This window comes from Aulonocara sp. 'chitande type north' Nkhata Bay, linkage group LG22 (assembly GCF_057382095.1).
Source record: "Aulonocara sp. 'chitande type north' Nkhata Bay isolate Kocher_YH1m ecotype deep benthic linkage group LG22, A_spYH_male_GT1.1, whole genome shotgun sequence".
Lineage (NCBI taxonomy): Eukaryota > Metazoa > Chordata > Actinopteri > Cichliformes > Cichlidae > Aulonocara > Aulonocara sp. 'chitande type north' Nkhata Bay.
In genome coordinates this window covers 28,796,243-28,868,331 of record NC_141364.1, presented here as the reverse complement: position 1 = coordinate 28,868,331, position 72,089 = coordinate 28,796,243, and the positions used below count along the sequence as shown (strand labels likewise).

General features: G+C 40.6%; 1 protein-coding gene across 1 annotated transcript; it reads left to right on the top strand.

Annotated features, from left to right (window-relative positions):
- Window positions 1-41,844: 41,844 nt before the first annotated feature.
- oprd1a (opioid receptor, delta 1a) lies at window positions 41,845-71,157 on the top strand. The gene is made up of 3 exons (XM_086280442.1): window positions 41,845-42,298; window positions 60,444-60,799; window positions 65,049-71,157. Exons 1-3 carry the CDS (start codon window positions 42,048-42,050, stop codon window positions 65,576-65,578), a joined length of 1,137 nt encoding a protein of 378 aa, XP_086136568.1. The 5' UTR covers window positions 41,845-42,047; the 3' UTR covers window positions 65,579-71,157.
- The last annotated feature ends 932 nt before the right edge of the window (window positions 71,158-72,089 follow it).

Genomic DNA, 72,089 nt, shown 5'->3' with positions numbered 1-72,089 from the left:
AATTTCAATGCCTGCTGTGTACTGCACAATTTTTTGGAGACTCACAATGTTTACTGAACGGTATAGTGAAGAAGCTAATGAATCTAATGAACTGGACAATGAAAATTTTGAGCAGGCTGGGGAAAAGAGAGCTTATGAGATCTGAAAACTCCTGTGTGCATATTTTTCAAAACCATAGCTTGGTGCTGTAACCACTGAAAAAGAAAAGCAGACATGCTTTTTATGAGTTGCTGAGATATGTTATGTGGTCTACAAGCATCAGTCTTTGGGCCACAGGTGACATAGGCTGCCACCATACAGGTGACTGGTGGATACGCCAGGCACTAGGTGTGTGTGTGTGTGTCCCACAGGGATGTCACACAAACGACAACAATAACATTATTCCTTTTTGTACTCTGGGCTGTGACCCAGAGTACTACTAAATAAATACTAAATAATAAATAATTACTATTTATTCTAGCACTGAAATATAGTGTATATACTCAGTAAATACTGGCAAAAAATTTATGTCACATTGAATATCCATTCGCCATCAAGTTCAGCATCTCCTGAAATGGAAACCTTAGCAGTGGTAAACAAATTAATTAACAATGATTCCTAGGGAATTATTTAACAATGAGAGCTGGCTGGTTATTGTACCACATAGTCTCATTCAATTATTCAATTTAATTCAATTCAGTTTTATTTATATAGCGCCAAATCACAACAAAAGTCGCCTCAAGGTGCTTCATAGATACAGAGAAAAATCCAACAATCATATGACCCCCTATGAGCAACCACTTTGGCGACAGTGGGAAGGAAAAACTCCCTTTTAACAGGAAGAAACCTCTGGCAGAACCAGGCTCAGGGAGGGGCGGGGTCATTTACTGTGACTGGTTGGGGTGAGAGAAGGAAGACATGCTGTGGAAGAGAGAGGGAGGTTAATAACAGATATGATCATAGCTGGACTGGCCATCGGCAGTGGGCCACTGGCGATTTTTTTTTTTTATGGGCCGATCGATTTTTTTTTTTTTTTTTTTTTTTTTTTTTTGTGGAAGGGTATAAATAATGAAAGGTGATGCATTGGCCAATTGGTCATGATCGACTCTGGGCTGGACCAACTACAGTCGAGGAGGTCGGATGCACCCTCCCCCTTGTTTAGCAATCTTATAAACGAACTAAAGAAAATGGAGAACAAAAAAAGGAAAGGAGGTGCAGAAAAAATTAGGGCCAAAAAGAAACAAGCCCTTCAGGCAGACGCTGCCAAATGTGTAAAAATAACTGAATGGCATAGCTTCCACAGATTTAGCAACATCAGCAAGTGGTGGAGGCCAGCAGGTGGATAAGGGAAAGGGGAGGCAAGAGGAGGAGAGACCCGAGGCAGCCGCCGGTCATAGTGGCAGAGGAACTGAACTTCAGGTAAGAAGTTATGACCTGCTGTCTGTCTGTGTCAGATATAAACCAAGTTCAGTTGTAGTTTGTTTTCGTTGTGTTGACTTTTTACAGTCGCTTAGAATAACTGGTACTGCGTACTAGCTAGCATGACGGAGTTTATATACTGCTGGGCGGGTGCTATGAAGTTACTGATAGTAAATTTTATTTTATGCTTAAGGTTAGTTTCTCAAACTCCTCAAAATCTTAACAAATTGTGCCAATCCTTACATGTTGCACCAGGCTGATTTATCATCAAAAGTGGAGAAGTCTGTGACAGAGGAGACAGAAGAGCAGCAGAGAGAGATGGAGCAAGAGAGAGAAATAAAAGAGCAGGAGAGAGAGATGGAGATGGAGAGATGACTTTATGTCATCCATGAGGGATGCATTTGACATATGTTTCACATATTATAGCCCAACAAGTTACTTATAGCAATTTAAAAATGAGCAATCAGTTTTTGGCAGACAATCACTTTTTGGCACAACACCGGCTATTGCAATTAATAATACAACAGCTTCTTGCCATTTTTTGTGTTTCTTTTTATCGCTGTGTAACTGAGTTCAATTGAAAGCCTGCATGCGCTAGTACCTCTTGCCACAAGTTCCCAGAATCCTTTGCGGTTTTACCCCTGAATGACGTCACATTTTTGGTGGGCCGGTCTCTAGTCAAAATGCCCGGGCCGATCTTTTTGTCCCAGTCCAGCCCTGGATATGATTCAATGCAGAGAGGTCTATTAACACATACTGAGTGAGAAAGGTGACTGGAAAGGAAAAACTCAATGCATCATGGGAATCCCCCGGCAGCCTACGTCTATTGCAGCATAACTAAGGGAGGATTCAGGGTCATCTGGTCCAGCCCTAACTATATGCTTTAGCAAAAAGGAAAGTTTTAAGCCTAATCTTAAAAGTAGAGATAGTGTCTGTCTCCCGAATCCAAACTGGAAGCTGGTTCCACAGAAGAGGGGCCTGAAAACTGAAGGCTCTCCCTCCCATTCTACTTTTAAATACTCTAGGAACAACAAGTAAGCCTGCAGAGCGAGAGCGAAGTGCTCTAATAGGGTGATATGGTACTACAAGGTCATTAAGATAAGATGGGGCCTGATTATTTAAGACCTTGTATGTGAGGAGCAGGATTTTGAATTCAATTCTGGATTTAACAGGAAGCCAATGAAGGGAAGCCAAAACAGGAGAAATATGCTCTCTCTTTCTAGTCCCTGTCAGGACTCTTACTGCAGCATTTTGGATTAGCTGAAGGCTTTTCAGTGAGTTTTTAGGACATCCTGATAATAATGAATTACAGCAGTCCAGCCTGGAAGTAATAAATGCATGAACTAGTTTTTCAGCGTCACTCTGAGACAGGATATTTCTAATTTTAGAGATGTTGCGCAAATGGAAGAACACAGTCTTACATATTCGTTAAATATGTGCGTTGAAGGACATATCCTGGTCAAGAATGACTCCAAGGTTCCTCACAGCGTTACTGGAGGCCAAGGTAATGCCATCCAGGGTAAGAGCCTGGTTAGATACCATATTTCTAAGATTTTCAGGGCTGAGTACAATAACCTCAGTTTTATCTGAATTAAGAAGCAGAAAGTTAACGGCCATCCAGGTCTTTATGTCTTTAAGACATTCCTGCAGTAAAATTATCACATGTCATATCTAGTTCTTTAGAAAATGAACAGAGAAATTCTGCACTCAAATTTCCTTTTTACATGCAAAACAGAGATCTCACGTTTAAGGTTGAAGTCTGGCATTGAAAGGAAATCTTAGGAAAGCAAATTAATGTCCAATTGGTGGAGCAGTTTCTGTACTTAAAACACATATTTTTTTCACATTTTGGCATTTTCATAAAAAGAAGATATAACAGGTAAACAGCGATGTCTCATTAGCAGAATATGTGTGAGATACCATTATTAGAAATCTGGTATCTGTGCAAGCCCACAGGGCTGTTCTCTGGCTGCAGCACCACGCCCTCCTGTGTTTTAAATGCACTTTAGAACAACACGCAGCAACACTACACATGAGCAGGAGGAGGGAGGTATGGGGTCTTCACACACCCCCATTCTCTGCTGGCCATTGGGGCGGGGGGGCTGGGAGGAGGTGTTGGCCATCCGATTGGGATCTGGGATGCGGGGCCTCCCTGCTGCTGCGGAGCCAGGGCGGTCTGCTTGCCTCCACCCCGGGGGAAAGGGTGACATCTCCTGGGTCTAGTTGCCGTTTCCCCCTCTGGGGGCAAGGGTACCTGGACCCAGGGTATAGAGTTTGTTTGGGGAGTGTGATTGTGTGTACAATGTCCATTTGTGTCTATCTTTACGTTGGGTGACTGCTGAGTATTTGTATATGTGTGCATGAGGGTGGGAATGCATGTTTGTGTCTGTGTGTGCCTGTTTGTCTGTGTCTGTATGTCAGGTCGGGTCTTAGACTCCACCTCTCTGGGAACGCCCAGGCCCTCCAAAGTATGGAGGCCTATCTCCCCTCACCACACTCCCTGCTGGTGGCTGATGCCCTCAGGGGTCGGTGCGTCTAGGGTTCTTGGTGTCCGGGGCTGGGTGCTCAGGTATGTACCAGCTCACTCCTGGTGGCTACTTGGCAGGGCCTGGCGCCTGTTGCTCGGTCAGGCCTCTTCCGGGGCGTACGGTGTTCACTGTCCATAGACATAAACTACACCTTTCTTGGCTGCTACCTCAAAGCACATTGTGCGCTGTCGGTCCTGCGTGCTGCACCACAACATTCAATATTTAGTATTTACTGCTGTTTACACTTAGCAAGATTAATGGGATGGTGTTGTGTTTATTATGTTGCTCTCTTTTTTGTTGCTATGTTGCTAGTTTTTTCCAGTCTCTCTTTCTCTTTTTAAGTGCCCTTTCCCACTGTCCCTCTTCCCCTCTGTTTTTCTTTTCCTTCATCTTTCTTTCTCCCTTTCCTATCCCCAGCCATGCCTGTCCTGTAACAACTGAAAATAAAAAATAAAATAAATAATAACAACAAAGGCAGATCAAATGGACCAATACGGCAAGGCCGTGACGATCCACTTGGTAAAGTAAATCAATCGGGTATCCTTGTTTGCCTTCAGACAACAATTCTGACGGCTAAAGAACCAAATGGGACAGGCAAAAAAAGGCTGCAGTATCAAAGACAGAGGTATGATCCAATTGCAGGGAGAGTTCCATGCACATATGTGATGCTATAAAACATCCGTCCATTCAATTTTTGCTGCTATCTAACTAGATCCAACTAAGCACCAACTAGGTCCAAACCTCCCTCTCTCCAGTCACCTCTGTCTCTCCAGGGTGACCTGGGACTACCCTAACAATGGGAAATGCCCACTACACCGAACAGATATCATAGTCAGATGTCAGAACCAACTCAGGTGACTCATTTCAATGTGGTGGAGTAGCAGCTCTAGTCTGAGAACCTCTCAAATGACTGAACTCTTCACCCTACAGCATCTCTAAGGGAGAGGCCAGCCACTCTGTAGAGCCACTTGTATCCACACCCTCATTCTTTTGTTCATTACCAAGAGCTTGAGTATTGATAAGGTAAGGACATAGATTGACCAGTAAATTGATTAGTCAGCTTTTTCTTTACCAGAACAGTAAACAACAGTACAGTGTATTGATCTCCAGCCCCCTCACTCATGAACCATACCCCAACAAAACTGAACCCTTCCACTCGGTACAACTGCTTGTTCCTGACCTGAAGTGGACACAACACTCCTTTCCTTCTGATAATCATGGCTTCAGAATTGGAGATGCTAATTTTCATTCCCAGCACTTCACACTCAGGTGTGAGGCGCTTCAGTGCAAGCTGTAGTGCAACCTGATGACGCCAACAGAACCACATCATTCGTAAAAAACAGAGAGGGGATTCTGAGGAAGCCTCCTGTCACTTGGCTCAGCCTAAAAATTCTGTCCATAAAAAATATGAAAAGAATCAGTGACGCAAGGCAGCCCTGTCAGAAACCAACATCCACTGGGAACGAGTCCAACTTAACCATATTCTTGTATAGGGACTAAATGCTTTATAACAACAAGCCACATACCCCATACTCCTAAAGCACAGTCTGCAGGATGCTCCAAAGCATGTGGTTGAATGCCTTTTCTAAGTCTACGAAAACATGTATAGACTGATTGGGCAAACTGGCACACACATTCAAATATCGTCAAGAAGATAAAGAGATTCCAGGATTTCACAACCAGGAAAACTGTTTTTTTCCTCTGACTCGACTCTCCTCACCAGTACCTTGGCATAGATCTTCTTAGGGAGACTGAGTTGGTATGGCGAGTAGCCTTCAGTAATAGTAATAAATCACACAGCAATAGTGCATTCATGTTGTTGTAAAAAGCCTGATAACATATTAAGTAATCCAAAGTATTCAGAATACGTTACTCTCATTGAGTAACGTAACGGAATACGTTACAAAATACATTTTAGGGCATGTAATCTGTAATCTGTAGTGGAATACATTTTAAAAGTAACCTTCCCAACACTGATCAAGGGCAAGTCCATAGTGAAACAGTGTCCAGCTCCTCTCATGGAAACTGGTTCCAGGCACCAAACTATAAACAATATCTAATAGATATCCCTCAACCTCATGCACTATTCAGGCTCCTTCTCCACCAGAGAATTGACATTCCATGTCCTCGTCCTTGCCACCCAAAACACATTGCACCCTAAGGTGGGCTGATTGGCCACTGGGATGACAGCCTATATGCTCATGCATTCAATATTTAACAACAATCTGATTTTTAGCGTAAATGCAAAGATTAATGAAAAAAAGACTACTGCAGGGTACACATTTTTATTGGAACATATTACAAAGTGAATTGCTGACAGTATGATTCATCTGCATGGAATGATTTGAAATTCAAATGCAAAGAGGAGACATCTAAAAAATACCACTTCACTCTTTAATTGATCTGGTTTTTGCCTTCATGTAAATAACTCAGATGTTTGGGGGGTTTTTTGAGGGGGGATACAGCCACATTCCTTCAGCTGAATTCACCTTATTAATATTTTTATAGCCTCAGATGGCAGACTTGTCTCTATGCTTGTTCTGCTAGATCTTACTGCAGCATTCAATACAGTTGATAACAATATTTAACCTGAGCCTAGAATACACCTTAGGTATTTAATAAAATACCTAGCACTGCTTTGAATCGTATCTATCTCATAAATTCCAGTTTGTAGATTAGGAGTCTTAAAGTCAGGCAGTTCCACAGGAACTATAAAATGCTCATGCCCTTCTGTTGCCATGCAGATGATATCCACATACATTTGTTTATCTAGCCAGACAGTGTGATTTATGACCCACTGAAAATAATTCATGAACCAAAGGGGTCCTATATACTCTGAAACCTTTTTAAGTATTTGTTACTGTACTGCTTTCTTTTCTTTTCTTTTTTCTTTTTTTTTTTTTAAATGACATCAGAAACAGCAGTATGCGACATTACGTGATGGCAGAGCTTCAGTTCATCCTTTGTCTTTTTTTTTTTTTTTTTTTTTTTTTTTTTTTTAATAAATAGGACAGGGGGAATGAATGAGAGAAAGAGGGGGAGAGAAAGAAAGAAAACCAAAGGGGAGAAGAGACGGTGAGAAGGGGGGGGGAAGAGAGAGAAAAAAAAAAAAGAACTCCTGGGTCACCTGTATGGAGAAAAAAAACAAAAAACAAAAAAAACAAACAGAGGAGACAGCAAACAACAAAGAGTAACATAATAATAGAGAAAACAAAGCACCATCACAATAAACTAGCTAGTCATAGATATCAATATTTACTAAATAATAAACGATATTGTGCAGCACGCAAGATAGACAGCGCACAGTGTGCTTTGAGGCAGCAGCCAAGAAAGCTTTAGTCCGCGTCTGTGAATACCCATGTGTGTACACCTGTGTGGATCAGCATGCTTGCATTCCAAAGGTTTCTCCATGTAATGATCTGCTAGGGAGTGTGGGGGGGCCACAGCCCCGTCCTCCAGGGTGTGAAGCGGGTATGGAGGAGATCAAAACTCCAGACATCCAGAGGCCCCCAGAACACAAGAGACCATGGAAGACCAACAGAGGGGCAGCCGTGCCACTGTTCCAGTAAGAGCTGAGGAGAGTCCCAGATGAGGGCTCGCCCAGCAGCCGTGGAGCAGAAGTCAGGGGGAGTTGCAGTGACGCGCCCGTGAGCTCCGCCGGCCCCCAGCTGTGCCTGAGTGACCGAGCCCCAGGCCGAGAGGCCGGGGGCACCCCACCTCCAAAGGGGCCCGAGCGAGCCCCAGGCCCCAGGCCCCGACAAGCGGCCGCCAAGGAGTGAGCCGGTGTGTACCCGGACGCCCACCCCCAGACACAAAGAACCACCAACACACCGACACCTGAGGGAGTCCGCCACCGGCAGGGGAAGTGGTGGTGGGTGGAGATAGGCCTCCAAACCTTGGAGGGCCTGAGGTAAAAACTAAACACATTTTTGCTATAAATTCAGTTAATTTTAGTTCGTTTTGTGAACACTGATTACAGTTTTAGTTAGTTTTCCTTTTTTGTTTTTATTTTATTTCCGTTAACGAAAATGTTTTTTCACTTCTAGTTTTCGTTATTTCGTTAGTTTTCGTTAACGATAATAACCTTGACTAGGAGCAACACAGCTAATAAAAATTTCAGATATCCACATGTATGGGAAATTCAGTGACTAATATGATCAACCTCAAAATGTAATGAATGTTTTCACTTTCCAGATTCTCAGGTAATTAAATCTACATTCAGCACATAGGAGCCAGGTGAGTAGAGCAAAGAAAATATGCCTTTAACAACAAGGTAGATCAAAACACACTGAAAATACTCAAAGAGTAGAAGACCTAAGAAGTGACCAATTACAAACTTAGAGTCCACAAAAAATGCAAGCAAAAGGCACAGGGGGTGAACAAAGAAACTATATGAAAGGTTGACTAAGAGAGTTCAGACTGTGTTAAAGAATAAATGTGACTATACAATCTTTGTTTATGCCTTATAAACTATATTTCCATTTATGTTTGTACATGTTTCACTAACTGTTTTTTATTTTCCTGGAAAATTTTCCTTGGACGATCATCTGTGTCCTCTGTTTACTTAATGTGCTTGCCTATTGGTCAGTTTACCAGCAGATTCTAATAGTTCCAAGTTCCAGACTAGATTTCAAAGCCAACCAGACTTTCTAAGATGCAACTCCAAAGCATTTCTCCCGCCTGCAGATAAGCATCAGCTTTACTAAAAGTTTTTTGACATGAGCTGAAAACAAACTTCTCATTAGCTTTTCAGTTAAATTACTAGTGTGTCTTTTGTAGACTTCCTTATACCCGCAGTATACAATGTGGGCTAAATTGCTTTATTTTTCATTATTGTTTTGATTTCTTTTTCTTAATTGTTTCAGATGGTTTCATAACTCTCTTTGAATTATTTTCTTTTTTAATTGATTTAATTTATTGCAGCAGTTTCTATGATTGTTTTTCTTGTGCAGTACTCTGGAACAATGGTAATTTTCTGTCATGTCATACAATTCTTTTCGGCCACACAAGCTTACTAATCGTTAAAGCTTTTAATCCTGTACTGCATGAATCAGCAAAACTGTCTTTATTACGAGAGATGTCAATCAAAATCCAGTGATCCTCAGAGTCTGCGCATACCAGCTAGCTCCTGTGTTCACTGAGATATTCAGTCGGTGATCCCCACATGCTTCAAAGAGTCCATCATTGTTCCTGTCCCGAGGAAACCCCACCCTGCTTCTCTCAATGACCTGTAGCCCTCACCTCAGTAGTGATGAAGTGCTTTGAACGCCTGGTCAGAGACTTCATCATTTCTTCACTACCAGACACACTGGACCCACTACAGTTCGCTTACCATCCAAATCGTTCCACAGACGATGCCATCTCTCATCTCCTCCACACATCACTTACTCACTTGGACACTAGAAGGGGGAATTATGTTAAAATGCTCTTCATAGACTACAGCTCTGCATTTAATACCATAATTCCCTCCACACTACCAACCAAACTGGAGCATCTGGGACTCAGCTCATCTATGTGTCAGTGGATCTCCAACTTCCTAACTGGCAGACCACAGGCAGTAAGGATGGGCGGACATGTCTCAGCCTCCACCACTCTCAGCACTGGAGCCCCCCAGGGTGTGTTCTGAGCCCCCTGCTGTACTCTTTGTACACATATGACTGTGTGGCCACTACCAGCTCCACCACCATCATCAAGTTTGCTGACGACACCGTCGTGGTGGGCCTGATCTCTGACAACAACGAGACGGCCTACCTGAAGGAGATTAGGAATCTGGAGCACTGGTGCCAGAGGAACAACCTCCTTCTAAACGTCAGTAAGACAAAGGAGTTGATAGTGGACTTCAGCACTAAGCAGGAGGGGAACTACCAGACCCCCGTCATCAACGAGTGCCCAGTGGAGAGAGTGGACAGCTTCAAATACCTCGGAGTTCACATCACGCAGGACCTGTCATGGTCCTGTCACATCAACACCGTGGTGAAAAAGGCCCGTCAGCGTCTCTACCACCTCAGACGCTTGAGAGACTTCCAACTGCCCTCCAAGGTGCTCAGGAACTTTTACTCCTGCACCACAGAGAGCATCCTGACGGGAAACATCTTAACCTGGTTCGGGAACAGCACCATGCAGGACAGACGAGCTCTACAGAGGGTTGCGCTATCAGCTGAGCGCACCATCCGCTCGAGTTCCCTTTCCTGCATTCAATCTACAACAGGCGGTGCTGGACCAAGGCCAGGAAGATCGTGAAGGACCTCAGCCATCCCAACAATGGACCGTTCTCTCTGTTGAGGTCAGGAAAGCGATTCCGCTCCCTGAAGACCAACACAGAGAGACTGAGGAGGAGCTTCTTCCCGCAGGCGATACGGTCTCTCAATCACACCACCACATAGTACTGACCCACACATATGGTTTTTACACACAGAGTGGACATTCTGGACATTTGTTTACACTAGTCGCCACTGCACAACTACACTGCGTGGTCATCAAATCAAAAATTCTATCGCAAGTCACTTAAATAAATCACTTTTAAGCATATTTGCACTGCACTTAAATATGTGGATTGCACAACCCTGGACATTACATTTCTTTCATTACCATTTATTACTTGTACAGCTGATCTTATTGTTCTATATTTCTTCATATATTCTTATATATTTTCTATATTGTGTATTTTGTTGTACAGTTATTTTATTTTTAACTTTAATTTTTACATTTTATTTTATTCTTTCCTAGTTAAATTGACCCTTTATTTTAATTTTCATATTTATTTCCTATCCTATTCATAGTCTTTTATTTTAGGTCACGAGCAGTTGTCTAAGCATTTCACTGCATACCGTACTGTGTATGACTGTGTATGACTGTGTATGACTGTGTATGTGACAAATAAAATTTGAATTTGAATTTGATGAGGTTTTCCACAACTATTAACTTGTGAGAGTTAATTATGAGCTATGTTGCCCAAAGATAAATGTTTTGATCACAAATGTGAAGCGAAACAAAAAAAGTTTTAAAGAGGTGGGAAATATTTTCTTTTTTTCTATTCAACAAACTTTAATCATATCTTTAAATCACATTCATAGGGACCAAGCTCACCAGCCTATTGACTTAATTATACAATTAAACCTGACAGGGGACTTAAAGAAGCTGTTCTCTGTAAAAAGTGAGCACAACTTTATTGCTGTTGGGGAAGTCGAGCAGAGTCGATCATCACTTTGTGGGTTTTTTCTGTTTTGGTGAATGATTTTGACTTTCTGTTGTTGCCCTGGTTACAAACTCTTCAGTAGTTAATTTTTTTCCTCACTTCACAGTGGTTCTGTATTGAGCAGCCAGCAGGCAAATAATGCGTTTGTCGAGACAGATGCCAGCTAGACAGGCAAGATTTGCCCTGGGTTACCCCACCACCTGCAGCGCTTGAAGTCTGTTCCAAGACTGTCTCTGTGTCTTCTGCTGTCCCATAGGTGGGGGATGAGACAGACTGCATCCAGGCAAGCCAAATCAGTGGCTTGAGGGTAGAGCACACTGCCAAAGCTTGGATGACCCTTTGTTCCCGTACACTTAAACACATAATGGTTTCAGTAAGAAGTGGAGCTGGATTTCCAATTTATAAGAATGAAACACCAAGCAAGAGAGAGAAGTTGAAACAAACTACCACAGAGACACTGTGGCACTTTAAGGACATTTAAGCATTTTACAGAAGTTTTTTTTCTTTAAACTGAAAGAAAATATTGAGGAATTGCAGGCAGCTCTCAGTTTGTTACATGTGTGCTTGCTTTGTTCCTTGGCGCAGTAGAGAGTGACGGAGAATGGCAAAAAAAGGTAGAGTTTCAGAAATACTTTGTCTTTATTTTAGGTAAGAACTCCCTTTTCCTCTCTGGAAGAAATGAAAGGCAGTTTGCAGGCAAAGTCATCCATCTGCCTCGACCAGTTCAAGGGTGTGGTTTAAGAGAAAATAGAAAAGAGGAGCATACAGAGACCACAATTAGCAAAAAAAAAATACCCTCATGTAAACTACATTTCAAAGAAATGAGAAACTTGAATGTCTACTGAATGGGAGCAGCATACAAAACGTTTCACTTTTTGACACACTCCTACCCCGTTGTCTGGTCAATTTGATTTGGTGTTTGCTTTGGACTACAATGAAAGAATGCTTCACCCTGATCACGTACAAAACATCAGACTATTTGAGTGGTGGAACTAACAGTGGCTGAGATCCCACACTAGAGTCCAAAACTTTGTAGCTGAATCCTTGCAGGGTAGAGCACAGGAGGCGTCCTTTATTTTTTATTTGCATGCACGAGTAACAGCTGGCTTCTTTTGAAAGGTGTTGCTTTTTTTTTAAATGGATAGTAATCTAATAGGAGAACTCGGTGCACATTTCTCCAGCTGGCATCTGGTCGAAGCATCTGTGTTCGACCGGATTTCCTTCAGGGACTAAAAATTTCAAAATAGATAAATATACAGCTACTGATATAACCACAGTGGACTAAAGCGTTCAGCCACTCCCTCAGTTTTCCTTCTTTTTTTTTCTCCTTCCCTCTCTCAATTTTAAAGAAAACAAATGCGGAAACAAAGGGATTTAAAGACTATAATTCCTCTTGTTAATGTTGAAGGGGCTTTTTAGGAAAGGTTATCAGGTTTGATTATGCTTAATCTCAACCAACAAAGATTAGACTTGCATATCATTGATGCTTTTTCTCAATCAATTCTCATCCCACACAAAAGCTTTCTCGCAGGGCTTTGTGTTTTTCCTCCATCTCTTCTACCAACTGGGTAATATGTTACCACACATAAATCAAAGCTTTATAATGCCTTTAGGTGTATCAACAACAGAAATGTTTTCTTGAGTTTGCAATAAAAAACAAGCCTCGCAGCGACCCCGGTTACCCACAATTATATCACTTTCAAGAACACAAATATTTTGGTGTTGCTGCTGACTGATTATTTCATTGGAGTAGTTGGACAGGCACAGAGCAATAAAACAGAATGAAATACCATTCGCTTCTGTTAACTCAGAAATTTGGTGAGTAGAGATTCTTCTTTCCAGTTAACATGGGCAGAAAGGCAAGAGTTGCTATTCAAGGATCAAAAAATCAAAAATCTATTTGACACAAGGTTGAAAAAGGATGAAAAGCATTGTTTTATTATTTTCCAACCTTTCCTTAGGGATAAATTCAAAGTACAAGTAAGTATGGTGGAAATACCAGTCCAAAATGATAAAGAATAATAAACAACAATTAAGGCTCCAGCTACACTTAGAGCTGCAAGCCATCATACCTCTCTTAAAGCCGCACCATCGATCACACCTATCTCTACTGCTGATTGAATGTTGATTGAACTAAAACATAAACGGTGCACAGCACACTTGAGAGTTTTAGTTATAGATTGCTGTTCTGTCCTTCAATTTACCTCTTTAACACACAATTGGGAGCTTCGCCACTGGAAAAGAGGAGACAGATGATTGGAAAAGAACAACATTATTCTTTGACTTCTCTTCTGTTTGAAAGCTGCCCCATCTCATCACTCATTTTTAGACATAAGCCAGTTAGCATAAGAACACACACTAGGGGTGGAAGACAATTAATTACCTGGATGATTGAGCATGCATCAAGAAGATATAACTGAAGTAATGTTGTTAAGTCCTTAAAGTCATATTCTTTTATTGTCATGACTGTATTTGAAGCTATTTTTTATTTTTGTATGATACCTGATTTATATGGAATATGGCTGAATATTTTAAACTAAAGTCTAAAATACTTATTCAGTCATTTGTTTAATAGTAATTTAACATTATATAATTCACATATAAAACTATGAATTGTAATTTTAAATGGTTGAAAAGCATGTAGAATAGCATATGTAGGCAAGTATATTTCTCCTTTTTTTCATCAAGAAGCAAAGACAAAAAAGAAAAAAAAAAGAAACAGGGCAGGGTTCGGTGGTTGAATCATCCATCCCCACCAATGTCAAAACCAGATCTACGCCCTTGCTTTAAATATTCTAAAAAGGTAGAGTATGTAAAATTGTTAGCTTTCAAAATTCACATATGATCAATCAACAGAGTTCTGAGGGAAAATGTATGATATTATGATATATGAACGGCATCTACAGTATGTCTAGCAATGTGAAGAAATACACTGGGAAGTAAGAAGGAGTATTACCTTTTTAAATCATTGATTTCTTTAAAGCATCAGTCTTCAGAGGTAATTGGCTCTAGCTGGCTTTCTAAGGTTTTCACCATGAAGATATTGGCCTGTGAGATAGGTAGTTGTAGCTGTCCTCTAGGTCTGCTATTCTGGCTTCCACATCTTCATTCCAAATCACCTTCCTGCTCTTTGCCACCATTATGAATCTTTCATGATCAGGATTGTTGTGTCTCGTGTTAACCATTCTAGGAGGCCACAGCAACCTCGAATAATAAGAACCGATCAACATTACAAAGGTGGTCATACAACAGCAAATCACCAGAATGAATGAATGGTTTTGGTTATAATGGTTAATGGTGAGTAGAGCTATGTTCACATCTGCAAGCATCTGCTTTGATGAGGCTTTGTCAGTGAGCCAGGGGAATCATGTGGCTGACCTGAATCTGGCCACAATCTTCATCTCCAGCTCAGTAACATTTGTTATTGCAGGTGGTTGGCCGTCTAGTTCAGTTACACTGCCGTCTTGCACGGGATCAGCTCATAATAACCATATTATTCACTACTGCTAACATTGTGCTGTAGTCTCTAGATCTTCAGCATTATTAGTAGCTTTCTTCTAGTGATATTATAGCACTGAGTTACCAAGTTCTTCTTGTTCAATAGAGGTCTTCTATTTAAAACCATAAAATTCCATCTAGCCCATATTCTCAGTCTTGACCATGTATGTCTTGTTTCAGTAACCAACTACTCATAAGTATGTCCTAGTTCTCAAAGACCTGACCCAGATTTTGTTAAGCCAAACAAGAAAGTTAGAAAGAGCTAAATACCTCCAAAAGGTATGACAGGTGCTGACAAACAAGAGACTATTTAGCCCATAGTAGTAGGAAGTAATATATAAGATGAATCTGCAACCAAATGGCTCAGATAGTGTACAGGAACATCTATGCTGCATATGGAATTAGACGTCCCTAACTTCCGATGGAAGACACTGCTGTAGGTGGCTGAAAATAATAGGGCAAAGGTTCCATGCATCCATTTTCTTCCGCTTATCCGGGGCCGGGTCGAGGGAGCAGCAGCCCAAGCAGAGAAGCCCAGACCTCCCTCTCCCAACCACCTCCTCCAGCTTGTCCGGGGGAACACCAAGGTGTTCCCAGGCCAGCTGAGAGATATAATCTCTTCAGCGTGTCCTGGGTCTGCCCCAGGGCCACATTGTTGCGGCCGCTGCACCAATCCATCTGTCGATCTCCTGCTCCCTTCTCCCGCCACTCGTGAACAAGACCCCAAAATACTTAAACTCCTCCACTTGGGGCAGGAACTCGTCCCTGACCCGGAGTGGGCATGCCACCCTTTTCTGGCTGAGGACCATGGCCTCAGATTTGGAGGTGCTGATTCTCATTCCCACCGCTTCACACTCGGCTGCGAACTGTTTCAAGGCGAGCTGGAGACCATCACCCGATGAAGCCAACAGAACCACATCATCTACAAAAAGCAGAGATGAGATCCTGAGACCACCCAAATGAAATCTTCCGCCACTAGGCTACGCCTAGAAATTCTGTCCATAAAAATTATGAACAGAATCGGTGACAAAGGGCAGCCCTGGTGGAGCCCATCACCCACCAGGAACAAGTCTGACTTTTTGCCGGCTATGCGGACCAAGCTCTTGCAACGGTTGTATAAGGACTGAATGGCCCGTAGGAATGGGCCAGACACCCCATACTCCTGGAGCATCCCCCACAGGACCCCCCAGGGGGCACGGTCAAATGCTTTCTCACAATCTACAAAACACATCTAGACTGGTTGGGCAAACTCCCATGCACCCTCAAGTATCCCTGAGAGGATAAAGAGCTGATCCAGTGTTCCACGACCAGGACTAAAAAACCCATTGTTCCTCCTGTATCCGAGGTACGACTAACGGATGAAATCTCTTCTCCAGCACTCTGGCATAGACTTTCCCAGGGAGGCTGAGGAGTGTGATTCCCCTGTAGTTGGAATAAACCCTCCAGTGTGAAAACAACAGGGCAAAGGTTCCTTAGGACTTAAAGTTCTAAAGTTCTAGACATACAAGCAGCTGCTTCCCAAAACAGCTGTTTGCTAGAAAACTCTCCTTCTTGTCTCCTTGATCCCTAGCTGGAGTTAGGCCTGGATTGACTCCTAAGCCCATACGGCGTTGTGGGTGCCTATGGTGGTCAAATTTTCATTCGCAAATGGTTTCCATGCATGACGATCACTGGTGATTGTCCTGGCCTCGTCGAGATTTATTCTGCGATTTCTGATGTCATCTTAGACCTGTTTTAGCCATGTTCTGTTCGGTGCCGTTCGTTGGATTCTCCACTGGGTAGGTTGTTTACGCCAGAGGAGTTGGTGTGGTAGTTGGCTCGTGTCCATTCAACACACATGGCCAAACCATCGCATTCGGCATATTGGTTTCATGTCTGTTTTCCACGGTCTCCGGGTTCTGGTCACTTAGGGAGGGCGACCTCTTCCTTTTGCAATTGGGCTTAGGACTGACCTTGACGGAGTTCTGACCTTGACGGAGTTCTGACGTTAGAAAACTATAACCTAAAAGACATCATAACACTCTGTTAATTTAAACCACTGATTATAGAGACTTGCTTTAATATTGGAGAAGGAACATGTTCTAGATCTGTCACTTAAATGTGGATTTTAATGAAGATAAAATTGTATATGAAGTAGGGCTGGGCAATATGGCCTAAAATTCATATCGCGATATAATTTGAAGCATGTGCGGTAACGATATATATCACGATATATTATTTTCTTCTGTATAACGTATTTTCCACACTATAAGGCACACTTAAAATCCTTTAATTTTCTCAAAAATCGAGAGTGTGCCTTATGTATGGATTCTGGTTGTGCTTACTGACCGAACTGATTTTGGCGTGCAGAAATCTGTTAAAAAATGTTTTAGTACAACTTTGGTAAGCTGCACTGCTTGATTGATTGTCAGAGCATTACGGCTGCTGTAGTGAGGAGCTTCGCGGAGTAATCTGGGTCCAAAACTCCGTCCCTTTAGGTCCCAAAGTCAAACAAACACTAAGAGTTAAAAACGGTCTAAATTCTTTCATCTGTAATTAAATCATCAGCGTTGCTGCTTTATCAGGTGTAACAATTAAATAAATTCTGTTTTCATGGATGCATGGATGTAAAAATCCATGCATCCATGAAAATAGAATTTATTTAATTTAACCGAGTTAGAAGTTAACAGGAAGTTAGCTCGCTAGTTTACACCTAAACATTTCATACCATGTTCTGACTGAGAGATTTTTGAAACTAATTCAAACGTACAGCTCTGCTACCACTTCCAACATAAATGAAGACAGAAAACTAAACAGCAGTGGCGTTTGCAGGGTTACTGAAGTTGGACTACCTGGTATACAATGTTGTGCTACGTGATTGCTAGTGACACAGCTATGTTAGCATAACATTAGCACAGTGAAGCTGGAGGATGAACGCCAACTTTTTTTCCACTCAATAAAAGTTAATGTGAGGGATTCTGATGGTTAGGGACAAATTCAATCGCATAGCAGGATGCTATACACGGGCCAAACTTCAGTCAGGAGAACAACTGAGATTATTCATCCACAATACGAAGTTAGTTATTAATATACTGCAACAACATAGGAATAGAACAGCTGCGAGAGAATTCAACATTAATGAATCAATTAATGTTACGGAAGTGGAGGAAGCGCAGTTTTTGGCTTTCCCCATATTTCAAAAGTGCTTCATCTCTTTGCTATGACTGTCACCCGCCATAATTTGCAGATGATAATGGTTTTAGCCGCTGCGATGCTTTTGACCAAAACAGGCGCAGCTTGATGACATCATCAACATGCGCTATAGCGATAGAGCGATATAGTCAAAATCTCTCTCGTTGGCCAAATTTATATCGTTTCTATCGTATATCGTTTATATCGCCCACCCTAATATGAAGCTGCTAGTGATTTCCATTTATACGTTTCCTTGAGCTAAACAACTAAACTTAAAAAAAAATTATCTTGGATTTCTAAAGGATAAGTAAAACCACCACTCTAATTCACTCTATTTTCACCATTTTAGGTCTATGACCGCCCATGGAGGCATAGTAAAAAACTAACAACAGGCCTTTAATATGTCTGTCACTTTTGAAGCCAAACAGTTTTGAGAGCAGATGCTGTCTTGACACCACAATCATCAGTAAAGTGGTGCTGCCAAATGACCATGTGTCCGTCTAACCACGCAAGCACAACCAGCACAATGCTTTGACATTAAAACTAAGATCAGCGGGACAGCCATCGTGCCAGCTGCAGTCTGGTGAAATATGTTGCTTAATGATGTTGCAAGTAGATGATGTGATTTCCTCTGCCACTTTTAACACCTCCAGTGTTACTCTAATGGCCATCTAGCCTCTGATTAGCCTTTTACATTAAGTAAGACATGTAATGACTGACCCAGAAATAGCACAGAGGAACAAACTGTGAAGGCAAAGGAAGAGATGTATCCTGCAAAAAGTCCTATACAGCCAGACTAAAGTAAAGTAATAACAACAACTCTGAACCCCAGAGAAGCAGAGCAATGAAGCAAAAGGAAGACAGTAGTTTCTCTGTAGAGTCAAGTTTCCTGACCAAACTAAAAACATTGCCACTGATTTTGTAAAATGCTGAAAAATATTGCTGAGTTGTAACTACTCAGTTTCCATAATTGTATTTACATCAAATCATAACTGCCCAATTGGAAAGCCCTAGCTTAAAAATGTGAGACCAGAAGCACTGACCATATGTTATGGCCAAAACCCAGCTCCATAACAGATCCACCTCGCTAACGTCTATTTTTCAGGAGTGTGAAAGGAAAGAAGGCTGAAGCTAATGCATCTCGACATTTCCCTCCCCACCACTCCATCTGCTGTGCCACTGATTAAGAGGCTTCCAGAAAAGCTCCCAGCTCTATGTCGGATGGCACTGTGGATTACAAGGCGCAACACATCACCATTTACAACATGGATGTAAGTTCGACAGCAGTAAGAGAATCAAAGATCAGGGTCTTAAAAAACTCCATGTACTTTCTACAGAGACAAGAAAACAGAAAAAAAAAAAGAAAAAAAAAGTTGCACACGTTTGGATTTTCCATTCTTCTGCACTTGAATTTGAAATAAATGTACATGTATCCAACATTAGAGTGCCAATCTCTGTGAGAGATATGCAATATGAAAAAGAAACTGATGAAAAAATATGCTTGATTTGTATATAACTGGTGTATATAACTGTGTATAACTGGTCTTAGCTATGATTTACAGAAAGGGACCTCAGTGGAGTTTTCCTAAGCAACACAATAAAATAAGCATGAAACAAGTAAAACGTCTGACGCAAGTCTTTGATGATTTTAAGCACTACAGTATTGTGGAGTTGAGTTTTGAACTCATTTTTCATATTAAATTACTGCTTTAAAATATACCATTCAAAGTTCAAGAGTTGTATTCTAAAAGGTAGAACCTGATATATATTTTTAAAAAATACTTATATAATAAGATAAGAAATAGTTTAGTTTGTACTGTGAGATCAATTAGGTTTTTTTCTTTGCGTAAACAGTTGACTTTTTTACTCTGAGGTTTACTGTTGAATCTGGATTTCACCAGCTACACTCTAGGATATATAAGCAGATGTTATATGAACTATCAAGCCTGCTCCTACTATAAAGCATGTTAGATGGTGCTAAAGAGCATTATTACCTTAATTTCACTTTAATAACTGCTTCACAAACCAACCATTGACCAAGAGATCTTAGACCTGCCCTGCACCAATCCTCAAAGTTCATTCTGTAAACTGTACAAATGTACTGAAAACTACTTTACCTTGGACTTACTGTTCAGTATTCTCACATTATTTCTGAATAACACAAAACTGTCCACTCGTTGATAAACAAATAAAAAAATGAAACAGTCAGATAAGTTTATCAAAGGATCAAATGTGACCCCAACAGAAATTAGGACATTTAATCTTTAACTTTCCAGCCTATTAAATATCACCTGGTTAGGAGTGCAAATACCCAATTTACCTTCGGGGTCAACCTTCAGGATCAATAAAGTTTTATTGAGTTGAATTGAACTGAAATAGTACTGAACTACAAACAGCATCAGCTCTAGCAGGCTCCTTTTGTCTTTGATTCAGCAGGTCGATAGTTTCACTACTTCAACCTGAAATGTTCTTTGGATGCTTTGGCAATAGGATTGCTGTCCTGCTGAATGATAAATTGCTGTCCGGTGTGCTTTAATGCATTTGGATGAATTTGAGTTTACTACTGGATTACTTCTGTTACTTCCATCAGTACTGAAACTATCAACAAAGGGCCAGCTTTCTGGCAGCTCAAGCCATAATAGAAGCACCACTGCTTCTGACAGATGAGGTAGCGCTTTGGTTTATGAGCCGTTCCATTCAATCATTTAGAAATTTGTCTACAAAAGTTTCCTTTACAATTGTTTTTTTTTTTTGGTTCTTTATTTGTGTGTATGTAAATGGCTAACTTCCAAATGACTGCTGCTCTGTTCCTTGTTTTCCTGTGGCAACAATTTTTGTTCATAAACAACCCATGTACTTTTTTTTTTTTTTTTTTTTTAAATGACATCAGAAACAGCAGTATGCGACATTACGTGATGGCAGAGCTTCAGTTCATCCTTTGTCTTTTTTTTTTTTTTTTTTTTTTTTTTTTAATAAATAGGACAGGGGGAATGAATGAGAGAAAGAGGGGGAGAGAAAGAAAGAAAACCAAAGGGGAGAAGAGACGGTGAGAAGGGGGGGGAAGAGAGAGAAAAAAAAAAAGAACTCCTGGGTCACCTGTATGGAGAAAAAAAAAAAACAAACAAAAAAAACAAACAGAGGAGACAGCAAACAACAAAGAGCAACATAATAATAGAGAAAACAAAGCACCATCACAATAAACTAGCTAGTAATAGATATCAATATTTACTAAATAATAAACGATATTGTGCAGCACGCAAGATAGACAGCGCACAGTGTGCTTTGAGGCAGCAGCCAAGAAAGCTTTAGTCCGCGTCTGTGAATACCCATGTGTGCATACCTGTGTTGATCAGCATGCTTGCATTCCAAAGGTTTCTCCATGTAATGATCTGCTAGGGAGTGTGGGGGGGCCACAGCCCCGTCCTCCAGGGTGTGAAGCAGGTATGGAGGAGATCAAAACTCCAGACATCCAGAGGCCCCCAGAACACAAGAGACCATGGAAGACCAACAGAGGGGCAGCCGCGCCACTGTTCCAGTAAGAGCTGAGGAGAGTCCCAGATGAGGGCTCGCCCAGCAGCCGCGGAGCAGAAGTCAGGGGGAGTTGCAGTGACGCGCCCGTGAGCTCCGCCGGCCCCCAGCTGTGCCTGAGTGACCAAGCCCTAGGCCGAGAGGCCGGGGGCACCCCACCTCCAAAGGGGCCCGAGCGAGCCCCAGGCCCCAGGCCCCGACAAGCGGCCGCCAAGGAGTGAGCCGGTGTGTACCCGGACGCCCACCCCCAGACACAAAGAACCACCAACACACCGACACCTGAGGGAGTCCGCCACCGGCAGGGGAAGTGGTGGTGGGTGGAGATAGGCCTCCAAACCTTGGAGGGCCTGAGGTGTCCCCAGAGAGGTGGCGTCTGATACCCAACCTGACATATAGACACAGACATACAGGCACACACAGACACAAACATCCATTCCCACCCTCATGCTCTCATATGCACTCACTCCACACTCAACCAACGTGGAGACAGACATAAAGAGACGCTGTACACACAATCACACTCCCCAAGCGTACTCTACAAACCGGGTCTAGGTACCCTTGCCCCTGGAGGGGGGAATTGCACCCAGACCCAGGTGGTGTTACCCTTTTCCCTGCGGTGGGGAGAGGCAGACCACCCCGACTCCGCAGCAGCAGGGAGGCCCCACACCCCAGACCGCAGTCGGACGGCCAACTCCTCCTACTAGCCCTCCCGCTCCAGCAGGCCGCAGAGAATGGGGGTGGGAGAAGACTCCAAACCTCCCTCCACCCGCTCATTGTAGTGTTGATGCATATGTGTTCTAAGGTGCAATTAAAATACCCAATTTACCTTCGGGGTCAACCTTCAGGATCAATAAAGTTTTATTGAGTTGAATTGAACTGAAATAGTACTGAACTACAAACAGCATCAGCTCTAGCAGGCTCCTTTTGTCTTTGATTCAGCAGGTCGATAGTTTCACTACTTCAACCTGAAATGTTCTTTGGATGCTTTGGCAATAGGATTGCTGTCCTGCTGAATGATAAATTGCTGTCCGGTGTGCTTTAATGCATTTGGATGAATTTGAGTTTACTACTGGATTACTTCTGTTACTTCCATCAGTACTGAAACTATCAACAAAGGGCCAGCTTTCTGGCAGCTCAAGCCATAATAGAAGCACCACTGCTTCTGACAGATGAGGTAGCGCTTTGGTTTATGAGCCGTTCCATTCAATCATTTAGAAATTTGTCTACAAAAGTTTCCTTTACAATTGTTTTTTTTTTTTGGTTCTTTATTTGTGTGTATGTAAATGGCTAACTTCCAAATGACTGCTGCTCTGTTCCTTGTTTTCCTGTGGCAACAATTTTTGTTCATAAACAACCCATGTACTTTTTTTTTTTTTTTTTTTTTTTTTAAATGACATCAGAAACAGCAGTATGCGACATTACGTGATGGCAGAGCTTCAGTTCATCCTTTGTCTTTTTTTTTTTTTTTTTTTTTTTTTTTAATAAATAGGACAGGGGGAATGAATGAGAGAAAGAGGGGGAGAGAAAGAAAGAAAACCAAAGGGGAGAAGAGACGGTGAGAAGGGGGGGGAAGAGAGAGAAAAAAAAAAAGAACTCCTGGGTCACCTGTATGGAGAAAAAAAAAAAACAAACAAAAAAAACAAACAGAGGAGACAGCAAACAACAAAGAGCAACATAATAATAGAGAAAACAAAGCACCATCACAATAAACTAGCTAGTCATAGATATCAATATTTACTAAATAATAAACGATATTGTGCAGCACGCAAGATAGACAGCGCACAGTGTGCTTTGAGGCAGCAGCCAAGAAAGCTTTAGTCCGCGTCTGTGAATACCCATGTGTGCATACCTGTGTGGATCAGCATGCTTGCATTCCAAAGGTTTCTCCATGTAATGATCTGCTAGGGAGTGTGGGGGGGCCACAGCCCCGTCCTCCAGGGTGTGAAGCAGGTATGGAGGAGATCAAAACTCCAGACATCCAGAGGCCCCCAGAACACAAGAGACCATGGAAGACCAACAGAGGGGCAGCCGCGCCACTGTTCCAGTAAGAGCTGAGGAGAGTCCCAGATGAGGGCTCGCCCAGCAGCCGCGGAGCAGAAGTCAGGGGGAGTTGCAGTGACGCGCCCGTGAGCTCCGCCGGCCCCCAGCTGTGCCTGAGTGACCGAGCCCCAGGCCGAGAGGCCGGGGGCACCCCACCTCCAAAGGGGCCCGAGCGAGCCCCAGGCCCCGACAAGCGGCCGCCAAGGAGTGAGCCGGTGTGTACCCGGACGCCCACCCCCAGACACAAAGAACCACCAACACACCGACACCTGAGGGAGTCCGCCACCGGCAGGGGAAGTGGTGGTGGGTGGAGATAGGCCTCCAAACCTTGGAGGGCCTGAGGTGTCCCCAGAGAGGTGGCGTCTGATACCCAACCTGACATATAGACACAGACATACAGGCACACACAGACACAAACATCCATTCCCACCCTCATGCTCTCATATGCACTCACTCCACACTCAACCAACGTGGAGACAGACATAAAGAGACGCTGTACACACAATCACACTCCCCAAGCGTACTCTACAAACCGGGTCTAGGTACCCTTGCCCCTGGAGGGGGGAATTGCACCCAGACCCAGGTGGTGTTACCCTTTTCCCTGCGGTGGGGAGAGGCAGACCACCCCGACTCCGCAGCAGCAGGGAGGCCCCACACCCCAGACCGCAGTCGGACGGCCAACTCCTCCTACTAGCCCTCCCGCTCCAGCAGGCCGCAGAGAATGGGGGTGGGAGAAGACTCCAAACCTCCCTCCACCCGCTCATTGTAGTGTTGATGCATATGTGTTCTAAGGTGCAATTAAAATACCCAATTTACCTTCGGGGTCAACCTTCAGGATCAATAAAGTTTTATTGAGTTGAATTGAACTGAAATAGTACTGAACTACAAACAGCATCAGCTCTAGCAGGCTCCTTTTGTCTTTGATTCAGCAGGTCGATAGTTTCACTACTTCAACCTGAAATGTTCTTTGGTTGCTTTGGCAATAGGATTGCTGTCCTGCTGAATGATAAATTGCTGTCCGGTGTGCTTTAATGCATTTGGATGAATTTGAGTTTACTACTGGATTACTTCTGTTACTTCCATCAGTACTGAAACTATCAACAAAGGGCCAGCTTTCTGGCAGCTCAAGCCATAATAGAAGCACCACTGCTTCTGACAGATGAGGTAGCGCTTTGGTTTATGAGCCGTTCCATTCAATCATTTAGAAATTTGTCTACAAAAGTTTCCTTTACAATTGTTTTTTTTTTTTGGTTCTTTATTTGTGTGTATGTAAATGGCTAACTTCCAAATGACTGCTGCTCTGTTCCTTGTTTTCCTGTGGCAACAATTTTTGTTCATAAACAACCCATGTACTAATTTTAGATAACCAACTGCTAACTAAATATATTTCTTTAAACTGACCATATTAAACCATACCAGGAACTTCAAATACTTTGTCACCTTCTTTACTCTGTCAGACAACTGCACTTCAATCTAAGTAGCACCTCTGAATCAACACTAAGCCAGCGTTCATTTTTTATAGCTATATGTGAAAAGGTTCCACCTTCAAGACAGTTTTCTCTATATATTTATAACAAAGTTATATAAAAGCTAGGAATTGGTTCCATAATGTGAGACTGCACTAATAAGTCCATGCTGTGCATTTAAAATCCCTCAGAGAAGCACAATAACCCTGAGCAGAGTTTCAAGAGGAAATATGAATATACATTAAATGGACCGGCCTTGATGGAAGAGAGAGAAGGGAAAATTACAGCGGGCCGGATAGCATTCCTCTTTCTATTCAAATCTCGTAATTATATTTGCAACAATGCAACTCAACCACAAAATGATCAGCTCGCGATTCTGGTGTTTTTATTCTACTAGCTGCTAATCTAGTCTCTAACCTCAAAGCTGCTGAAGAGATGAGGCCCAGGCCAAAAAAGATGTCACCCCCTGAACTGTTTGTAAAACTCACCCACAGAGTTCGGTTAAATTCCTTCAGGCACTTCTTCTAAGATCACTTTAGTCTTTGTCCCAAACATTCCAATAATAGAAACTACTTTTTTCATATGGTGTAGAACAATCAGCACAGCTTTCCTTTAATTATGTGGCTCAAAATGTTTTCCTCATAAAAAGTCATATTTATTTGAAAGGAATACTCAGAGATACTGAGGAGAAATATGAAATGATTTCTAGTGGCTTTTTCAAAATGGTACATTCGTCACCTATTAAATGAGAAAAAGCAAAACTAGCAGTGCAGCCCCTTATTCATTTTTTCCAATTTACCAACGGAGACAAATGAAACTGAAAGCTTAATTTAACTTTAATAACACCCAAAACTAACATGAATTGTAACACTCATTATGAAAGGTTAAAGTTTCTACTGCAAAATATGTTTTAATAAATAATAAGAGGGAATTCAAAATCTCAATCCTAATTCTAAATCCTACACCCCGATTTTGTTAGGCACAGTGTAGAGTAGGCTAATGTGTATTATTTGTTTTGAGAATTAAAAGGTAGTGATCACCTAGCGCTCCAAATGTAACCTGAAAGTTCCCATTTGTCATTGAGCCTGAGTCTGAAAACAGACCTCTAGCTATTTGTCAGTGTAAGTCCATTTTTTTCCTTTTTATACATTTTTATTATATGCAGTGTTGGGGAGTAACGGAATACATGTACCGCCGTTACGTATTTAAAATACAAAATATGAGTAACTGTATTCCGTTACAGTTACCGTTTAAAAAGGTGGTATTTAGAATACAGTTACTTTGTTGAAATAAATGGATTACACGGCGGTACTTCCCTGTTTCATATTGTGGCGGATCAGGACTGTTTGGGTTTTGTTTGACAGCTACGTTCTGTTGTTCCAGGCGGCAGCGTTACGGTTGCCATGGTTACAGGGTGACGCTCTCTCTCTGCGTGTTTCCTGGGTGAGAGAGCACCTTTTTGTTGTTGTTGTGCTAAGCTAATAGGCAGAATGCTACAAGTATAGCTCTAAAGAATGTAGCATCATAGGCAGTGTAGTCCGTGCTGCAGGGAGAATGGACTGCCATACACGTTATGTGTCTGTGAGCGAGGGAGGGAGAAAAAGGAAAAGTACGAGCTGTCATCGAGCAAAAACGGGATCTGGAAGCATGTAAATATAATAATAACCACTGCAGCCAAGAAGAGTGCCTGACAAGCCCAGTTGTAAGTAAGCTATTAAGACTCGACTGTACACCGTGTTCATGTTTTCCTCTGAAAACAATAAGTTCCGTTGGAGCAGTCTTTCAACGCCTCTCTTTGTCTCTCGCAAGCAAAGTTGACCCACACAACAAAGTAAAGCTATTTTTTGGCTACGAGCCTGACACAGAACCCGACGTATTAGTCAGAGGTCCCTTTACTACGGTTCGGAGCCGCGGTCAGTAACAGTAATAAATCACAGCAATAGTACATTCACGTAGTTGTAAACAGCATGATAATATATTAAGTAATCCAAAGTATTCAGAATATGTTACTCTCATTGAGTAACGTAACGGAATACGTTACAGACTACATTTTGGGGCATGTATTCTGTAATCTGTAATGGAATACATTTTAAAACTAACCTTCCCAACACTGATTATATGGCACATAAAAGTGAGTAGAACTCCCAATACAACTGTGCAACAGCCAACATGTGCAGTGGGACATATTGATCATTTTTGATGTTCATTAAAAAAACCCATGATGGATGCACAGGAGTGTAGTTATTGATTCAAAAATAAATGACTGTTGGATTGTATTAGATTGATCTAGGATTCAAGCAGAACTGAAAATGCCATTTAACTTGGAATTAAAAGCTTCCCTGTTGGGTACTCATGTTCCACTTACATTCAGCATTACCCACCAAAAACACTGTGTTTATTGACCTTTTGTCAAACCAAGATCGATGTATCCTGGAGAGATAGTCTGAAAATGTGCAATTATCTCCGCTGTTAAACTATGTTGTCTATCGCCCTCCTTCAGTCTTGATGAATGCTGGCATAAACCCATTAGATCTGATTGAGCTATGTTTCATCATGCTAACATGCAAAGGTAGAATACAATACTGTAGGTATGTGTACAAGTCTGTTTACATCTTTATTCATGTATCTGGCAGTAAGTGAGCTGGTAAATTGAATAACAAATCCAAATGATCTACATCATGCAATTATAGTTGTGTTATTGATGTCTCCAGGCAAGAAGTTAAGATATTTTGAAATACTCCAGCAAAATGAATCTATGAATCCAGTTTCATTTATGCCTTCTAAAGGAAGGAAACTATAGGTAATAGACATGGTATATGCCGCACTTTTCCCTTGTAAAATTGATCTAAACTTTGCACTCTGAGTTCTGCAGTTATGAACAGCAGCAGCACAATTAATAATCAAGGTAGTGTATCATATTCAGTGTTTTTCTGTATGTTGTGTTCAAGTCTTGCAAGTTCTGCTCTGCTTTAACTACTCAGTGATCAGTAGCCAATCATCTTACAAAAGTAGGTAGCTGCTGTCTGAGCACTTTCATGCTCTTCTGACAGCAATTTCACGTCCCGTTTCCTGGCAACATGACTTCCATAACTAAATGGTATATGGACCACTTATTATATACTGCTTTTCTACTCTAACTGAGTATAACATGTGATAGGTTTGTAGCTTAAACCTATTCGCTGGAACGTTCAAGACAATTCAACTACACAGCAAAAGCATTGAACACCAAGTAGGCAAAGTTCTTTGTGTAAACCATATATGAGGGAGAGAACCACGACAAGCGCCGTTCCTTCGCTTGACCCCACTCGCCCTCGTCCGCTCCCCCGTAACACTGATCTTTTATTGAGGTTACATGAATATACATAGGTTCATTAACATATGACGTCTACATACAAACAAAGAGTACCTTGCCTGTGCGTTGTGTAAGTATCTCTCTCTGTGTGTGTGTGTGTGTGTGTGTGTGTGTGTGTGTGTGTGTGTGTGTGTGTGTGTGTGTGTGTCAGAACGTGAACCCCAAAGCTGGTGCCAGGAGTCTAGCAGTCCATCTAAACAAAAGGCTCTTATACTTAACCAGATATAGAGTAGGTGTCCTCCTATACCATAAATCAGTAAGAGCAGATATAACCTCTCCTCTGACCTTAAGTTCTGTATGCATGCCAAAGTGCTCTGGGAGGCACACAGAGTCTCCAGAGACTACTAAGGATCAAACCTCTACCAACATGACATTGATTATAAAACTCTAACCATATATGAGTAAATATTTCTAAGTATAAATGACAATCAACAATACAAATCTAACAACATGGCTCACACACCCATTCACACAAGCACTTTGTCTCTTAAGTCTGAACAGTACTTATCTCGGCGTGAAGTATCTTGCTCGCGGATACTTTATAGACAGGAGCAGCCAGGGATCAAAACACCAACTTTCAGTTAGTAGATGATCTGCTCTACCTCCTTAACCGTCACCCATCCCCCTCTTTCTCCCATATGTTTTGACTTACATTTAAGTTGTTTTCAGTTTTGCAAGTGGTTGCTGATTCACATCCTCGTGCTGGTGCCTCATGCCAAAAACCTTTATACGTTTGTATTTTTTCCAACATATTTTTACTTGCACAGTAAGAATACAGTCTTACTGTGCATGTATTTATTGGCAACATGATTTTATAAAATCACATCCAAAAATATTCCTCTCAGTCCTAAATTTGAGACCAGTCTGTAATGGATACTTCAGCTGTTTTCTCTCAAACTCAACCTGGCAAGAATTTAGAAGTTAAAAAGGAAATGAAAAAACGAAAGAACAAAAAACACTAAATGCCACAAGGCATGTGAGCTATCCTGGCATGAAGGTGTAACTTGAAATGTTTACCTTTTTTTTAGTGAACCTGCCTGCAGGCTGTTGAGTCTGTATAACACAATGTCTCTCTGTTTCAAGAGCAAAAGGGAAAGTGATATACTGAGCTCTGACATGGACTCAAAGTGCCTGCTGCACTTGTTCTTTCTTTTAAATATTGTTTTTTTTAATATTTAAATATCTGCATGTTCCCCTAAGTATAAAGTTGCAAAAGTTCTGCGTAACCTCAGAAAAATACTGTTATTGGCAACACCCAAAGGTGTTAGCTAAACTGCAACATCACTCTGTTGTATGAATCTAATTTATTGAACAACACCTGGAAGACCAGCATCCATCAACTGGATTAGCATAATAACAATGAAGATGACTTGGATGTGGAGCAAACACACGCTGGAGGAAACTGATTACTAACTTCTCAGGTCAAAGGCACTGAGGGCAATTAAAAAAAGAAATGGTTTAAGGTCCTTCTATGTCGCCTTCGCTTTTTAGACCTGTGAGCTTCATCTATCTTTTAAACTTTCTGCTTGAAGAATGTTGTAATTTGTGTTTATACTGGCCTTCACTTTCTTGCTCATCAAAAACTGGATGTAATAGCACTCAAGACAACTATGAAGATAATTGCTAAACGTAAAATTGTAAGCGACAAATCATTAACAGGAGCTGAAGCTGTGATTGTTGCTTAGCTGTTTGTAGAGTTTTCTTTTGATGCCCCTGTGTTGGTGTTGTTTCTGCATCAACATAATAATGTTGGTCTAAATGTGAAATTGAGCTTTAAGCTTATTGTTTTAGGATCCATCCAGAGTCCGTAGGTCAGTTCCAAATGGAGTGAATAGAGTGTTTTTTTTTCCGGCCATTTTAACAATCCTGTCTGGGTGTTTTAGCAAATGACTGTTCAGTTCAGAGACTGTATGATATTACGAAAAAGTGGAGATAAAAATTCTGATATTCTGTGTCACAGTGTCTGCTTAATTATTTCGACGGGGTGAAGACAGATTTTCTGACATGAAGAAGAAATGCATGTGCACAGAAGGTAATGAATCTGTGTTGGAAAGTTATTTTCTGTTGAAGGTAATTAAAAATTGAGACGGTGTCACTGCAAAGGGCTGTGCTCTGTTCAACAAATGGAAAGTGTACTACAGATAGCAAAACTCAATACTAGGTAAATGATACAAAGGCTTACTGGAGATATAGACAGTTTCAATCTTTGGTAAAGCAGGGGCTGTCTGCAGAGGAGGAGAAAGTGATGACCATTATACATGTATTCTGTTCTGAAAAGGCTGTCAAAGGAGGCTAACTCATGATCTCTGTGGTTATAGTAGAGATTGATTGGGAAAGTGAAGAACACAGTGTGACAGGATACAGGGGTTAAGATGAAAGCTTGATCTGAAGCATCTAATGACCTATCTACTGTGTATTCCAGAACAGGTAGGATCTAAGCATTTCTGTTCCCAGTAGGGGTAACAGAGCAATCAGATGAGCAACTGGAAACTATCCATGATCAATGAACCCCAGTTCTCCTAGAAGATCACACTGCAATTGCTGTGTTTCTGAACTTCTAGCTGATCGATCTTATAGATGTGTGCATTAGAGATCTAGGCAGCCAGGACAAAGATTATTTTCATTCGGAGATGCGACATTAAACTGAGGAGAAGATTAATGCAGATGTTGAACACATTTTTCGCATTTTTCGATTTCTTTGAAACGTAGAGTTAAGAATTTCAAAACTTCAAAACTTCCATCTTACCATGTCCTATGTTATGGCAACATCATGTTAAACAGAAACTTTTAGTGGTAGATGAACATCACCCAATGATCAGTGTACATTTAACGTCCATCCTACTCACTGATTAAGCCTAGTCAAAAACTAAAATACTCAATGACAATTTCCCACAAATAAAGCTTTTAGTCTTAGTGTTTAAATTTAGTATGGTACAAAGTTGTAAAAGATGTGCATGTATAAAAGAAGTAAATGGCAGGCTTCAATTGAGCTCAGTGGGTGAGCAGGCAGCCATATGTCAGATGGCTGGAATGCAGAGGCATGGTTCAAGTTCAAGTCTGACCAGCGTCCCTCTGACTTGCTGTGTCTTTGCCCTTCTCTTTCTCCCCACTTTTCTTTCCAGATCTATGTATCTGGCCAAGGATGTATTTGCATTCTAAGCATATCCAATTAAGATTGCCATCTCTAAACAAGCGGCCATAATTAAAGATCAGTCTGTGGCTACACATTTCCGGAGAGCTTAACATGTAATCACTAACCAGCACTTTGGTTGGCTTATTGAATTAATTGAAGCAATTCATGCTGAGGTATTTTCCACTTCCTCCTCAGGTTCCCTGGTTCCAACTCCACCCCCCCTACCCCCCACCCCCACTGAGGCTCCTGCAGGTACATAAGCACCTGCCTCACCTTCAAAAACCTCAGTTTTACTGAAGCAGCTAAACTTTCCTATGTCGTAGGTTATCTATGACTTAAGGCCCTAGCTTAGGCAGACACCTTTTTCCAATGTACTCCAATCTCCACCTGCTCTTATGATTTGCTTATTGAGGAATTTAAGAAAACCTTTCACCGCCCTTTAATTGTGCCCAAGAGACCAATTTGTTTGTCGAACTGTTTCAAATCCACAAAGCCTACCTCCCCAGCTAGCTCTGAGTCTACAAACTCCTACATTCCTGGTCTCACATTAATTTTCCCAGGAATACAACAATACAGATATACAACAAGTTTTCAATAAAGGCAAACCACTCTCATTCCCAAGACACTGTTCATACGATTGACTATTGACCTTCTCCTAGGTGCTCCACTACCCACCAAAAAAATATTTAACTTCTCTTGTCCTAAGAGGGTGGACATGGAAAAATATATCAAAGACTCTTTCGCAGTTGGAATTATTTTCACTAAAATAGACCTCCATAATGTAATGCATTTCCCCTCATCCACATCCATGAGGGTAACGAATGGAAAACTGTGTTTAACATGCCTCCGGAAAACTTCGAATATCTAGTCATGCCCTTCACCGTAACCAATACGTCTGCTTCGTTTCAGGCACTATGTTGTAAGAAACTTGTTAGCTTCTTCAGTCATGCTGACAGATTATATTTACTAGACATTCATTTCTGTATGACGTAGCAAAACTGAGACACACTATTGAAATTGTGATATTTTTTTTCTTATATTAAGATATTTCATTGATTAAATGTCCAGTTAATTTTCTGCACAGACAAAGAAAAGTCACAGAAAAGGGAGTTTTCTTGGTCCGGCCCACAAAAGATCAAATGTCTCTTTTCCACTTGTACCTATTTGGCTCAACTCTGCTCTACTCGGTTTCAATCATTTTCCATTACAATTCAGATACCACCTCAGTGTCGATGGGATCTTTATAGCAATGCATCTGAAAGTCTGTGACATCATTTGCATGTGACACAAAAATAACACAACAATGGAGTACGTCATGGCAATCGTGTACCCACTGCTCAGTCTAGGGCTTTTTGTCAGAATCCAGAACCATGGTGTTGGTTTGTGAGTAGTCATTTTCCCCATTGTCGGGTTTCAAACGTGTTGGTTGTGATTTTTGTGAATGAGTTGATTTCATGACTAACTCGATGAGTCACGAGAACCCTGGCCAAACAGGAGCTAAAAAATCTACTAAGTACCAGGTACTACTACTAAATGGAAAACTAGAGATGGCACGATACCACTTTTTAATGTCCGATACCGATTCCGATATCATAAATTTGGATATCTGCCGATACCGATATGAATCCGATATAGCGTATTTTGTAATCAATAAAACTTTTTTTTATAAACACACAGCAAATTCAAAAGTGTTAAATGTTTTGGTGTTAATAGTCTTCTTGCAAAAGTAGAGTTAATTTTACTCTAAGCAGAGTCACATTCTTTTAATGTAACTCTGAGGTGTAAAATGATAGTAGTTAAAATCGAGTGTTAAAAATGAGTGTTTCTCTGTCAAATCTGGAGGTGTTACAATGGAAACATTAACTCTTGACCTCTTAACTCTGAACTCCTACAGGGGCTATGACACCAACAGAGTAAATTCACAGACTCCGCCCCCAGCACCATAGGCTCCAATCCAAGCTGAAGTGAAGCCGTTTCAGAACATTTTGCTCTACATATTTGAGTTGTTTGCCATGCTTGGTAAGTCATTTTTTCAAAGATTGTTTCAATTATTATTATGAGCTTTTACTTCTGTGGCTCTTTGGAGTTGAGACAAAGCTGTGTGAAAGGCATTAGCCATGTTGCTCGGTGATAGCATAATATTCTGTTTTAGCTAGCTGAAAGGTATTGTTTGCAGGCAAATACCACAGCCTTGAAAAAAAGCTTGCATGTGAATTTTCAGTCACATTTTTGGTCAAATACACCTAAAACAATGTCTAGAATGTGAAATGTTGGTATAATGGTGCTACTTGAAGCCTGAAAATGATCGCCCATAAAAAAAAAACAAAAAAAACGAGCAAACAGCAGTAGCTGACGTCCTGACTGGATTCTACGTTAGCATAGATCCCTCCAGAGTTTTGCGCACACGGTTTAGGTAAAAATGAAAAAGGTTGAGGTTTTACATTTAGTTCAGTATTACCTGTTGCCTGTGTCTTTGTCTTTTGGGAAAATACTTTACACAAGTAATGGCTCAAAGAGGATTCCTTTTTTATTTTTCTGTGCTGCAATTGTTTACTGGATTATTTGTGCCATTAATTAGTGTCAACTAATTTTTATTCAATCTCTGCACAGGATATGCTTGTGAAGATGGAATATGGGGGAGAGCAGAAGTGCGTTGAAGTTCCACAAAGGGATGAATGAAGGACATGCATATTGTATTGAAGAAATAAGTGATGAGAATGCTGTTATTTGCATTTACCATGTCAGACCTTTTGATAAACAAAATTCTAATGAAAGTGAGAACATGTACACTGTTACATCTTTCAGAAAATGTTTTAAAATTGTGGTGCACAGTTCAGAATAAATGTTTTTCAAAAACCATTGCATCTTTTTAGTAAATGTTTATTTCCAAAAGAAATTTCTAGAAGTTCAGAACAGTAAAATTCCCACTTTTTAGAATGAATTAGAAGATAACTCTTACGTAGTTAAACTAAAATACTCTTTGAGAGTTAATATATAAACTCTTAACACCAAGTGTTAAATGATCAACTCCAGACAGATTTGGTGTTTAACACTAAATCAGAGTTAACGTACCAACTCTCCAAAAAGAGTTAAATTAACACTCTCTGGTGTGGACCCATATAGACACTTTAATAGTGTTGAAATCAAATCCGACAGTGTTAATTTGGACATGCTGGATTTGCTGTGCACACAGCAAAATCTCCAGTGTTAAATTAACACTAGAGAGTGTCTATATGGGTCCACACCTCTGAGTGTTAAATACAACACTGTTGAGTGTTAAATTAACACTTTTGACAGTGTTATATGTTTAAAAGTAACCTAGTCAGTTTTGAAGATTAACAAAGACTAACACTGAGCAGTGCTGATTTTCTAACACTGGAATATTTCTAACATTTTGAGTTATTTTCCAGTGTTAAACAATCAGCACTGCTCAGTGTTAGTCTTTGTTAATATTAAAAACTGACTAGGTTACTTTTAAACATATAACACTGTCCATCCATCCATCCATCCATCTTCATCCGCTTTATCCGAGACCGGGTCACGGGGGCAGCAGCCTAAGCAAAGAGGCCCAGACCTCCCTCTCCCCAGCCACCTCCTCCAGCTTATCCAAGGGAACACCGAGGCGTTCCCAGGCCAGCCGAGAGATATAATCTCTCCAGCGTGTCCTGGGTCTGCCCCGGGGCCTCCTCCCGGTGGGACATGCCTGGAACACCTCACCCAGGAGGCGCCCAGGGGGCATCCTTGTCAGATGCCCGAACCACCTCAGCTGGCTCCTTTCGATGTGGAGCAGCAGCTGCTCTACTCTGAGCCCCTCCCGGATGGCCGAACTTCTCACCCTATCTCTAAGGGAGAGGCCAGCCACCCTTCGGAGGAAGCTCATTTCTGCCGCTTGTATCCGCGATCTCGTTCTTTCGGTCACTACCCACAGCTCGTGGCCATAGGTGAGGGTAGGGACGTAGATCGACCGGTAAATTGAGAGCTTCGCTTTTACACTCAGATCCCTCTTCACCACGATGGACCGGTGCAGCGTCCGCATTACTGCAGCTGCAGCCCCAATCCATCTGTCGATCTCCGGCTCCCTTCTCCCATCACTCGCGAACAAGACCCCGAGATACTTGAACTCCTCCACTGTCAAAAGTGTTAATTTAACACTCAACAGTGTTGTATTTAACACTCAGAGGTGTGGACCCATATAGACACTCTCTAGTGTTAATTTAACACTGGAGATTTTGCTGTGTACTCTATATCTGGTTAAGTATAAGAGCCTTTTGTTTAGATGGACTGCTAGACTCCTGGCACCAGCTTTGGGGGGTCTTCACAGGGGACGGGGCGATCGTGGCTCAAGAGTTGAGAGTTCGCCTTGTAATCGGAAGGTTGCCGGTTCGAGCCCCGGCTCGGACAGTCTCAGTCGTTGTGTCCTTGGGCACGACACTTCACCCATTGCCTACTGGTGGTGGTCAGAGGGCCCGGTGGCGCCAGTGTCCGGCAGCCTCGCCTCTGTCAGTGCGCCCCAGGGTGGCTGTAGCTTGCCATCACCAGTGTATGAATGTGTGTGTGAATGGGTGGATGACTGGATATGTAAAGCGCTTTGGGGTCCTTAGGGACTAGTAAAGCGCTATATAAATACAGGTCATTTACCATTCACAGGTTCACGTTCTGACACACACACACACACACACACAGATACTTACACAACGCACAGGCAAGGTACTCTTTGTTTGTATGTAGACGTCATATGTTAATGAATCTATGTATATTCATGTAACCTCAATAAAAGATCAGTGTTACGGGGGAGCGGATGAGGGCGAGTGGGGTCAAGCGAAGGAACGGCGCTTGTCGTGGTTCTCTCCCTCATATATGGTTAACACAAAGAACTTTGCCTACTTGGTGTTCAATGCTTTTGCTGTGTAGTTGAATTGTCTTGAACGTTCCAGCGAATAGGTTTAAGCTACAAACCTATCACATGTTATACTCAGTTAGAGTAGAAAAGCAGTATATAATAAGTGGTCCATATACCATTTAGTTATGGAAGTCATGTTGCCAGGAAACGGGACGTGAAATTGCTGTCAGAAGAGCATGAAAGTGCTCAGACAGCAGCTACCTACTTTTGTAAGATGATTGGCTACTGATCACTGAGTAGTTAAAGCAGAGCAGAACTTGCAAGACTTGAACACAACATACAGAAAAACACTGAATATGATACACTACCTTGATTATTAATTGTGCTGCTGCTGTTCATAACTGCAGAACTCAGAGTGCAAAGTTTAGATCAATTTTACAAGGGAAAAGTGCGGCATATACCATGTCTATTACATATAGTTTCCTTCCTTTAGAAGGCATAAATGAAACTGGATTCATAGATTCATTTTGCTGGAGTATTTCAAAATATCTTAACTTCTTGCCTGGAGACATCAATAACACAACTATAATTGCATGATGTAGATCATTTGGATTTGTTATTCAATTTACCAGCTCACTTACTGCCAGATACATGAATAAAGATGTAAACAGACTTGTACACATACCTACAGTATTGTATTCTACCTTTGCATGTTAGCATGATGAAACATAGCTCAATCAGATCTAATGGGTTTATGCCAGCATTCATCAAGACTGAAGGAGGGCGATAGACAACATAGTTTAACAGCGGAGATAATTGCACATTTTCAGACTATCTCTCCAGGATACATCGATCTTGGTTTGACAAAGGTCAATAAACACAGTGTTTTTGGTGGGTAATGCTGAATGTAAGTGGAACATGAGTACCCAACAGGGAAGCTTTTAATTCCAAGTTAAATGGCATTTTCAGTTCTGCTTGAATCCTAGATCAATCTAATACAATCCAACAGTCATTTATTTTTGAATCAATAACTACACTCCTGTGCATCCATCATGGGTTTTTTTAATGAACATCAAAAATGATCAATATGTCCCACTGCACATGTTGGCTGTTGCACAGTTGTATTGGGAGTTCTACTCACTTTTATGTGCCATATAATCAGTGTTGGGAAGGTTAGTTTTAAAATGTATTCCATTACAGATTACAGAATACATGCCCCAAAATGTATTCTGTACCGTATTCCGTTACGTTACTCAATGAGAGTATCGTATTCTGAATACTTTGGATTACTTAATATATTATCATGCTGTTTACAACTATGTGAATGTACTATTGCTGTGTGATTTATTACTGTTACTGAAGGTCCGCGGCTCCGAACCGTAGTAAAGGGACCTCTGACTAATACGGTGGGTTCTGTGTCAGGCTCGTAGCCAAAAAATAGCTTTACTTTGTTGTGTGGGTCAACTTTGCTTGCGAGAGACAAAGAGAGGCGTTGAAAGGCTGCTCCAACGGAACTTATTGTTTTTGGAGGAAAACACGAACACGGTGTACAGTCGAGTCTTAATAGCTTACTTACAACTGGGCTCGTCAGGCACTCTTCTTGGCTGCAGTGGTTATTATTATATTTACATGCTTCCAGCTCCCGTTTTTCCTCGATGACAACTCGTACCTTTCCTTTTTCTCCCTCCCTCGCTCACAGACACATAACGTGTATGGCAGTCCATTCTCCCTGCAGCACGGACTACACTGCCTATGATGCTACATTCTTTAGAGCTTCAAAACTGACTAGGTTACTTTTAAACATATAACACTGTCCATCCATTCATCCATCTTCATCCGAGACCGGGTCGCGGGTGCAGCAGCCTTAGCAAAGAGGCCCAGACCTCCCTCTCCCCAGCCACCTCCTCCAGCTTATCCAGGGGAACACCGAGGCGTTCCCAGGCCAGCCGTGTACTTACCTACCTAACTAATAGGGTTGCCAACTCCCAGCAAAAATATTAGGGAACCATGCAAATGTAAAACAAATGCACAGAAATCAATTATTTTTCTACACTAATTAAATAGATTCAACATCTTTCTTCAACAGAATTGCAGACTGCACAGATGGTACCTTCCCAAAGGAAAAAGGTACTATGGATTTCTATACATTTAATCAGATGACCACTTTTGTTGTAAGATTCAGATAATTATTTATTCAAAGTTTTTAAATGGCATAACAAAGAAAAATATTTCTTTGTGCCCCCCTCTCCCTGTTAATTGCCTACCTGGCCCCTGACAAAACTTTGCTAGACCCACCCCTGCACAGTTACCAGCTGTCAGCTACATAAAAAAGGATCCTGGTGTTATTTGTCTCTCAGAAACAGTTCATAACTTCCCTTCAACTCATTAATGTCACCTAAAAGGTAAACCTGTTTATCCATCACCTGCTCAGCTCTAGTAAGGACGTTTAGTAAGAACATCTCCTGGTTCCATCTTCATGTTTCCCTCTCACCACATATCCAAACGGATATCATGACCAGCAGCTTTTACAGCTATGCCTCCAGCAAACCTCAGCTGATACTAGAAAGTAATATTAAATACATTCTAACAACAGCTGATCATGCTTAAACGTGCTGCTGTTGTTTATCCGCTGGTCTCCTCTTTCTAGCGCAAAGTGAGCGATAAACAAACAAGAAAGACGGGACTTGCGACAGAAAAGCCAATCAGCTGATCATTGATCAGTTTCATGTTTGAAGTAATAACAGGAGAGGAAGGGGGAGAGAATGAGAGAAGTAGATGCAGCTGCGCAGCAAAGACAGAATAACGCCAGCTTTGTGTCTATTTTTTAATTCTAGCTGAAGTACAGGACAAATCGCTTCCTTTCCACCTCAATATGGAACTCCGATGGCCAGTCCAGCTGTGGCTCAATATATCAGTTGTTAAGCTTAACGTGGAAATACTATGCAAACATTCAGGGATGAACTTACACACTTGCTTTACTTCTCTGGGATAGTTTTTGCCGAGATGAAATGCCGCGGTTAGGAAGCATGCAGCGAGGCTCCAAATGCTCCAACAGACCGCCGACAGGTCTCGCAGACAACAGCCGCTCTATCACGTGACACATACTGCTCCGATGTGCCGAGCTGAGTTTCGCCAAGTAGCGCGTTTTGTGAGGTGATTCTGTGATACTTTGGATTGGATTACATTTTTTATTTCTCTCCGATATCCGATCCAGTAATTTAGATCAGTATCGGACCGATACCGATACATAATATTGGATCGGTCCATCTCTATGGAAAACCCTAAAAAGCTGAGCCAAGTTGAGCAGGTACTAGTGGAAAAGAGGCTAAATGGATTGTGTGTGGCCTGCGATGTAAATGGCCTGTATTTATATAGTGCTTTACTAGTCCCTAAGGACCCCAAAGCGCTTTACATATCCAGTCATCCACCCATTCACACACTGGTGATGGCAAACTACATTGTAGCCACAGCCACCCTGGGGCGCACTGACAGAGGCGAGGCTGCCGGACACTGGCGCCACCGAGCCCTCTGACCACCACCAGTAGGCAACGGGTGACGTGTCTTGCCCAAGGACACAACGACCGAGACTGTCCAAGCCGGGGCTCGAACCGGCAACCTTCCGATTACAAGGCGAACTCCCAACTCTTGAGCCACGATCGCCCCATAATGTAAGATGAATCTGACATTCCAGCTGTAGATATTGTGTCCAATTGCGGTCTTACAAGTTTGGAAAACTTTCTGTATGGCTTTGGGAGACCAAGGCAAGCTTCAGCTCATGATACCACCCTCAGTCCAACGGCCAGACAGAAACACTAAGTCAGGAGTTACAGGCAGCCCTGCTGTCACTTCACCCCTCTGAGGACCATTCATAGAAATGCAAGTAAGCTCTGCGCGTTCATACCTCCACACTAATCTCTGTCACCAAAAGCTCTTTGTACTGGCTCAAACACTCTTCTCTTTGTCGTGTGTATTTCCTGCCTTTTCTGGACCTGGAGGGCTTTCTCCTGACATTCCCAGTGTTTACCTTTGCTCCATAGTAACAAAATCAATAAAGACTGTAAACATTTCTCTGAGTGTCTCTTGGTTCTGCATTTGGTTCCAGTTTGCCAACCAGACACACGGCACTCAAGATCAAAATTAGAATTTTTTTTTCTAAATATTAAAGTCACTATTTATTCCCGTTTAAAATGATTCAGTCAGAGGGATGCATTTTAATTTCTTAGAATCTGAAAATATGAGAAGTAGTTGTAGGAGGATAATTGTTAGAGTATCTAAGACATTACATGTCATGTAATTGAGAACACTCTAGTTTGAATTTCTTGCCAGTTCTCTCCTGAACGGGGCAAATCTTTTTCTTGGCATAAAGTATCTCACCACCTGGAAGAATTTGGACTGAAAATCCACTCTGCAATGGCCAAACTAGGGTCAGCGCCAGTGCATAAGGACTGGACAGGCAACCAACTCTGACAGAGGGGCATTTGGCCCCCTTTACTTTGGTGTTTCATGAAAGAAATAAGCTATGACAGATGGGCGTACATTCATACTGTCATTTCAACTGACAAAAAAGTGTCAGCTAAACAGAGGTTATAAATGAAGACGCATAGTAGGAAACCCAGTAAATTTACATTTAAAACAGTATGACAAAGTAAACCTATAACCACCACCATAATCAACTGCATAGTAAATTCAAGCCTATTTTAAATTGTCTTAAACTGGTATGCATAAATACAACTAGTGTATTTACAGACAATTTCAAGAGTTGTTCTGGATAAATCAAGGTTTAAGAAAAAACCTTGTGGGAGGGCGAGAGCCAATCACAGCTGTCAGGGAGCAATAGGCAGGGTACACCAGGGGCAGGTCACGCATCTATCACAAGGCCAATAGGCAACCTTTCACACCTGCAGTCAATTTAGAATCACCAACTAATGTAACCCACGCATCTCTCTGGACTGTAAGTAGAAGTCAGATTGGCCAAAGAGAACTCACACAGGCGCAGGGATTCAAACCCAGGACCTTCATGTTGGGTTTGAGTCACTTGGTTAGCCCAGTGAATGGATGGATGCCTCTTTTTAATTTTAGTATCATTTTACAATGTAAAAAGCAGGGAATTTGAAAGTTGATCTCTAATTTTTATCTGTACCATGTTTCCGAAGGCATAATTTATTCCTCCCGCTGCCTCAGCAGAGCAGCAAACATCAGGACAAGGACAGTTCCCACCCTGGCTTTTATGGCGTTATTTTTGTTTTTTTACGTGCGCTCAAATTTTTTTTTTACGTGCGCTCAAAATAGTGGCACAAAAATAACGCCATACCTGTAGGTGGACACATCAACCTTGCTAACTTTAGCGTGTGTTTATGTCTTCTATAATGGCTTTACTGAAAGTGCGGTTAAAAGGCAGTTTCAGTATCATTAACGTGCCCTGTTCCCAGTTTACTCGAGATAAGTGGAATTTGATTGAATCTGTTTCCTTTTCTGCGCAACTTTAAGGTTTTATTTCTGTTTAAAAGAAGGAAACCCCAAACCTTGCATTCCCGTTTATTCCAGTGTGATTTCATATAAATGAGCAGGTTTGACGTCGACGCACGGGTATTAGAGAGCTGCCGGGCTGTGAGGTGGGGGTCTCCGAGAGTATAAGAGGTGTACACACAGCTAGAGCGCACAGATGCAGCTGCCCGCTTCCGGGGGGGCACTTACTCTTCGTCCGTTTGGATAGAAAACTCTTACTCAGAGGCTCTAATCTGCACGTTTTTTGGAAACTCTCCTGCTCGCCTTTTCCACTTCTTCCCTCCAGTCTGACTAGTTCTTTTTCCTCCTGTGTCAGTTTAAATCTTTGCCTTTCTTCTCACTGTTGCGCGGTTAAGTTTTCATCACCGAGGACAGAGTGGGCAGCACTGCAGCATGGAGCCTTACACGGTCCCCGGAGCTCAGCTCTCCCTGTCCGACCTTTACTCCGTCATCCCCTTCAATGTCACCCTCCCGGCTGATGAGAGCGACTTAATGAGCGACAGGCTGCAGAACTACACCGAGCAGCAGAATCCGGCGAGGAGCGCCGGGGGTATAATCATAGCCATATCCATCACGGCGCTCTACTCCGTTATTTGCGTGGTGGGACTTCTCGGCAACGTCCTTGTCATGTACGGAGTGGTCAGGTAAACACTATCATGCTTTATTAGCACAGTTACTTTAATGAGTTTGTGGCTGTTGATGAGAGCAACAAAACCCACTTTATGCCTAATGCAAAGCTTCATTTGGGGGTTTCAGGCCCCAAATACGCGCTGATTTCAAATCAAATTCAATTCAATTCAAATGTGTTGCTTTAAGTTTTCTTCAGTTATCTCAAGAGCTTTTCTAAATACAAATAAAATTTATGTTTTCTGAGGAAATGCACACGAATTAACAAAAAAATCCCAATCAGACCCTTGTAGGATACACGTGATGTATATACCGGAAAGTTGCTTGCTAATTACCCATCGATTGCTCCTTTCCTGCACTTTTTTAGTGTCTGTGTCTGTGTTGAGCCACAAGTGTGTACTTGCACTGCACCTGCATTTGTAGGTGAAATGTGCGCATGCCAAACAAGTGATTTAAGATTCCCTGCATAAACCATGAGATTGGTCTTTTATTATTTCTGCATGAAGCAACAACATGCACCAGTTTCATACTAAAGATGGTTGTTATGACTGACTCAGCCTTGCCTCAGGGAGAGAGGGCTACTCAAATAGTCTTCATGAGCTCAAACTGATCTGTGGACCTTCAGCTGCACGCTCCTCTTCACTGAGTGTGATGGAGCAGAGTAGAAATGGAAATCCTGCAGCTAGAAGGACCGACGGAGACAGCATTTGGTCTCTTTATATAACTCTAGGTTATATGCCCTAGTTTTAAGATTATTATTGTAATAATAATAATAATAATAATAATCCATCCATCCATCCATCCATTCGCTTCCGCTTATCCTTTTCAGGGTCCCGGGGGGCGCTGGAGCCTATCCCAGCTGTCATAGGGTGAGAGGCAGGGTACACCCTGGACAGGTCGCCAGTCTGTCGCAGGGCCAACACACAGGGACAGAGAACCATTCGCACTCACATTCATTCGAATGAATAATAATAATAATAATAATAATAATAATTATTATTATTATTATTATTATTATTATTATTATTATTATTATTATTATTATCATTCCATTAGTGGGTGTTGACAGCATTATTGTCAGTCCAAGGTCTGACTCTAAAAAAAAAAAGAAATAAACCCTGTACGCACTTATTTCCCTGAAAAGCCTCCCAGCCCTAACCTGCATGATGAGGAAAAAATATAAACAAATAAATAGACAAGAAAAAAGAGCTTATATTGCTTGCTTCTTATCCTCATTTATACCTCCTAATCTCAGATATTCTCTTTATCCCCAATATCAGCCAAAGTATTAATCACGACTCTTGGCTGGAAAATTGAAGAAGCAGGTAAAATTAATTTGAGTCACACTGTGAAGCGATTTACTTTACAATGACATCACATATTTCAGACAGCACCCACACCTCCATGAGACGGGAAGCTCGAGCACAGTAACCCAGTGAGAATGTATCATCTCCTGTGGAACATCTGTAAGCTCTGAAAGTAATGATCTTATTAACAAAATCTTAGAGTTGCCTTCAAATGAAAAGTTTGGCATTCTGTAATAGCTGTACTATGGATTTATGAGCTCATTAATACACGAAATAACAAAATGCTTTAGGTGAATTTGTTTTGTAGTGCCTTCGTGTTTGCAAAAACTGGAGGCATGAATAGCAAAAAAGCAGGGGAGTCTCCAGAACTATAATATTTGACAGATTACATTTTCCTTTTTTCTTTTTTAAAGCTGCATTTTAAAGCACTGTTTTTATCAACACGATGTTCCAGTAAAGAACCCACGACTTCTAAATTTATCTCACTCTTCTTACATTTTCAAAAAAAAAAAACCCCAAAAAAGATCCACAAAATACGGTTAAACAATCTTGAAGAAAACAGTAAAGGGACCTTGTGTAAGTCCATCCACTGGAGGGCAGATTGCAGCCTGATCGTCCCTGGTCAAAACATCATCTTTGTGCACTTCTACTTGATAGACAATCAATGCGTGCTTTTCCTCATTGTTTTGTGGAACAAATACATTTTGTATAATTTCCATTTGACATAAATTGGCTGCAATTCAACCAACATTTTAATTAAAAAAATACAGCATTAATAATATGGCAGTTATGTCCTTTAATTTTTCTTTCAGGAATTCTGTTCGTAAGAGGCTAACATCCTGATTGATTTAAGACTGCTGACTGTGTTAAGAATAACTGCACACACTGCCTTAATGCCACCTGTACTACAAATAATAACCGGATGTTAAGCCACAGGAGAATTTTCCTAAAAAATTCAGAAATTTAGAAAAAGTAGGATTTCTCCATAATGTTAGGCTTGAATCCCATCTGTTTTATAGAACAACAGTAATGGAGCGATTTAGAGAGTAAAAACTGTTATAACCGACAGTACTGTTTTATTATTATCGAAGGTGTATTGGAGTAGATTTTGTGTTGTATATATTTTGCTGTATTTTCCGAATGTAGGGCCAGTGCATTTATATAGCTGAAAACTGTGTATTTTTATATCCAAAATTGCAAAGGTGTGGACCCAGGAATCAGGACAATGCAGAATTGAAGTAAACATTTGAGGAACTCTAATTTGATAACATCCATCCATCCTCTTCCGATTATCCAATTGAGGGTTGCAGGGGGATGGAGCCTATCCCAGCTACCACAGAGTGAGAGGTGGGATACTTCCTGGACAATTTGTTGCAGGGCAGTTCGACTATATGAAAGGTTTTTAATGTCATGTTAATGTTAATGTCATTTTATTGTCTTTTCTCAAAAATTCTAAGTTTTCGCCTCAAAATACTAATAATACTAGCTATAAATTCAGAATTCCACTTTTAATTTATAATACTGTATAATGATTTTCTTTTTGCCATCTCAGATAAATGAAAAAGAGCTTAATTGATATTTATTTATTTAATAGTGATGAACTCTGATGGAACAACCAAATATCACAGCAGTGTTTATTGGACATGCTGGTTTAAGTTGCAGTACCAGCAGAGGGCGATATTTTATTACAAGACAACATGAATATGGTTAAAGAGACATTCCGAACACATTTACATGTAAATACATATTAGCCAAGAAGCTTCATTGTTTCTGGCATAGAAGGAGTCTGCAATGTACTTTATACCTTCCTTGGTCACTAGCCAAGTGTTGGCTTTAATTACATTATCTCCCCCTACTGGTAATACAACTTAAGCATGCGTGTCTATTTCACGGTTAAGAAGATGCAAGGGGTGAGATCCACATGGTGAACCAGTGTGTCCATTACACTCAATGCTGTGATAATTGAAGATGGGCACAGTGACTGTTTCGGAGGAATGCATTGTTTTCATGATCCATGCAGAAAGTTACAGCCAAGTTCAACAGTTATATTGTCATCACTGTTAAAGTGACTTGGTGGTGCAGTACAGTGTTACTACAGCATTTCGTGTGACGTTTCAGCATAATACCTGAAAGTCCCTGGTCCCAGACTAGAAAGAGACACAACTTCCTTTGGGGTTGTGTCAGGGGCTGTGAGAACCTCTTATGAATAAGTAAACAGTAGCCTCTGTTCCTTCTGTAGCAGTATTGCAATGAAATATTTGAGAATTTTCTGCCATACATGGGGTGAGATCGATGCAGGCTGAACAGAATGGCAAACAGTACTGGGGGTGTTTTGCCAAGGGGTGACCTGCATGCATGGATGAATAAATCAATAACTAGAACTAGTTTATTTACTGCCACGTGTCAGCTTTGATAATAATAAACCAAAAGCCCATTTGAAAGCATCCATCTATTTTTTTTTTAATATAATGAATTTTGAATTTGTGCCTCCACTTAGGTCCTTCGATAGAAACACACACACGCAAACATGCTCCACATTTATAGCAGTCTCCCTGGATGCTAGCGTCATTGTGGATGTCACACCGGTCTGACGTGACCTGACAGCCTGTTTTCTGATGGAGAGCATGACGCAGACGCAAACACACGCTTCAAGCGATAGTCCATTCAGTTACACAGGGCAGGATCCTTTTATCTTCCACAGGTTTTCCACCTTCTTGCTGCTGCACTGTTTAGATAAGAACCAGTTCAGTGCTCATGCAATATACTGTCAAGTGGGCTAAATTTGAAATCAGATCGATATGCAGGTAATGGAAGCTGGGCTCAGTTTGTGTGAAAATAGACTCTTACTGAGCTTCTTCTTGTGGATTATTGTTCAATCTCTACTGAGACAGTAGGTTTTGAAAACATTTACAATTTATGTTTTGGATGTTCTGTAATGGGAATATTGTGGAATGACAAAATTTAAAGTTAATTACTGGGGTTTGAAATTTGCTTGGAAATATTGTAGCTCGTTGCCAGTAGGAACATGACTGTGTGTGTCTGAGAGATGGCAGTCAGTCTGTTCATTTCCTGGGCTGAGTCAACATGGCGACTGCATCCCATGGCTTGTCTTGCATCTCACACAGCAGGGATTGATGTCAGTGTGCGCTTGTGTTTGTGTCCATGTGTACCCTTCAGGGGAGAGTCGAAGCTGACTTTTGTGTCAAAACTGAAAGGACTGATGTAGTCACAAAATGTATTGTAACTTTAAGCTGCACTGAGATGAAAGATAAGGAATTATCTAAATGCAAATCTTAAGTCTCTGTAGCTCAGTGTATCAAGAAGCACTTCAAACTGCTGATGGTCATGTAGTAGTGTGGAGGAGATTTTCTTTGCACACTTTAGGTCCATTGGTAGTAGCTGAGGATCAGCACAGCATTGCCGCACCAGCCTGTGCTAATAATTGTCATGATGTGTGTGGAGTTTGGAGCCAAAATGCAGACTAGAAAAACAGATTGGAATAAATGAAAATGAGCCCTTATTCAGGTGAGCCAGCAAATCCAGATGACAGAGGGAAACTGAAAGCAAACCAAAAGAGAATACACAGCAGGACCAAACAGTATGACTCAACAAAGCACAGTGGGAGACAGAAACAATATACACATGCATAGGATAACGAGAGGATGGGCAGCAGGTGGGAAAACAGCTGACAACAATCAAGGGAGACTAGACACGAGAAGCAAACACAGGATGAAGATAAAATAAAAAAGGAAGTACCAAACTATGCCAAACTATGGAATCGCAAACAGGGACAATGACGACTTGACAAGGAACAGGGAACACAGGGAAGGGCTGATAACTGAAATAAGGGAACTAATACAAGCCAACGAAAGTCAAGAAAATAAACCAGGTAATCATGATAGTAAGAACAGCGAACAAAGCACACATTATCACTGCCAGATAAAACTTGAAATACTAAATATGAAAGAGAGCGCAACCAAGGCAAAGCATAGTATTAGATCAAACTTAAAATGTGAAACACAGCAGACAGAAATGAAAGGTCCCAAAGAGAAAATCCTGAGGTAAAACCCAGGATCATTGAAAGAACAGTGTACCAGTCTTGTAATGGCTGCCTTAAACACATGGTCCCTTTTCCCTTTTACATATAGAAATTATGTAAAAAAAAAAAAAGTAAGCTTTTAATTCCAAGATTTATCTTTAAGAACAAAATTTTAAAAACCTTAAAGATGAGACAGAAGCAGAGATGTTTAGCTGTAATAGACCATATTTTCTTGCATCATAATAAACTTAACTAGTATGTTAGATAAATGGATTACCAATTACTCATTATTTGTATCTATCCAAGCATAAATACACGAGCAGTTATTTTGGGCCATAAGATTGAATAATAATAATAATGGATTGGATTTATATAGCACTTTTCAAGGCACCCAAAGCGCTTTACAATGCCACTATTCATTCACTCTGACATGAACGGGTGCCTAATGAGGAACATACAAGCATAATCATTTTATTACTTCTTTAATAATTATGAGCCCAAATCCAGAGTTTGTGTTGTTCATAAAATAATGTTTAACCCTTGGTGTTTTAATAATAATCTTCTCAGCAACTTGCGGCACATATGGTTTGATTGTTACTATACAACTGGGTGCCATATTTCATGTTTTTGTACTTGGACAAAATGACGATACAATAATATATAGATGAATAATTAAAGCTTTAATAACAATAAAATAAAAATGTCCCAAGTAGTGCTACCAGTGTTAATCTCGTTAAAATGACATAACTGCATTAACACAAATCTCCGTTAGCGAGTTGGCGTGCGCGGACCTGCATGGGGTCAACGTGTTAGCGCGGTTAGCTCGTTAGCGCGGTTAGCTCTTTAACACGTTAGCGCCATCCAGCCCCATGCACGCTACCTTGCTAACAAAGATTTGCCGCGTTAATGCGCTTATGGCGTTTCGTCATTTTAACGCGATTAACGCTGACAGCACTAGTCCCAAGTTTGAGGTCTGAGCTGTGATGGAGCTCAAATCTCAACTTTTGGACAGCTACTGAGTATCAGATCCTTTCACTATAAAACTCTCACAGTATGTAAAGCCTCACCTGTCTGAGGTGAAGAAAAGTGCAGACAGAGAGTTAAGGTTTGGTTCTGATAGGTCTTGTCGCTCCGATATAATGAAAACCACATCTGTGGGTTGCAATTTACTTGCTTTCAGAAATCTCACAGACTCCGCTGTAGGTAAATTTAAAATAAACCCTTAGTGTTTTTTTTAAATAATCTCACAGGAAAGTGAGTAGAACTCAGTAGACAGCAAACATCATTTCCTGGAATGACAAATTTTTTTATTTTTTTTTTTGCCTGTCTCGTTTGGCTCTTTTGCCATCAGAATTGTTGTCTAAAGGCAAAGAAAGATGCCCAACTGATTTACTTTACCAAATTGACCATCCCAGCCTTGCCATAATGGTCCATTTGATTCACCTTTTATTGTTTATTTTATTTTCACTTGCTGAATACGGGACAGACTTGACTGGGGGAAAGAAGGGGAGAAAGAAAGAGGGAAAGAAACAGCTGAGAAGAGGGACGGGGGAGAAGGGCAAAAGACAAAAACCAACAGAACGGGCAGAAAAAAAAAGAGAAGAAAAAATGCATATATCGATCACCTGGATCACCTGCTGAGAAAGAAAAAAGAAAACAAGCAGACGAGAACAAGAGTAATAGAATAAACAACATCACAATGATATATGGGAATATGACAGTAAATACTAAATATTAAACATTATTGTGCAGCACATAAGATCAACAGAACACAGTGTGCTTTGAGGTAGGAGCCAAAAAGGGTGTAGTTTGTGGGTGTGATCACCCGTGTGTACACCTGTGAGCATGGACGCGCTTGTTTTTTTAAAAGGTTCCTTCATGTAATGATCTGCTAGAGGGTGGGGGGGGGCCACAGCCCCGTCCTCCAGGGCATGAAGCAGGTATGGAGGAGATCAAAACTCCAGACATCCAGAGGCCCCCAGAACACAAGAGACCAAGGAAGACCAACAGAGGGGCAGCCGCGCCACTGTCCCAGAAAGAGCTGAGGAGAGTCCCAGATGAGGGCTCACTCAGCAGCCGCGGAGCAGAAGCCAGGGGGAGTTGCAGTGACGCGTCCGTGAGCTCCGCCGGCAGCCAGCTGTGCCTGAGTGACCGAGCCCCAGGCCGAGAGGCCGGGGGCACCCCACCTCCGAAGTGGCCCGAGCGAGCCCCAGGCTCCAGGATGTGCTCCTCAGAACATCAGTAATATGATCTTTCCTTTTTCGCAATTCTTGTTCATCCTCCCAGGCTTTCAGTATTATCTGCATCATTATTTTATAGCAGCGTGGGTAACGTTATCCTAATCTTCTAATATTTTCATTAGTCTGCTTACTCATATATGATTCTCAAATTCTTAATTTATCATCACACAGATGTGTCTCCATGTACATGATTTGTGTTGTGGACAGAGGGGGTTTTCACCTGCCCCATATGCAGTGTTGGGAAGGTTAGTTTTAAAATGTATTCCATTACAGATTACAGAATACATGCCCCAAAATGTATTCTGTAACGTATTCCATTACGTTACTCAATGAGAGTAACATATTCTGAATACTTTGGATTACTTAATATATTATCATGCTGTTTACAACTACGTGAATGTACTATTGCTGTGTGATTTATTACTGTTACTGAAGGTTCGCGGCTCCGAACCCGTAGTAAAGGGACCTCTGACTAATACGGCGGGTTCTGTGTCGGGCTTGTAGCTGAAAAATAGCTTTACTTTGTTGTGTGGGTCAACTTTACTTGCGAGAGACAGAGAGAGGCGTTGAAAGACTGCTCCAACGGAACTTATTGTTTCGGAGGAAAACACGAACACGGTGTACAGTCGAGTCTTAATAGCTTACTTACAACTGGGCTCGTCAGGCACTCTTTTTGGCTGCAGTGGTTATTATTATATTTACATGCTTCCAGCTCCCGTTTTTGCTCGATGACAACTCGTACTTTTCCTTTTTCTCCCCTCCCTCGCTCACAGACACAACGTGTATGGCAGTCCATTCTCCGTGCAACACGGACTACACTGCCTATGATGCTACATTCTTTAGAGCTATACCTGTAGCATTCTGCCTATTAGCTTAGCACAACAACAACAAAAAGGCGCTCTCTCACCCAGGAAACACGCAGAGAGAGAGCATCACCCTGTAACCATGGCAACCGTAACGCTGCCGCCTGGAACAACAGAACGTAGCTGTCAAGCAAAACCCAAACAGTCCTGACCCGCCACAATATGAAACAGGGAAGTACCGCCGTGTAATCCATTTATTTCAACAAAGTAACTGTATTCTAAATACCACCTTTTTAAACGGTAACTGTAACGGAATACAGTTACTCATATTTTGTATTTTAAATACGTAACGGTGGTACATGTATTCCGTTACTCCCCAACACTGCCCATATGGGCTCCCACGCAGTCTTTATTAAATATCCTGACTGTGGGTCAGCAGAACCAAATGACAAGCGTCAGTGTTAATGTTGACTGGTTGACAAGTGGGTCAGAATAAAGGCTGAGAGCACCAGGAATGGGAGAAGTGTAAAAAACACCTCAAAGAAAATACTTCAGCTCTTTGGGTGCTTTGACTTTGCTCTTCTCTGCGACTGGCTGATGGACTGGCAAGAGTAGCCCACATACCGGTTGTGCACTGCTTCCATCTGGCAATGGAGCGCACTGGAAATGAAAGTTTTTATAACAGTGTGCAGGGTGCAGCAAGCACAAGCAGCAGACTTTGAAGAGCAGATAAAATTAATTGCTTAATATTTATTCCATCTCTGTGGTAACCCTTGAGCTGGTGACTCCTTAGGCAGCCCACTAGTTGGCCTAAAACAAAAAAGCTTTTCCTGAGTGCACTACTGCACTGCTGAACAATGCAAACCAGAGGGGCTCAAGAAGTGGGCATCCTCAATACTAAATAAAAAAGTAGGTGTATGCAGAATATTTACTTTTACCCTGTGGTAGAACACAAACAGTGACAACAGTGTGCTATAACGCAAATGGTAATAAACAATCTTATGTTTTCCTTTAAGAATTTTCTAAGCATTTCTTGTAATTTAATTACAAGCATTTCTTGTAATTAAATTAAATGCTTAATTTAATTTTAGCATTTAATTTAATTAAATGCTTAAATTAAGCATTTAGTTTAAGCATAATTTCTTAGTTTAATTTAAGCAAATTAACTAAGAAATTATGGTACTATAATTTCTTAGTTCTGTTGTGCTTTCAGTTGACATCATTCATATGATTTAGGTTGTACCTTGGTACGATGTGAAGGTGGTTCACATCGTACCAAGGTGCACTGCCATTGTGACTTATGCTGCAGGCCTAACCAGCACTGGAGCAGGTTCTGTTCCAAATTAAAGAGGTATGGGATGTACTAAACAACCAGTCCTCCACAAAATACAGGGAGTGCAGAATTATTAGGCAAGTTGTATTTTTGAGGAATAATTGTATTATTGAACAACAACCATGTTCTCAATGAACCCAAAAAACTCATTAATATCAAAGCTGAATGTTTTTGGAAGTAGTTTTTAGTTTGTTTTTAGTTTTAGCTATTTTAGGGGGATTTCTGTGTGTGCAGGTGACTATTACTGTGCATAATTATTAGGCAACTTAACAAAAAACAAATATATACCCATTACAATTATTTATTTTTACCAGTGAAACCAATATAACATCTCCACATTCACAAATATACATTTCTGACATTCAAAAACAAAACAAAAACAAATCAGCGACCAATATAGCCACCTTTCTTTGCAAGGACACTCAAAAGCCTGCCATCCATGGATTCTGTCAGTGTTTTGATCTGTTCACCATCAACATTGCGTGCAGCAGCAACCACAGCCTCCCAGACACTGTTCAGAGAGGTGTACTGTTTTCCCTCCTTGTAAATCTCACATTTGATGATGGACCACAGGTTCTCAATGGGGTTCAGATCAGGTGAACAAGGTGGCCATGTCATTAGTTTTTCTTCTTTTATACCCTTTCTTGCCAGCCACGCTGTGGAGTACTTGGACGCGTGTGATGGAGCATTGTCCTGCATGAAAATCATGTTTTTCTTGAAGGATGCAGACTTCTTCCTGTACCACTGCTTGAAGAAGGTGTCTTCCACAAACTAGCAGTAGGACTGGGAGTTGAGCTTGACTCCATCCTCAACCTGAAAAGGCCCCACAAGCTCATCTTTGATGATACCAGCCCAAACCAGTACTCCACCTCCACCTTGCTGGCAACTGAGTCGGACTGGAGCTCTCTGCCCTTTACCAATCCAGCCACGGGCCCATCCATCTGGCCCATCAAGACTCACTCTCATTTCATCAGTCCATAAAACCTTAGAAAAACCAGTCTTGAGATATTTCTTGTCCCAGTCTTGACGTTTCAGCTTGTGTGTCTTGTTCAGTGGTGGTCATCTTTCAGCCTTTCTTACCTTGGCCATGTCTCTGAGTATTGCACACCTTGTGCTTTTGGGCACTCCAGTGATGTTGCAGCTCTGAAATATGGCCAAACTGGTGGCAAGTGGCATCCTGGCAGCTGCACGCTTGACTTTTCTCAGTTCATGGGCAGTTATTTTGCACCTTGGTTTTTCCACACGCTTCTTGCGACCCTGTTGACTATTTTGAATGAAACGCTTGATTGTTCGATGATCACGCTTCAGAAGCTTTGCAGTTTTGAGACTGCTGCATCCCTCTGCAAGATATCTCACTATTTTTGACTTTTCTGAGCCTGTCAAGTCCTTCTTTTGACCCATTTTGCCAAAGGAAAGGACGTTGCCTAATAATTATGCACACCTGATATAGGGTGTTGATGTCATTAGACCACACCCCTTCTCATTACAGAGATGCACATCACCTAATATGCTTAATTGGTAGTAGGCTTTCGAGCCTATATAGCTTGGAGTAAGACAACATGCATGAAGAGGATGATGTGGACAAACTACTCATTTGCCTAATAATTCTGCACTCCCTGTAGTGTCAACATCCCTGGAAGATTGCCAGGATATCAGTACACAGATAGTACAAGGCTCCACAGTTTTTTACTGGCTAGTAAGTCTTTGTCATCCCCTGATGTACATCAGTAAGGAATATAGAAAATAGTACTGTACTCCTTAATTTTCTTTTTTTCTTATTTTTCTGTTAGCTGGCCACAACTACAATTTTAGTGTTCTATGCATCACAATACAGTGCAGAAACAAGTAGTAAATACAAAGTAAACACAAAGTTTTTAAGAAAACTATCCGAATCAACTTGGCCCTAAAGTAATAAAAAGTAATTGTTCTTCCACCTTGTTAAATCATGAATTAAATGTGATTAACCACATCTTTTATTAAAGCTGAGCTCAATTTCACTACCCACACCAAGGCCTGATTATTGCCAAAGCTGTTGAATAAAAAATTACTTGAACAGCACCTGTGAAATAGGCTAAAAGAAATCAAATAGCAACACACCGTGCCTTCGTGAAATCGCTCGCTCTGCTGCAAGCAGACCTACCCATGCTTGTGACTGTTCAGATGCTGCCAGTCCCACCAATTTCATATGAATACGCTTGTACCCAGATTGGGAATCCCTGGGTTGACTTTTCAACTTAATTACAACCTTCATATGCCACTTAGCCTGATTGCTGATATTAAGATAAATGAAGGCAGATTAAGTAAATATATCCAGGGTATGTTGAAACTGAGTCATAGTATAGGCACCTGTACAGGTACATGCTTGTAGGGATGTCATCATCATACATTTCTAAGCATGAGAAAAAAAATGATATATGCAGGCAAAAATGGTATAAAGATCTTAAAAAAGTGAAAAAAAGAAATTAGAAGCCCAAGAAATCATGATAATTATTTCATAACATGTCTTTCTTTAATGGTTAAAAGTATAAGGCTGTGTGCAATGGATTCTTCATGATCCAAAAAAAAAGATATTTAATTTTTATCAGTGTCTGACTCTGTGTTTCTACATCCTTCCTGGTTTGTTGGGATTTATATAATTCTGAGCTGTCAATATTTGATTAAGGGATCTAGGTAAGCTAAGGGATCACTTGTTGGGATCACTGGTGTGCTGACAAGGTGAACAAGCAGAAATTACCTTCAGAGCCCAGGAAACAGGATGGATAGCATTACTAAGACACTCTCAGTGTGCATCATCGTTTGCTTAGAAGTGAAGGTCAGGGACCCCCGCTGCAGCCCACTGCTCTGAGACTTCTTTTTTCATTCTGTGTTTCATTACTGTTGAAGAGGAAATGATTGGATAGCTGTGACAGCCACTTAGCATGATGCCCGTGGTTTTAACCCAAAACAAGCAAACAAACAAAAATGTGATTAAACTACAGGAACAAGATTTTCCGCCTGTCACCTTTATATGCTGAAAGCTGACTGTGACTGAACCTCAGGACCACTTGTATTAGTGCCTATCAGAAAAATACTTCTGCATAACAACCTGTCAGTGTCTGGTGTAAAATTTATGTTGAATGTCAATGTGTCTTTTGCTTGTTGCCTGCTGAGAGCATGCATACTGTGCAGTCCAGACCAAAGCAATAATACTAAAACAGAGCCTTCCATGCAGGCACTTTTCCCTTCTTCGTGACATTTTGTTTTTTGATTTCTTACAATCCAGCCAAGCTAGTGCATACTAGCATGGATCTGACACAGCTTGGCAGTGGCTATACCTCAGGAGCTACAGCAGGGCATCTCTTAATCAGAAGGTTGTTCTGACCAGGTGTTTCAATCCCTGGTTGCTCTAGTCTGCATGCCAAATATCCTTGGGTCAACTAACCCCAAGTTGTTCTCTGACCGCATCCATCGGAGTAGGAATGTGTGTGTGAATGCTAGATAAAAAGCACTTAAGTATAGATGAGCTGCTTGTATGAACGAGTGAATGAGGCTTGTTGTATTACATGGTTTGAGGGACTAAAATGTCAGCGAAATAGTCTACAGCCAAAAGCTGATTTATATACTCAAATTTGAACAATCCTACTACCGTGTCATTTCCACTATTTCCACTATTATGTCATATCAGAGTGGGTGTTATATCACTGAGAATCCCCTACAAGTTGCAAGTACAAGCGTCTGTACTTCTTTAAGGTTCCTTGAAGATGTATCACTTCTCATCCGAGAAGCTTCTTCAGTTCTTCTGAGAGCAATTGGCAAAGTCTACGGATAAGTGTTTGGTTGACTCTTCATGGCCAAAGAAAAAGAAAAAGAAAGAGAAAGAGGGATGATAAAGGCAGGAATGAGGAAGGAGAATTAAATTGGTGCAGCAGGAAAAAAAATAGATGACAAGGTGCAGTTATATCATTTTAGAAAGTTTGCAGAATGATTAGACATTCAGGGAAGAAGAATGCTGTAGCTCTAACTGGTGGTACCTCACAGCTAACTGTTTTTTCAGGCACTCCCACAGTGTTCAATATGTCTCTGATGTGTGCAAAGTCATTTGGATGCATTATATTTCTGGCCTTTCCATTCCACCATTGTCCTTTTGAAATTCAAAACTAACTCTATCATAAGTTTGACTTTTCTGTGTTGCTGCACTGAATTACTGTAGGTAATTTCTGCAAAATCTTCTGTGTGCTACTGCTAGTTATTCAGTCTCTGCATAGCCTCCTGAATGATTAACATTTCATATTTGATGGCAATTTTCCCTCCATAATTAGTAAGAGGTGTAAAAAATAAGATAGCCACTTGCATGGAACAAAAAAACTAGCAGCTTCTTTGACATGGAACACAAGAATTAAATGCAGCCTCTAATTAATTACACCAGTAGTTTTCCTTTTATGAATTATGATAAAGCCCGTTGCTCTTATAAATAATTACTAATTTGTTAATGGTCTGTGTCAGTTTTACCTTCAGCTGAAAAAAAGAAACAGATTGAAATGAAACATTGATGTCATTTAGAGACTAAAGCTGATGCTGAGAGTGAATAATAGAGCAGCTGTTGAGACGTTTTGACAGCATTTGTAATTATAAATTCCTGATTAAGCCGACATTCGCTTTAGACTAATTTATTACTTTAAGAAATCTTTTCTATCAGACTACAGAGTTCTTTCATTAATATACTTGTAGTGGAAAAACTCCCAAAGATGATTTAACTCTTAAGGCCTGACCTAATATGACACGCTGCAACTGTTCTACAACTTAAAAAAATGACATGGCCTAATTATGATTTATCTCATAATAATCTAGATCCAGTTAATGAAAACAAAAAAATGAAATGCCGGCATTAAAGTAGATTTTTTTTTTGTATCAAAGTGATTCAGTCATGGTTGTTAGTGTATCTAAAAGGACACAGAAAAAAGATCTATTGATTCAATAGAATTAGATTTTAAAATATAAACGACTGTGATTGAGTTATTGGATACAAACCCCTCTAATTTATTGAGCTCTCACTACATGTTGTGGCTTGAAAAAAGACTCACTAAAACATTTGAGAGTATGATGACCTATCTACTGCTTTGGCTCTACAATGGGTCACAACAGCAGTTTGCAGTCTATTTACAAGCTGTAGGAGCTTGTAAATAGTGCAAATAGTGAAACCCACATTAAATGTATCTGCAGTATATTTTGCACTATTGATCTGCATTTCCTACACAATTATTTCTGCATGAGGGTTCCCCTCATGCAGAAATAACAGTGTATTAAGTAATCTGTATTAAGTAATCTGTTACATATTACCTATAAGCTTTTGAAAAAGTAATACAATAATTACTCCCTGCAGAAAGTACTTAAACGACTTTAACATGTCCTGAGATGCATTGTCTCTAGTTAACCTTTTATGGCTTAGCCTCTCATACATTTATTTTTACATTTTTTACATATCAGCACAAATAAAAAGCCACAGTGATTCCACTATAGAATCATGGACAGGTACAAATGAGGTTGGCTTCCACTAGCTGATGTTCTGCTTGAGCATGGTTTAGGCTTTACAATAATATTGTTATCTTTTTCTGCTATAAAATGAAATGTCAATATCTCCAATGTTAAAAAGTTAAAGATAGAAATGGGGGGGGGAAAGCAACATTTTTTTCTTGTTAAAATTATAGACTACAAAGAAAATATGCTGGAAATGAGCTACAAATGAAGCATGTGACTTGAATCTCTTTTGTACTATGAGCACGCCAGTGTGAATTTGGGTTAATAAAACTGTCACCGTCCTGGATTTTAATCCCAAAACCTTTGAGTTTCTATGAGATCTGAAATAATAACTTATTAATTATTATTATTATTAATTACGCTCCTAGCCTTTAATTATTGTTAATGATGAGGTTTTGACCCCTAATTAAATGTCATTAATATTCCAGACACTTGTTACTTGTTGTGTTTGAGTTGCAGTGACTGTTTTGGGTTTATGGAGTTTGAATGAGTTGCTGTTCTAGTGTTGGCTTTGAATCCTTGGTTTCAGTTCTTACAGTGGGGCAAAAAAGTATTTAGTCAGCCACCGATTGTGCAAGTTCCCCCACCTAAAATGATGACAGAGGTCAGTAATTTGCACCAGAGGTACACTTCAACTGTGAGAGACAGAATGTGAAAGAAAAATCCATGAATTCACATGGTAGGATTTGTAAAGAATTTATTCGTAAATCAGGGTGGAAAATAAGTATTTGGTCAATAACAAAAATACAACTCAATACTTTGTAACATAACCTTTGTTGGCAATAACAGAGGTCAAACGTTTACTATAGGTCTTTACCAGGTTTGCACACACAGTAGCTGGTATTTTGGCCCATTCCTCCATGCAGATCTTCTCGAGAGCAGTGATGTTTTGGGGCTGTCGCCGAGCAACACGGACTTTCAACTCCCGCCACAGATTTTCTATGGGGTTGAGGTCTGGAGACTGGCTAGGCCACTCCAGGACTTTCAAATGCTTCTTACGGAGCCACTCCTTTGTTGCCCGGGCGGTGTGTTTTGGATCATTGTCATGTTGGAAGACCCAGCCTCGTTTCATCTTCAAAGTTCTCACTGATGGAAGGAGGTTTTGGCTCAAAATCTCACGATACATGGCCCCATTCATTCTGTCCTTAACACGGATCAGTCGTCCTGTCCCCTTGGCAGAAAAACAGCCCCATAGCATGATGTTTCCACCCCCATGCTTCACAGTAGGTATGGTGTTCTTGGGATGCAACTCAGTATTCTTCTTCCTCCAAACACGACGAGTTGAGTTTATACCAAAAAGTTCTACTTTGGTTTCATCTGACCACATGACATTCTCCCAATCCTCTGCTGTATCATCCATGTGCTCTCTGGCAAACTTCAGACGGGCCTGGACATGCACTGGCTTCAGCAGCGGAACACGTCTGGCACTGCGGGATTTGATTCCCTGCCGTTGTAGTGTGTTACTGATGGTGACCTTTGTTACTTTGGTCCCAGCTCTCTGCAGGTCATTCACCAGGTCCGCCCGTGTGGTTCTGGGATCTTTGCTCACCGTTCTCATGATCATTTTGACCCCACGGGATGAGATCTTGCGTGGAGCCCCAGATCGAGGGAGATTATCAGTGGTCTTGTATGTCTTCCATTTTCTGATGATTGCTCCCACAGTTGATTTTTTCACACCAAGCTGCTTGCCTATTGTAGATTCACTCTTCCCAGTCTGGTGCAGGTCTACAATACTTTTCCTGGTGTCCTTCAAAAGCTCTTTGGTCTTGGCCATGGTGGAGTTTGGAGTCTGACTGTTTGAGGCTGTGGACAGGTGTCTTTTATACAGATGATGAGTTCAAACAGGTGCCATTCATACAGGTAACGAGTGGGGGACAGAAAAGCTTCTTACAGGAGACGTTACAGGTCTGTGAGGGCCAGAGATTTTCCTTGTTTGAGGTGACCAAATACTTATTTTCCACCCTAATTTACGAATAAATTCTTTACAAATCCTACCATGTGAATTCATGGATTTTTCTTTCATATTCTGTCTCTCACAGTTGAAGTGTACCTCTGGTGCAAATTACTGACCTCTGTCATCATTTTAGGTGGGGGAACTTGCACAATCGGTGGCTGACTAAATACTTTTTTGCCCCACTGTATTTTAACTTTGGATCTGAGGAGAAAAGCAATTAACTTGTAGTTTATTTTTGGGATTTGGTAATCTGGAAATTAGCAAGGCAGTGCAGTCATAAATTAAACTAAGCCTTTGTTTGTAATCAATTCCAACATGGAATTATATCTAATTATTTCTATAATAACTTTATGAAAATGACTAGAGGTAAAATGGATCTAAAGTAGGTAACAGAATAATTGAAATATCCGTTTTCCCTGATGAAGCTCAGTTGGTAGAATGGTCGCCCCATGATCGGAAGTTTGGATGTTCAAATCCACTGAACGGCTACCCTGAGGTACCCCTGAGCAAGGTACCGTCCCTACACACTGCTCCCCAGGCGCCTGCTTAGTGGCTGCCCACTGCTTCACTGAGTGAATGGGTCAAATGCAGAGAAAGTAATTTCCCCACGAGGATGAATAAAGTATACATTATTATTATTATTATTATTATTATTATTATTATTATTAAGAAAGGACAAAAATGCACCAGTAACACAAATGACAATTTTTTTCTATTCAAATCTCAATTCATGGGCCTTTATGTCATCTATTCTCTACATACACTATTTCTCTCTCCAACAAGCTAATAAATTATACCCAAATAACTATATGATTTTCAGTTCAACAGCAGCTGCAAGTAGACTGGACCAGGGAGGCAACTGTGAGATGATCTGAAATAACCTGTTTTTGACTGGGGAAAAAAATCGTTAAAAAATATCAGTTTCTTTTTAACTTTTACTACACCTTCTGTCTACTTTGTGACCACAACCAGATACACCAAGATGAACACTGCCACAAATATCTACATCTTCAATCTAGCTCTTGCCGATGCCTTGGCCACCAGCACGCTGCCCTTCCAGAGCGCCAAATACCTCATGAACACCTGGCCATTTGGGGATGTCCTCTGCAAGCTCATTATTGCCATCGACTACTACAACATGTTCACAAGTATCTTCACCCTCACAATGATGAGTGTAGATCGCTACATCGCCGTGTGCCACCCAGTCAGGGCGCTGGAGTTTCGGACGCCTGTCAAGGCCAAGTTGATCAACATACTCATCTGGGTCCTGTCCTCGGCAATTGGTGTGCCTGTCATGATCATGGCTGTGACCAAAGTGGCAGACAATGGTAAGACTGCAAGTCCATGTTCTTTACCTCTTGGTAATATTTTAAGATGATTTCTGAATTAATTTATATTGTTTCAAAAATAAGGCTGAATATGTATGGTTACTGAGTGCTGGTTGTCGTAGTGGAGAACAAAGGTAATTCTGCATTCATTTGAATAATTTGCATCTATCAGGCAAACCTTGTGGTCCTTTAGTTGGAAATGAAACTGTACACAAGGAAATGCAACAATAGCGGCAACTGATTCTGAATCAATACTCTGAACTGTCCATTGTGTATTCTAAGAGCAAGGAGAAGAGCCTCTGAAGCATCTACACTACTTGATACAAAAACTGTCTAATGAAACCTAAGGTAATATTTTCCAAGAGACAGATTCTGTAGTTGAGGGTAGGTCCTTTTGAACTGCTTTTCCAGATGTCTTCTTTTGTTTGGTGCCACAAAGTAAGTACAAGATTGCATGAGGATTACTCATTTTTCCAAATAAATGTATTTGGTAATGAAGTCACAGCCTTCTCTGATAACCTTTAGCACATCTTTGAAGGAACATAATGTAGAAAAAAAACAACTATGTATCGCTGAAATACTATTGCCGAAATATAGTTGCCGGTATAGGAGGTAGTGTGCCCTTTATTTAGCAAAGTGTGTAATCCTCAGTTGTGTAATCCTACTAGAGACTTCACAGTGTGTTCCAAAAATCACATATCTGCTGCCCAAGGCAATTAAAATTTTAAAAAGTAATCTAACAGACATTTAGCAGTGACAGCTGAGAAGTTGTGTCTGACAGGATGCATTGAAGTGATAAGTTTAAGGTAGTTTAAGGTGTTTTAAGTGTGACGTCATTAGCCGTGTCTGGGCCCAAACTCCGCTGCAGGTCCATAAGCCAAACGATCACTGCGGCATCACTGAGAGTTAAAAACTGTTTAAATTCTTTCATCTGTAATAAAATAATCATTGTGGCTGCTCTACCAGATGTAACAATTAAGTTTAGCATCCAGACATCCATGAAAACGGAATTTATTAAACTTAACGGAGTTAGAAGTTAGCAAAGAGTTAGGTCACTAGTTTCCATCTAAATATAATATAGCCCGTCCTGACTGAGAAATTTCTAAAACAAATTAAGACGTACAGCTCTGCTATCACTTCCGACATAAATGAAGACAGGAAAGTAAACAGCAGTGGCGTTTGTAGGGTTACTTTAGTTTGGCTAGCTGATATATAACGATGTGCTACGTGATCGCTAGTGACACAGCTATGTTAGCTTAATATAAACAGTGAAGGTGGAGGATGAATGCTAACTTTTTTCCACTCAATAAATGTTAACGTGAGGGTGGGAGAACAACTGAGATAATCCATCCACAATACGAGGTTAGTCATTAATATACTGCTGCATGGGCTGGGCTGTAGTTACATCGTAAGATTTTAAAAACTGAGCGTTAAAATGAACAGTGACAATAAACACCGAGAGAGGCCGACAGTGATCACTGCCTGTTTTTAGGGGCTTGTTGAGATTAAATAGAACAAGATACAAATCATTAAAACATGTTAAAAACACAACAGCCTTATTAAATGCAGAGTAGTTTGGGCCCTGAAGCAGGATTCATCAATTATAGACCGAATAGTGTGTTCCTGAGGTGTTCAGAGCCCATTTTATATAAAGTGAAGAGCACTGGTCCTGACCAAGCATTAAGAATTGGCACTGAAAAATAAAACACTTCCACTTTCCATATGAGGAAGTTACATTTACATAGAGTGAAAGAGCTATTCCAAATATGCACCTTGCTAACCCAAACTAAAGCAAGAAAAGCATAGAAAATATCATTAATGATTCTAACTTGTGATTTTGTAATATCTAATAATTACCACCAAAACAGTTTATTCTCCCACAGAATCAGCTAAATTGATTATACTAGTATTAATTGGAATTTTTCTTTTCTGTCTGAAGCTAATTTGGTATTTGTTCAGTTCGCTCTTGATGGCTTATAGACAATATGATAATGTCTGTGAATTCTCTGAAGATCAGTCTCTGCTTTGCCAAAGATTGTCCTCAGTGCCAAAAAGTAAGGACAATTAGGGATGAAGCATAACACATTTTATAGCCCTATAAAGTCAATACAAAATGTGGGTGGAGGAGACGCTTCCTCTCTCATCTAACACTCAGTCTTGCAACGAGCTGCCTGAAAATCAGTACATAAAATTACAGCTTAATCAGCTGTATTGTTAGAGTATAGCTGTTGGCCATTATGAGGTATGTCCCACTATGATGTGCAATAGAGTGATAATGAGGTGATCTTTTTATCAGACAGTTTGGAGAAACTGCTGTATCTCTGCACCCTAGCTGATGTTTCTGTGAAAGACTCAGAGGGGTGAAACAGAGTTACAGCAAATCCAGACTTTATCCTTGGGTTCACATCTTATTTTATTTAGGCTCCTGTATGTGTTATTGGGTTTCTCGCAGTCTGTAGCTACAGAGTTAGCAGCTCAAGGCTCACCTTGTTGTGTGCTAAAGTCATATAAAGTCACTGCTGATCCTTCAAACCATGCAGCAGACAGTCAACACATAGCTATTAGTGCTGCACAAAGACAAACATTGTAACAAATGCACCAGCTGTAACAAAGTTGTGCCATTTCAGCTTAAGCCTTCGTTTCACTTGGACATTCCTGTACAGCTTCTAACGCTGAAGACGGCGTCTCGTGTCATTTAAAGGGTTTAAATTGAGCAGACGCTTTGCAAGCAGCTGAGCGTACACAGCAGTGAGGAGTTGATTGGGAGATTTTGTCTCTGATTAGGAGGAAATGTCTACCGCTGCCATTGGATGTACAGTTTGTGTTTACCATGGTCAGCGTCGCGAGTGGCGAGATCATTTAAAAGTAGTTGAATCTTCACAAAAAACCTAGCAACGTGAGCATTGCTCTCATTTTCAAAGAAATGCCTTTCTTTGCTTTGTTGAAGACCTCTTTTCACTTTGTTAATACCTAATTAGACTGCTTGACCGTGAAGGTCTTGACGTTACAGCTTTATTGATTTTCATAATTTAATATAATTTAAATTCCCCTTTGTTTTTATTTTGATTCAGTGTTGCTGCAAATCAGACATGCATGCCAATGAATAAAACTGGAAATAGTTGAGTCTAGGCTTAAATTTGGTTGATCCTGACTTAAAACCTATTCTATACACTGCTCTTGACAAAGATCAACTGAAGACTACCATGCCAGAAAACTTTGAAAAGATTGCGAAAGTCTGCCACCCTCTTACAGCTAAAAACAATATGTTATTATCAGTCAATGTTTTCGGATATAACCTATTAGATTTCTCAAAGATGGGGGCTCTTTGCAGGGTCGCTGATTGCAAGACTACAACTAAACTCCCTTTCAGATTATTTTCCATCCTGCTCCAGGGAGAAACTGAAAAACTGTTGAACAGTGGAGCAGAAACATAAGGAGTTTTTGGCCACAGTCTCCCTCGTGTGTGCAATGTTCTATTCTGTTCAGACAAAAACGGGTTAAAAGAACAAAAAGAGGAAGATGCTGCAGAATGTGAACATGAGGCTGAGAGAACAGAGAGTTCAACTCAATCAGTCAGTCGATCGATATGTTCAGTCCTGTTCCCTCTCCGGGGATGCAAAAGTGCAGTGATCAGCCTAACAGCAAGGAAACGTGAAATGTGCAAGTAGTGACTAATCTTTCAAAAAATTAAAATATAAAGAGTGAAGGGATTGTACAGTAGTGTATTCATTGTGATGGTTGAAAAGACAAACTATAAAAATAACTGGGTGCACATGCATAAAATGTGTGTATAAATTCAGTGATGCAGGTCTGTACTGGGATGATATTAAAGTTTGAGTTGCCCGCACAAGTAAAATCCAGCTGTAAGTTTACCTAACCTTATTTTCTATAAGTGTGTGCCTAAAGTTACACGTAAATTACATGTCACTACATGTGTAATTGCTTCTATAACTTTTGAAAAGTTATTAGCTTTTGCTTTATTCTCTCTTCTTCAGCACTTTAGGGGACTTTTTATCTCTTATTGTGTGAACAGTTGAGTGCAACATTATGAAACCTTCCATGACAGACTGTCTGAATTTAAAAGTCTGCACTACACACGAAAGGTTCTTGATCTTGTACCACAGCCTTCACTGCAGTTTTTTGGATTTGAATCCTGTGGTTTTTGCTCTGATCTTTCACAGATGTTAATTAACATCAGCCCTATTTTGTCTAATGCCATCAAAATGTAACTGTTCTTTTTTTTTTTCAGGTAAAACCACTTGCATGTTAAAGTTTCCTGAGCCTGACTGGTATTGGGACACGGTGACAAAGATCTGCGTCTTCATCTTTGCTTTTGTGGGGCCTGTGATGGTCATCACCATATGCTATGGTCTGATGATCCTGCGTCTGAGGAGTGTTCGTCTGCTCTCAGGCTCCAAGGAGAAAGACCGCAACATGCGCCGCATTACCCGCATGGTCCTGGTGGTGGTGGCGGCCTTTATCATCTGCTGGACCCCCATTCACATATTCATCATTGTGAAGACCATGATAGAAATTGACAGCAGGAATCCCTTTGTGATAGCTAGCTGGCATCTGTGCATCGCTTTGGGGTATACCAACAGTAGCCTCAATCCTGTCCTCTATGCATTTTTGGATGAAAATTTCAAGCGATGCTTCAGGGATTTCTGCCTCCCCTGTCGGACCCGTGTGGAGCAAAACAGTCTGACCAGAGGCCACAACACCACCAGGGAGCCAGTGTCCATCTGTGCTCCAACAGAAGCAGGAAAGAAGCCGGCATGACTAGGCATGGACCGGGTCCCCCATTGCTCTCGTTCAAGGAGGATCCAGCAAGATCTCCAATCAGAAGTCACCCAGATCTCCACAACAGAGTTTTAAGAGATATTTTCAAAGGAAGAGTTGACATAGGCAAATCTTGTTTTATTCTCTCTAATTTGGCTGTCAAACGAGACATTCAAATGAATAATTAAAGGTAATGGAAAACAAGTTCCACTATCTATTAAAGTTCTTACTGTCCCCCCTCAAAGTGATGCCTTACAGAGGCACTGAGAGTAGAATGATATTGATGGCCTAAAATGTTTTATCAAGATAATGAAATAGTTCATAATTTAGGGATCGAAAGCTGAACTTTCTGATGACGCAAAAAGGGCAAAGAAATCCCTGAAGGAGTCTGTCTCAAAAAATGTCATTCATATGGCATTTATCTTGGTACTATAATCGAGCAGAGAATGACTGATGTACAAAAAGCCAAAAGTTTAAAACAATGGCCTTTTCAAATCCGACTTTGCCATTTCATCAGAGACATCTGATGTGGATTAAAAAACTGAAAAGTAAGAATTTTGGAGATTAACTCTTTCCATTTGTACATTTAACATCATCTCATAATAAGTGAGCCTTACAGAGGAGAATCACACAACTCTTGCCCACCGACAGCTGGATGATGAATTACAGTGTAGTTTGTTGCACAATGGCAGCAACTCTCTACATGGAGAAGCAGGGAATTCTTGTTTGGTATTCCGTGTGATTCAACCACCCTTTGGGTATTTTTTTGTATTTTTCTTTGTTTTAAAAAGAGACACGTGGTGTGTGCTGAAAGACAATTTTGGACTCAGTGGATTTGAAAAAGGTCTGTCATAACAGATGTAGAATCAGAATGGAGCCCACTCTATGGGGTTTGTGCTTAGAAAAAGACAGAATAGCATCAAACCACTTGTGTTTGGATTTCCATGGGCTTCTTCTCTGCTTACCTACTTGACTTTCTGTAGTGGTGTCAAGCGCACAGAAAGCCTCTGAGCAGAATCACTAAAGGAGGATAAAGCTGCCAGTGGAAGAACACTGTCGGCAGCCACAACACTTCACTCATTGTATTGGTCTATTGTTCTGACTGAGACTGGCTTTATCTCATTTTCTAGACTTCCATCCTGATGTCAAACTAACTGCTCCAAGGGTTATTAAGATTATTGATCATTTTTAAATTAGAAAACTGTTACACTGAATATCTGTAGCACATTTAAGACAAGTAAGATGGCATTAGCCAGAGCTAAATCATTCGTGGTGATTTATGTGCTATGACGGGACTCGACATGAATCAAACTCCGTCAGTGTGAAGGTAATGATCATTTCAGCTTTGCATACACAAAGAGTTGTGTTAGAGATAATAATCTGAGTTTATATGAATTTGCTCTCATGTGGAAATATTTCCGAGACAGTCACGGTCACACTGGTGAGTGCTGAAATGCATAGTTGACTAAATGAGGTTAATGTAGCAGTAAAAACACATCGGAGCAGACTGTGAATGAAAAGATGGTAGAAAATGAATCAAAAATGTAAATTTGTACATAATGTTTAGCTTTTACATTACAACACATTTGGCTTCAGTCACAGATAAAATGACCACAAGGTACGTCTGTGGTTCTGTATTTTTCCTTTACGCTTTGCTTATATTGACATTTGATAATTCTTGATATTTCATCACCTTGCTTTTGATCTATCTGGCTCTAAAATATTTAAGAAAAAAAAGCAAAAAAGAAAGAGAAGCAAAATAAGTGTTTACAGTTTGTTTGGATATGAGTTTGTGTTCCGTTTACAGATTCAGCAATTTCCCTTTGGACTGGCTGTGGACTTCCCCACAGAGATATGGTCAGAAGAGAAAAACAAACATACAAACAAAAAATCTGTTTGCAGCAGGATATTGATACTTTTTGTAGTGTATGTTTTCTTACAGTGATAATGTGTGATATAAAGTGTAATGTGGTGTATATACCTGCTCTGCTTAGCTCTAAGTGCCAAATCTGTCAGGTGTGCAGAATACATCTGAGCTGCTGTTATCTTTGCAAAATCAAACGATATCTGGCTGGAATGTACAGACGTAGCTATCCCAAAGGATGACAAGAGTGTGTAAATTTCTTTTTTGACTAAATTAGCAATTACTACAAAAAGCAAAGCATGAATCATGTGAATTCAGGGTATGAATAAGTAAAATGTATGTGCATGATTTACACTGTACAACCAGGATTAGCCCTGCTTATGAGGCTTTGTCATTCTTTTACACTCAGATACTTTCCATAGCTCGATACAGAGAGCTACAAAAGGAATTGTATTTTCTCTGTGTGAGTCCAAACCTGAAAAATAAGTAATATACTACCACCATCTTTATTTGTCCATTCTAGTCATCTAATATTGCTTCAATGGATGTGGAGGCTTAAAGCTTTACCAGGGAGATGGTGCTCAGGCAGTTGAGCTGAACATCTGACCACTTTGATAAACCATGAAGGCATAGAGCCAGGCTTTTTTTGTCTTAGCTGGCCTGAAAAAATACCTTTAAAAGCTTAAAATACCGGCTATCACAAAAGCGGCTATCAACTTTCTTTGATAAGCCAACCTTCAGGGTCTGTGCACACTCTCATAAAAAGGGGCGTGTCAAGGGCATACCAGTAGAATTGTGGAATGACAGAGACTGGGAGCATATAGTACACATAAGCATACACAGTCGCAAAAAATGACGTGGTATTCGCAGAGACCTGTGTCTACTGAGCAAATTTGGGGTCATTCGCTCAACCAACAGTCACTGCAGTGCATGGCGCTTTCTATGTGAAAGGGCCATCACAGAACATGTGACTGTTTTTCTGCACAAAGTCCCAACTTACTCCAGTAAGAGACATTATTAAATAATGATGATAAAATGGTGATAAAACTCCTTAATTAGTATACAAAATATAACAGCACAATGCAACCCAAGTCCAAATATAACTCAAGTTCTAATGCAGCTGAAAATTATTAAAATTATTAAAAATATTGGGGTTTAGCTCAAGAGTAGTAGCGTATTTGTTAATTATGTTTACACTGCAGGTAATTTCTAATGTCACAACTGCACATTAGAGCTCTTTAAAATCGATACATCTGAACATTAAATGTTACTGTTCCATAGCCTACTATAAGTAGACATGGAAATTACTTTGGTTTAGTTCACAGTATTTACTTTTGTTGATTTAATAGGTCATCTTAGTTATAACAAAAGCTCTTTTTAATGTTCTAATCTGTGTTTTAGTAGCTACAACTCCAGCAGTGTAAAAGTCAAATAAAACAGCAGCAGATTAGAGCCAAGGATAAAAACCTTTGTAGAGTTTTTGCATCACCAACTGACAATACGACACAGTTTGTATCTTGAATAGAATAGAATTGTCATTGTACATGTACAATGGCACTGTGGGTGCTCCACATCAACTGTGCAGGACATATAAGTAGTGACACAACAGGAATAAATAACAAACAAGAAGAATATGTGCAAAATAAGAGGAACAGCAGGGTTTCATTCAGGGGTTTTAGCTGCATATATACAAGAAGTTACAAATATAAACCATATTGCTACAGCTGGAATCGTATAGCTATATAACACTAGCAATATGCTGTGAATAATAGGAACATTGTAACACAGAAAACACTGACCTCAAGCTCCACACGGTTTGCTAACCCATTAATCTCTTTGCCATTAGCCCTGTAAACCAATCAACTTAGTCTATTTTAGGTGCAAAGCAATATTTATTATTTGTTGCCTTTCAGAATAAATACTACTTTTATTTTTGGAAGATTAAGTCAGAAACATTAAATCCTTATTTTGGCACAAAAAGAAACATTTCTGTCCTAAACCACGCCTCCTGGAGCTTCAGGACTCCAAAACTTGAACATGATAGGTCGTGCCGGGCTATGATTCCAGAAAATTATGAGTCTTTTTTGTAATGGAAGGCACTGAAACAATATCCTGTTAATAGTCAAAAGGAAGCCTAAATTCTCCAGAGAGGAATTACACAGAAGTGTGTCCTGTGTTAGATGAAATAGGGTTGGCTACACAGCTTCTTTGGTATGTGGAATTTGGTATTCCCAAATGTAAATTTTAATACAGAAAAGCTGTGTGGCCAAAGATGTAATTTCAAAGATGACAAAAGGGTAAGCGATCCCTGCCTCTAAGTTATTCTCATATAACCTGCTGGGCTACTGATTAAATTCAGCAAAAAAGACTACACTAAGAGTATTTTTACATTGATTAATCAACTTTCAGAACTTTAACCACAGAAAACAGACTTGTCAGACTTTTATGTTCAGTGCACTGTCTTTGATCCATTGGTTTACTTTGGTATTATACGGAAACTGCGTGGAAATGCCCATTACATATGGATATTTCCACATCTCCAACATTTTTTTTTTTAAAGTTTGATTCTCGAACAAAATTCCCTTGCAAATACAAATTTTAGTAATCATTAAGTTACATACAGTGTTGTGACACATGAAACTAAAGCAAACTGAGAATGTGACGCAGTGTGCTTTCACTGTTGGAATATGAAATTAACATAATACATGCAATCTAAATCACCATTTAATCTTCAATCTTTTGTAAAATTATATTGCTGTTAGTGATCACAATATGTGTGATAAAGTCCATGCAAAGATTCGCTCAGATTGGCACCGTGTTAAGGAGATACAGACATATATACATAAATACACTATGATGATCACGGCTATGCAGCAATCTAAAGTTTTTAAGCTTCACGGTTACTTCTGTGACTTTCGGTAGTACGATCTATGTTGTCATAGTAATTTATCATGGGCAATTTAATAATTCCAGCTTAACTGGTTAAATTGCAATGATCAGTTCAATTCACCAAATCACAACAACAGTAGCCTAAAGGCGCTTTATATTGTAAAAACAATAAACAACGTCGTTTGAGCAAGCATTTGGCAACAGTGGGAAAGAAAAACTCCCTTTTACCAGGAAGAAACCTCTGGCAGAAGCAGGATGAGGGAGAGGGAGATGAGAGGAAGACAGGATAAAAGATGCGCTGTGGAAGAGAGCCAGAGATTAATAATAACTCATAATTAAATGCATTAGCAGTTCACTCCTGATACAGAAGATAATCAATAGGGAGCCTTGTAAGATGTGAAATATTAGTAAATGCTATTACTGATTTATTGTTCAGAACAGTTCATCTGATTCATTTCTTACTCTTCTGTCAGGTTCTATAAATTTTTTGCACGCCTGTCATTTACATTGTATCAGTATTGTTAGCTACTTTGACACTTTTGACATTGATACACTACAGCTTAACACTGTAAACAGAATATTAAAGCAGCCTTTGTGAATTTAATAGATGTAGATTTGTGTTATATGCTAATCTGTTGATAACCACTGACTGCAATATCAAATGCAAGGCTAATCATATTTAACACTATACTGCTTCTTTTGCAGTGTTAACATATTTCTTGGCTTTTTGGTGCAAATGTTGTTTAAAACATTTATCGTGCAGCTACTGTGTTTCTACCATAACTTCAATTGTAGGCAAAAGTGAAGAAAACAAAATAAAGCTTTCAGTGAACTTTGTGAGCTTTTGGGTTTTTTTTTTGTTTGTTTGTTTTTTGTTTTGGTTTCCTGGTAATGAGGAAAAGAGAGGGCATAATATTTCCTTTAAACTGATTTGTTTCATAATGGAACAATCCATCTTGCATGAACATGATTGAGGTTAACAGCTAAGAGTGCTTCTCTTTGGTCAGTCGTGGCAAAGTGCATTTCCACGGGTGCATGGATAAACACGCAAGAGGTGACCCAAGGCTCTTCTGAGTCCCAGAGTGTGCTGCTCACCGCCAGCAGGAAATTAAACACCCAACTTTGCAAATACATGTCAGCAGCTTGCAGTTGCCATGGAGACTGACAGTCACCTCAGCCAAAGAATACTCTAGTGAAAGAGCTGAAGAGTTTCAATTTAATGATGACTTTTTCCTTCTGTAGCAGCCACTCATCAATTACCCACAACAACAGCGACACCTCTCTGGTGATTAGCCAAGGGCTGACCGCTTTAACAAGCAAGGGGACGGCTCAAATCCCTGACCTAAGTATTCAAAAGAGTATTCTGACATGCAGGATAGCCTTCTGCCATTCTACTGTCAGAATAAAGACTCCTGAACTTGATGAACAATCCTGTTTATTTATGATTACCACTGTAACTGTGTTTTGAGAGAAATATATTAGGCAGCTAAAATAAGTAATTATTATTTAAATAATAACATAATAAACTGGGACCTTTTTAAAAAGTGTGTCCATGAGGACATAAAGGATCTTTTCTCTACAATATACACTCTAACTCAACTAGATCATCATTTACATTTGTAATGGTTATGTTTAGAGATGTATAATAGTTTCCTTTGAATTAGGAAGAGTGATAAATGACTCATTTTACCAACAGTAATATTTATTTTATCAATATAAAACCTCAAAGTCAACAGCGTAGTAGCAATTCTGTAAGCT

Bases quoted from the DNA above. Each gene is read 5' to 3' on its own strand.
- oprd1a (XM_086280442.1), top strand. From the start codon at position 42,048: ATGGAGCCTTACACGGTCCCCGGAGCTCAGCTCTCCCTGTCCGACCTT. The intron at 42,299-60,443 runs GTAAACACTATC...GACCACAACCAG, and splicing joins GTCATGTACGGAGTGGTCAG to ATACACCAAGATGAACACTG. The intron at 60,800-65,048 runs GTAAGACTGCAA...TTTTTTTTTCAG, and splicing joins GACCAAAGTGGCAGACAATG to GTAAAACCACTTGCATGTTA.